Source organism: Moschus berezovskii, chromosome 11, assembly GCF_049115385.1.
Source record: "Moschus berezovskii isolate FMDL1 chromosome 11, NW_MosBer_1.0, whole genome shotgun sequence".
NCBI classification, from domain to species: Eukaryota; Metazoa; Chordata; class Mammalia; order Artiodactyla; family Moschidae; genus Moschus; species Moschus berezovskii.
In genome coordinates, this window is record NC_142470.1 from 8091452 (window position 1) to 8154787 (window position 63336).

A 63336-nucleotide genomic window follows, 5' to 3' on the forward strand; every position below is an offset into this window, starting at 1 on the left:
CCAGGGCAGGAGACGTGGGCTCGATCCCTGGTCCAGGAAGATCTCCTGAAGGAAATGCCAACCCATTCCAGTATTCTTGCCTGGAGAATCCCACAGACAAAGGAGCCTGGCGGGCTACAGTCCATGGGGTCACAGAGAGTTGGACACGACTGAAGGGACCTGAGCGACACAACATTCTAATGTGGAAACAGCCCCGTGCCACCCAAGCCCAGGTCAGGACAACCATGACTCTGTCATCAGCTCGTCAACAACTTTATTAGAAGGCTGTTTTAAATGACAACTCCCAATTCTTCCTTAATCTGCTTTGTCACCAATTCCAGTTACAACTCTATTTATATATAACAGTAATTTTTGCATTGATCCTTGCATCCTATTTGAATTGTCCTCATCAGGCCATTCCGGTGAATGGAAGTAACCGTGCACTCGCACGGTGACCAGCATTATTGAGCAGGGGGAGCGGGTTGGGGGGGTGGTGGCTGGGACAGAGGGAGCCCGCTTCACAGGGGATGGTGGGAGGAGCTGGTGGCCTTCTCCTCCGGCCCTCATTCCCAAACTCACAGTGATAGGTACCTCACTGCCCTATCCTTCAAAAAGTGGGGAGATAAAGAAACCCCTCCCCAGTCCAAGAAATGATTTGGACTTCCATCTTCAATGGGGTGGGAGGACTTCCATCTTCAATGGGGTGGGAGTTTCCCTCCCTCTTCCCACCCCCTGATCAAACCCTCAGCTCCTAAGGCTTCCTGGGTGCTGGCCCCCTCGCCCCCCGACCTGCCAAGGGCCCGTCTCTCTGCGGTCAGGGCCTTTCTGCCTTCTTTGCCTTTCTTCTGTCACCAGTTCCAAGAGGAACTTCTTTGGATTGGCACGAGGGTCACGCCCACGGCCCCCTGCTTCCCCTCCCCACCCCACCTCACAGGGGCTGGGAAGGCACAGTCCACCAGGAACATAAATATGAATAAAAAATGAACTTGAAAATGACAGGCTATTAATTAAACAAATCTATAAAAATAGTTAGGACGTAACTCTGTTCAAATAAATACAAAATAAATAGGCTCCAAGCAGTGTGACACATTGCATCAGCGGAATGTGAGGTGGTCCCACTTGGCCCCCATGGGGATTGGACGCAAGTCCCCAGGGGCGTCAGAAACAGACTTTAGTGCGGTCAGCCAAGTCATCGGCTCTCTGTCTTCCTTCTGGAAGATCAGAACCTGCACGTTTGTTCAGCTTTTCTTTCTGAACAAAACCCTTCTTCCAACGATACGTAATTATTAAGGCCTTGAACACCTTTTCCTTCTCTTGCCAGGGTGTGCAGATGCAGGGCAGACACGGCCCTGCCGGCTTCAACACGATGCCCGCTGCCCTCATGCCAGCGGGGCAGAGGGACTTGGTTCTGAGCTGGTGCCAGTCCTGACAGAGTCCGGGCCCAGCTCAGAGCCTCATGAGCCCCCCGCAGTGGCAGGGGGCAGGGGCCCTCTGGGTTCCAGGACCTGTGAAGCCATGCGCCAGGACGCCAGGCAGCCTGGCTCCCCGTCATGCACACGTGCATCCAGGTGCCCGCCTGCTGGGCAGCTTGGAAGCCAGACTCCTCCCTCTTCCCTGCACCAGCCGGCCAGTGGCAAGGCGGCCAGTTGGGAAGCCGGGCTTAGGTTTCAGGTACAACTACTCTTCCCCACGGACTGAGGGGAGAGAAGCAGCGTGGGGAGAGGGCCGGGGGCCCTCCTCCTACCATTGAAAACAGCAGCGAGGAAGGAAGCGAGGTGGGCCCCCCGGGGAAGACGCTCAGCAGGCCAGAAGACAGCCCGCGCCAATGGTCCAGCTGCGAGGATGCAACAGAAGGATGAAGCCGGCCTCCCAGCCCTGCTCTTCCGCAGGCGCCCCGGGCAGCGTTCAGCCCCCAAGCGCTCGGGCCACCTGAGGAACACTCACAGGTCCTCCCCTCACGCGGGTCGGCTGGGGTCAGCAGGACGCACCTGGTGGGCCTGCCAGCTCTGTCCCCCCAACTTGCGGGCGCACCCCAGGGTTTTCACAGCTTGGCTTCAGTCAGCGTAGTGTTGGTCCATTCACAGAATGAGATGGCTACACATCCCAGGGCTGGGAGCCCGGGATCAGCGAGTCTGCATGGGCGGCTGGCCCCCTGCCCGTCACCGTGACTGCACGCCCAGGGTGATCTTCAGGTTCTCATACACCACGTAGCTGATGCTCACAGCCGGGATCACCTTCATGAAGTTGGGGGCCAGCCCCCGGTACAGGCCGAAGGCCCCCTCGGTCCGCAGAATCTGTTTGAAGAGGCTGCTCATGGTCACCTCGGGAGCGCCCTCCATGGAGGCTGCAGTGAGAGAGGCCACCTGTCAGGGGCCTTTCGCTGGCTCCTTCTACATCCCAACCTGCCCCCAGGGGAGATGGGGCCTGGGGGCTGACCAGCCTTACCTTGGGCCTGCATACGGGTCCTGACCAGGGCCAGTGGGTAGCTGGCTAGCTGGCCACAGGTGCTGGACATGGTGCCACAGGCCAGGAGCACAAACACACCAGGGTCTGCACTGTTCACTGCGTAGCGCTGCAGCCAGGCATTCTTGAGCGTCTGCAAGTGTACGGGGGGTGGGGATGAGCTGAAGTGCCTGCAGGCCCCAGGAGGGAAAAGCCTGAGAGGCAGTGAGAGACTGGGGGGGGGGACTCGGGGTTGGCGGTTGGGGGCAGATATCGGATCCACATAGGAGGCGCTGCCTGGTCACATGGATGGGATCCGCAAGCCCACAGTAACCCAACTCGCTTGGCCTGGGCTGGCCCTGGGGGCTGGCTGAGTTCCTGACCGGCCTGCCCTTTGTTTCTGCTGTCACTGGGGATTCCCGGATAGGATGGGGAGTGGGGGTGGGGGAAGCAGGGGCAGCAACCCCTTCGTCTCCTCCTCGGAGGGCTGGACCCCTGTGCTCTGGAGCCTGCCGGGGGCCCAGGGAGCCCCCAGGGCATTGCGCTCTCCAGATCTGTTGGCCAAGCTCCTGGGGTACAGAACCTGGGGGCTGCCATGGGCAGGCAGTGTGACAGGAGACCCCTTGCAAGGGACAGAGGAATCTGAAAGGAGACAATGGGGGGAGGGGGCTGGGGAGGGATGACACATGGCCAGGAGGGGGTTCCTGCTGCTCAAGGGGCTTGAGTCCTCCAGGGGGCCTCACCTCGTAGACGGCCAGGTCTATGCCAGCGTAGGGGATGATGCCCAGCATGTTGGGGACATAGCCTTTGTAGAAGGCGGCCATGCCCTCTCGGGCCAGGATCTTCCTGGCACAGTCCAGCATGCCCGAGTACTGGCCTGTCTTGCGCAGGGCCATCCGGGTCTTCAGGACCTGCAGAGCCCAGGGCGGGTGATGGACGCGTGAGCAGGGCTCAGTCCACCTGCCCACCCCCACACAGGCTGCCCACCCCGGCACCAACGTGGCCCTCACCTCCATCGGGTAGATGCTGCTCTGGGCGATGGCCCCTGCCAAGGATCCTGCCACAAGCCTCTCGTGAATCCTTAGCGTCTCCTGGTCACTCCCAATGAGACGTTTGATCTGGAATAAGGAGCCAACAAACTGAAACCCCCCCTGCCGGAGACCAGCACACCTGTTGCCGCCCTGCCTGTCCTCCCAGAGCCGATCAGGTTTAACTGAGACCTGGTGTCCCTGGGACTTTTGATGCTGCCCAGAGAAGGTAGGCACTGGCCCCCAGTGGAAAGGGCTAGTGGGGCAGTGCGGGGGTCAGACCCAGGCCTCTCCATCCCCCGTCCGGCCCAGCTGTCCCTCAGGTACAAGCCCTGGCTCCAGGTCCATGGGATCAGCAGGGTAGGGACCTCGTCCTGGGGGTGTGCTCAGGATGCAGCTGCCAAGGGACGACTCTCCCTGGAGAGCCGGGTCCTCACCTGCTCGTAGGCCATGAATTTGATGGCTGACTCGGGGGCGATTTTGAGGACATTGATGCCGTTGCCCCGCCAGAGTGATCGGGCTCCTCCTTCTCGAATCATCTGGGTGAACCCACCCACGATGCACATGTTGTTGCTGCGGGAGGCGTGGACCTGGGGAGGGAAGGACAAGAGGTTGGGAGGAGCCACCGTCTGACCAAGAACCACTGCGGGAGGCCGGCAGGCAAGGCTTTGCCCTCTTGTGCCTGAGGCCGACTCAGCACCCTGAGAGTCAAACATGGCTGTGGGTCCAACCAGACTTTTTACTGCGCACCCAACGTTTATATGCCAACATCATGCTAAAATAAACGCCTCTTACACCTCCACGAGGACTACTTAAAAAAAAAAAATCAACTTTTTACTATGGAAAAATTTTCAAGCACATATAAAGTACAGAGGAGCTCCCATGAACCCATAACAAGGTTCAACCATCATCAGACCAGCCAATCTACGTGCCCCCTAGCCATGACCCCTCCTCTCCTACTCCCATTAATAATTGAATGCATACCCGGTCTTAAGTCATTTCGCCCAAGGACAGCCTTTATATCTCTATAGTATTCCTGAGGATTTCGGGAAGAAAAACAAACTGACGAGGCAATTGGTTCGAGCCTCTTAGCTTCCAGAGGAATAGAAGTCCTTGGAGTGAAGGGAAGTGCTCACGGTCACCCAGATGGGAGGGTGGGACCCCGAATCCGAGCCCAGAGCTCCTCTGCCCAACCCACTCCATCTCCCTGATTTGGCACCTTCTTCTGTCCATAGGCCTTGAACCGAGGCAGGGAAAGGAGGGCAGGGAAAGGCTGACGCCTTTTCTGAGCAGGGTTCCTGGCATTAAAAATGCCAGAACACCAGCCAGGGAACAAGGGGGTGACTGGCCACGGTTCAGATGACACTGAAGTCCAATGGTGCGTCCTCAGGCAGGTCGATTTCACAACCCTGCCCCTCACGTGGGTTCAGTTTATCTCTGCCCTGTGGACTTGGAATAGGGCACTCGGCCAGGTGAGGATCAGCTTGCACAGCCCCCATGCAGTGGTCCACATAAGATACACCTAAGGCGACAGGTTCCTGCCATACCCCAGTTCTCACTGGGGTCAGCTGCCCACATTCCGGCCTTGTAATGTGACTCCTGGCTTAAGAGCCTCGGATAAAATTAGATCAGCAATGCGCAAAAGGTCACCTGAGCCAGGATCTAATGTCACCCTGGTCTGAGCAATAACTCCAATCTGATTTAAGAAAGGTACGGGCCCAGAGCAGGGCCCTAGACAAGGGCAGGGAAGCCAACCAACCAAAGAATCCCAAGGAGGAAAGAGGCGGCTCAGGGCCCACCTTCCTGCGTACATACCTGCATGAGCACCTTCAGTCTGTCCAGCGGGGCTGTGCAGGTTCTCGATACAGCCCCTGCCCCGCCACCGGCCACCAGGTGCCTCCACCACATCCCCGTCTGCCTCTCCTCCACCGTGAACTCATCGGGGACTGTCAGATTCTCACCCACATCAAAGATCTGTGAGGAACGCCAACACCGATAAATCAAGCAGGCTCCCAAAGCTTCTGGCTGAACTACTGGCCGACAGCTAGGTCCACTGCCTTCCACTGTCTAAAATGGAACCACCACCATTCTGCACATCCCCCCGCCCCCAACTCTGTGGAGGTGGCAAAGCTCTGAGCCATCTGTGGCCTTGAAGAGAGAGGCCGAGGTTAGGGTCTGAAAGCAGAGCTGGAAAAATGCAGGTACAAAACCAGGAGGACGGCCTGTCCAGATGCCACCAGGGGCTCCTGCAAGAACAGCTTACAGAGGCATTTCAGCTGAGGATTGCCAGGCTGGCTCAAAGGATCAAGTCGGGGGTAAAAATTCTTCTGAAACACGATGTGTAACCGGGGTAAAAATTCTTCTGAAACCCGAAGAGTAACCAGATCGCGCCGGCAGAGTGTTATGCAAGGCTTCTGCAAACACGAGAGGGCTGTGCTGCCTGAGAGGCGCCCTCTCCCCTGGGGTGGCTGGCAGAGCCAGCACTGTTCCAAGCCCGGGGGGCACAGGCCCAACCTGGGGGGCAGTCGGCTTCTACCCATGGGGTGTCCACTTACTTTCACCCCACAAAGATGCCAGGCGTCCCCTGAGGGCACTGAGGGAGACGGAGGAGGGGTGCCTGTGGCCTCCACTCTTAAGAGCTGGTGGCCTGGGATGGTGGTAGGACTGCGACCAGGGGGCACTCAGCAAGGAGCAGCAGAAAGGGACGCTTGTGCATGGAGGGGGCATGCGGGCAGGGGCGGTCAACGGGGCCACCACCAGTGAGGGTGCTGTGTGTTTGTGATCCGAGGTGAAAGAGTTATATGTGTGTGGCAGTGGGGAGGTATTCCTTTGCCACAGAGGGAAATGACACAAAAACTGGGGTGGGGGAGGGGGAAGACACTTAACAGCTCGGCTATTTGATCTTTACCAGGCAGCTCCCACTGCCTCCCAGGAGGCTTTGCGAAAAACCAGAGGGCTCAGCGAGAGAGGTGGACCCTGAAAATTGGGCAGCAACGGGGGCAGCAGGAGGGTCTTTCTGGCAGAGGGAACCCGTGTTTGGGGAATGGGCGGGGCCGTTTAGGTTGGCTGGCACGTGGGAGACAGAGGGAGCAGCTGGAGGGCCGGCAGAGGAGGAACAGCCGTGCTGCTGAAGAGCGGGCGGGCCGCGCCCCGGACTGGAGGCGGGGCTCACCGTGGAGTGCTTCCAGTAGAGGACGATCTCAGGGATGTTCTCCACGGGGTGCAGGAGGTGATAGTCGCGCCACTCGTTCCAGTCGATGGTCATCGTGCCGTTTTTGTCCATGCTGCGAGACACATGCACGGTCACCGCGTGGACGCAGGCCCCACCTGCCAGCCGCAACCCGCCCCCCCCCCCCGACCTCCAGGGGAGCCGAGGGCAGGCGCGCGGCCACCAGGAAACCGGGGAAGGCGCCCCTGCCCCGGCGGAGAAGGGGCCAGGTGGCTCCACACCCCACTTGGCACAGACACGGGGATGTAATGGCCCACGAGCACCCCGATCCGATCAGGCACAGAAGTCAAGGAGGCAGGAGGAGGTCCCCAGGGTGACACGGATACTTACTAGGTGACAGGGCCCCAGAAGTGGCCCGTTCGTATTCTGACAGACAGACAAAAGGAGGATGCGGAGGAGAGAGGAAAAACAACACAAATAAGTGCTCTGAGCGGAGGTTAGTGAGGCAAGCACACGGCACAGCATGGCGTGAAGATGCGCTCTGCAGGTGAGGGGAGCAAGGGCCGGGGGCTGCCATCCCTACCAGCCTGCCAGCCAGCTTTGGGCCCCCTGGGACTTAAGGAGGCTGGGGAGGACAGGAAGCAACAGAGGGGCTGCTCTGGTGGGAGTTCCCAGCCCCTAGGATCACCATTTGACTGGGGCTGACTTTCTGGGCAGTGCATCTGAGTGTAAAGTTAAAAGGAAGTTCCCCTCACTGGAGGGTGGCCCTGTGAGCCCTGTCCCTCCCTGCACGACCAGGCAGAGAAGGGTGTTCCTCGCTCGCCTTTCACCTACTGAAATCTCCCCACTAGTCTTTCCTCTTCGAGGGTGGCTGGCGTTGGGCACCCTGCCAGGGGATTTGCGATTCTTCCACTGGGAGCTGACCTGGACCCTGGGGAGTGGCTGGCCTCTGGGAGGGGTTACTTATTCATCCCTTCCAACCATCAGGAGCCAAAGTTCATGGAAACAGGGTTAATACAATGAATGGCACCGCGGAGCGAGTCCAAGAATCTTTCTTTCGTCACACTTTTGTTAAAGCAAACAAACCCAGGGGCTCGTTACGCATGCACTCACCTCTTGAGGATTTTTTCTGCCTGCTGCTCAGATATCTTGACCCCCAGGTCCCGCAGGGACTGCATGATCTCCTGGGCGTCAATCCGCCCTGAAACAACAAAGGCCGTGAACCTGGGGCCAGCCTGGCGCAGAGGCCCAGGACTGCCGGGCAGCTGCTGGCCCCGGGGACAGTGCTCACCATCGTTCTTTTTGTCCAAACTCTTGAACACCAGCCTCAGTTTCTTCTCGTGATCCTGGAGATAGTGGACGAACTCTTCGAAGTCTAGCTGCCCATCGAGGTCTTTGTCGCCAGCTTGTACGATTTTCTAGAAAAGAAAAGAAAGGTTTCGTCCCTGGGCTCAAACACCAGCTTCTCCGGCCTGTGGTGCCCCGTCCTCAGGAAAACAACTGCTCGTCCATGAGGTGGCCCGGTGACCCAAGACACGTCCCCTCCTCCATTCCCAGGGTCACTGCCTGGATGCCCAAAGGCTGGCCAGAACCCAGCCGAGAGCCCGCCATGCTTCCCTCGCAATCGACAAAGGGAAAAACCAGTCCCCGAGAGAAGCCCTTCAGACACAGGCCGACAGTGGTGGGCTTGAGCCTTTCTCGTTTCACCAGGTTATTTGCCCGGCTCCCTGCAGCACTGTCCCTGGAGCCAGGCCTCAGTCCCACATGCCCTCTGCCCACATGCGGGGTGGCCCCGGAGCTCAAGATTTCAGCAGGAACTCTGCACCTTGTGCTTTTATCCTTAAAAGTGGCACTGGCCCAAGAACAGCTGGGGGCAACCCAGGTAAAGGTACAGGGCAGAGCTGGCCCCTGCCAATGCCTGCTTGGTGGAGACACCGTCAGAGAGAACCCTGGAGGATGGGGAAGTGCTACGACCCACAGCAACTATTTTTGGGCTTGTGCTCGAAGGCACTGTCTCAGATCTCAGGGGAGCCAGATGCTGTAACCAACCTCAGCTTCCTTATTAACCAGGCCCTGGAAAGCAGGGCAGCTTGACAGGAATAGTTCGGTAACCCAAGGGGGCTTTAAGAGACCCTTTCCTTGGCAGTGAGGGTCCAGAAATCTGCACCTGCGCTTAGAGATGAGCTTAGTTCAAGCAGCTGCAGTCCGTTTTGGATGCTCAGCAACTGGAAGTTCTCCACAAAAGCACAAGCACTTGGCTTGTGCCCCAGGTCCTGCTAAGCGCTTTACCTTGAGTAACCCGATGAATCCTTGCAAATAGCTCTCAGAGGTGCGGGGCTAGCATTTCCCTCACTTTTCAGAGTAGGAAACAGAAGTTCTGAGAGGCTAAGTAATTTATCCAAGGTCATGCAACTAGGGAAGTGGTAGGCGGCATTCAAGCCAGGCCTGTTGGATTCCAGTCACCTCCCTATTGAGAGGGCCTCCTGCCATTGTAAAGGTTAATCTCAAGAAGGTGGGGAACATACATGAGTCACTCCAACCCAGCAACACCCCAAAACTAGGACCGAAAATCTCCTAAGGAAAATGGGTACAGTCTCCTTGCATTGCCCAATTCTCTCAGTGAGAAATAACATCCTCTATCCAGAAACCATTGTGGGTTTCCAAGTCTTCTGAGCCGGTGGGTTTGGAAATTGATGGATCATTGGCTAGCTGGTCCTCTCCAGATACTGTGTCACTTAACATGATCCAAAGACCAGCTCGGGGGTGTGACTGGAATGTGAGACAGACGCTGGTACATGTTCTATCGACTCTCTGGACTTGGGTTAACTTCCTGCAGACATTTCTGCTCTCCACCAAGCATGACACAGATTACGTACAGGTAATCATCCCAGCTTTATGAGAGGAGTGGAAGTTAGAACCTGCATGTCATTTAGGGAGGAGGCGAACGCGAGGAAAGAAGCTTGCTGGAATCTGTGTTGCTCTGGCATCAATGTGATCCATGTGCCTTGCCAGGGTGGGTGCCGGGGTACAGACAACCCAAGGACATGCTCATGTGGCTGGTTTCAAAACAGTCTAAACCCTCGCTTCTACCCTCGTCTGGTCTCCTTCCTAGGATAAGCATGTCACTGGCCCCTGCACACTCTCTGACCTCCACTGCCACCATGAGAACTGGGGGACAGCGAGGGGTCTGATGACCGGCGAAGCTGGGGCGTCCCTGTAGGAGGAGGCGACCCTCTCAGACGCTGTAGCTGTTTTCCCGTATTTAAAATGGTAATGATCTCTGCTGCCTCCGGCTCCAAAGAGACTCCCTAGGAAGGTCCTCTCACCCCCGCCCGTTGGTCTGTTTCACCCAGAGCACAGCCCTGTCACCTCCAGCCTCCGCAGCCACAGTTCCAACTCCTGAGCCTCCAACGAGGGGCCTCTCCCCTCCCCCTCTCTGCCCCCCAGCTCAGAGAGAGACCCCCGCAGCAGCCAGACCGTGCCCCCACTTTCTGGCCCTGCACTGCCCCGCACCCACTCTCCGTAAGAAAATTCCTTTCCCTCTTCCACAAGTGCCTCCCCTATAATTCCAGCAGTCACATGAGAGCCAGCCTCTCCCGTGACGCAGCCCTGGAGCCGGCTACAGCCACGTGCCCGCTGGGGAAAAACTGGCATGGCTGGAAATCAAGCGAGCTGGAGGCATGGGACCCTCTACCAGCTCGGGCCTTCACTGAGTCAACGCTGATGAAATACCCGCCTGCCTGCCTTCTGCGTCCTGGTACAGACCTGCTTCCACTGGCGGTAGGTGGAGAACTCCTGGGAGGGGATAAAGACGCTGAGTTTGAAGATGGACTTCAGCTCGGCAGGAAGCCCCTTGGACTCGAAGTACTGGAACTCGGTCTGGGCCTCCCCGATGAGGGGCACATAGAGGCACAGGCAGAGCATGCTGGCGGGAGCTGCTTCGGGCAGCGTGGACGCCGGGAATGCTGCCTGGCCCCGGCACACTTACACAAGATATGCTGGGGCGCAGCTGTCATTGGCTGCCTCAGCCCTGCCCTTTGGCTTAATTGAAAAAAAAAGTCTGCTCACTGTACTTCCAGCCAACAGCCAATGAGGACACAGCCCTGCGAGGAGGCGGGCACTGCCCCAGTGCCAGTGGATAAAGATCAGGACTGACGTCACCCCGCTCCCCAGTTAACCCTTCCGAGACAGGCTGCGCATTCGGCCCTGCCCCCCAAACAAACCTTCACCCCTCCAAACAAACAAACTGCCTTTGGCCTGTTTTTTTCCACAAGGTCCCCAAACGCGTCACACAATACCATAGTTTCTCCCCTTAGTAAATCATTTCCAGCAGAAAAATGAGTGGAGGCAGAGATCGAATCGGGGCTCACTGAATGGGTCCAGTCTAGCTGTGAGGGTAGAAAGTCAGGGGTGGCGGGGAGATGTTGGGAGGGGTCCCATGGGATTGTAGGGGGGCTCATTCATCTGTCCCGGAGCTGCTCCTGGGCTGGCTGGCTCCAGGGGCCTTTCTTTCCCAGGCCACCTTGCACATGAGCACCCCTTCTGCAGGTTTTGCCTGGAGACCCTGCCAAGTGTGGAGAGGCTGACGTTGGCGGGGAGGGCAGGAAGAGGACACCCTAGGCCAAGGTCACTGTGCTGGGGGGATGCCTTAGCAGCACCAATCTAGGTTCAGCCTGAGCCTCACTCAGGACCAACGAAAGTAGTCTTAAGAGTCCACATTCACTCAGAACACTCCAAAGTTCAGTGGATTGGAGCTTTTCAGCTTAGAACCGTTTTTCAATTTTATTTTCATTAATTTATTTCTGGCTGCCCCACAACATGCGGGGATCTTAAGTTCCCCAATCAGGGATGGAACCCTTGTCTCCAATGCAGGGGGTCTTAACCACTGGACCACCAAGGAAGTCCTCAATTTTAAATAAATCAAAATGAAACGAAACTAAAAATTCACTTCCTGGGTTGCATGGCTTGACAGTCACAGGTATTCACCGAGCATTTCCATCACCACAGAAAGTTCTACTGAACAACACTGCCCTAGAACATCCCTTTTAGGTGAGGATGAAAAAAAAAAAACTCAGGTCCTACAGAGTCAAGATCTGATCTTTATTTAAGGGCCACCCTGCCACCTCCACCTCGTCCCTTCGCACGGAAGTTGTCAGATTCGTGCTGCAGAGGAAGAGCCCACGTCACAGAGATGAAAAAGGAACCCGTCTCGCCTTGTTCCATCGACACTGCGCCACTTCCTAATATAGACAAAACCTCACTACCAGCATGGGTTAGAAACGGATTTTTATCATTTGCTGATCCACAAAAGTGAAAGGAACTTCTTAAATTCACTAAAAAGCTTTTTGTTAAGAACTTGAAAAAGGTCCTGAAAATAAGATGCTGATGCTTATGTACATCAGTATAAAACAGATTTTAGTAACTTATATGATGGGGTTGGCCAAAAAGTTCATTTGGTTTTCCTGTGAGAGGCTACAGAAAAACCCGAAAGAACTTTTTGGCTGACCCCATGTTTCAGCCCTTCTAGAGAGATCTCAAGGTAAGTCTGTAGACTCAGCCTCCACCTAAATCCAAGTTACTCAGATGTCTTTAAGTCACCCAATCCAGAATGTTCTACTTTAGGGCTATTTTAACACACATCTTATCTCCACCGTTGTGGTCCCCGAAGGCTGGGCCACTGTACCTCCCTGTCTGGAATGAGCCTTTGCCTTGATCACGGAAGGTGCCTGACAGAAGCAGTTTCTGAATGAATGAATCATACTTGGCAGGGCTCTAAGACCCCAAGGAACAAACATGACCATTCTCAATGAAGACCTCAGATTTGGTTTCCCAAGCGTCTGCAAATAAAGAGTCCTCAGGGCATTCTGTCTACTTCAACAAGATACTGTATTATTACTTTTATTTTAAAGGAAGTTCACATTTTATAAATAAAAGAGCTGAACTTTAACTGCTGATCTTCGTTTTTGAAATTATTCATGTGTGCTTCTGAAAGGAAAACAAATTACACAGATCTGTTGAAGTGTCTCATTTCAATGATGACTGCAACCCTTCCAATACAAAATGGCAAATATTTTGCGTGAACGAATAAGTTGTTCAATTGGAGATGTTCATTTTCTACTAAACTATGTTTTTCAAATAATGGTGGTAAACATAACTGTACTATTGAGGGCTTTTTTTTTTGGTACCACTGAGTTTTATGACATATTTACAAACCTGAAAAGAGATTTGAAAACAAAGTCATATGAAAGTGAAATCAATATTAAACATATAAGGAATGATCTATATGTAACCTTGTTGTATATTTTCCAAATGTCCTGTAAATGTGTTATCATATTTTCATAATTTAAAAAATAAACTTTAAAAGCATTATCAAACAAGGGCAACTATCTTCTACAATAAACAGAATGGAATCTTCCTGATTATAACAAAGCTCATCATTCTACAGACCAATAGTACTCCCAGGGTCAGAAATGTTCTCTGAAAAGCTCTACATATGCTTATCAAGATGTGATCTTAACAACGCTTATATTAATTCTATTCCAATGTTATTCTTAAAAAAGAGCTCCAACGTATTTCTGTTTTGCAACCGTGTTCACGTCCAACAGAATGTCTTCACTGGACAAATGTACACTTGCGTTTGCTTATTTATTTAAACCATCCACCCCCCTGAGTTGCACAGGTCAAGCAGAGTTCTTCTGTCACACAGAAATGGCAACTTCCCAGTTGAGACCTCCAGGCATCTGGAGTTCCAAGGCAAATGTTCTTTCCCTGGAATGACAGACACTGGGCCCCAGAGGGGCCCTGGGGTGACCTCTTAATCTCTGAGAAGAAGAATCAGACCAGGAGAGGCCACCTGGTTTGCTCAGGCCCCAGAGCCAGCTGGCGGCGGGGCTGAGGCTCACCCAGGGCCCGGCTCTTGTTACAATGGCCATGTAAATCAGCACCCAAGCCTGACACTGCCATAAAGAGATTTTAGAATTCAGTTTCCAAAGAACACTTCCTTAGCCTGACCCTGAGCATTACAATGAGCAGGACCTCACATGGGAGGTGGCAGGTGTGGGGGCGCAATTTTAGCCTTAGCTAAAAAAAAAGCCACAAGAAACTCTGCCTGTTACAGTGCTGAACACATGCGTGGGAAATACAAATAAAGAATAAAGCAGGGCCTGGGACTTGCCTGGCGGTTTGGTGGTTAGGACTCTGCTTCCATTGCAGGGGGCACGAGTTCGATCCGTGGTTGGGGCGCTAAGATCCCATGTGTCGCATGACAGTGAAACTGTAGTCACTCAGTTGCGTCCGATTCTTTGTAATCCCATGGACTGCAGCCTGAAGTTTTGGCCTTTGTCCATGGGATTCTCCAGGCAAGAACCCTGGAGTGGGTTGCCATTCCCTTCTCCAGGGGATCTTCCTAGCCCAGGGATTGAACACGGGTCTCCCGCATTTCAGGCAGATTCTTTACCATCTGAGCCACCATGAAACCCATATGTCACGTGGCATGGCCAAAAAAAAAAGGTTCATAAAACAAGATGTTTGACACCAGTTCAGTTCCTGATGTTTGACACCAGCCCCAGGTGTTTCTGGACCCTTGAGTATAATGCGCTTGTCCGCCTCCTGCCATCTATGTGTCTTCTCCGCTCTCTTTACCTGTTCTAATTTTGTGACCCCGATCCACTTCTGTCTCCTTTCTTCCAAAGTCCATTCCTCTGACAACTAGTCCTGGGAAATGACGACAGTCACTCCCGATCCCTGAGAGTTCAGTGGTATTCCATTTCCCTTAATCTGCAGTTACTCTCACGAGCATCTTCCCACCTTCGCACCTGCCAATGCACCGACCCCACAGGCTTTCCTTGTTCTACTACTGTTTCAAACCAGAGAAACAGGTGCTTCCCACAAGAGCTGGAATACCATGAGCAAGAACACGGCAAGGAGAGTACCTTTGGGAGTGTGGCATTAGCTCATAAAGCATTTCCGCCGCCCCCCTCGGATGATTCAGACCAAGCCCAAAATATTAATATGCGAAGGAGCCTTGCCAGCATCCGGCTACTCTAGCCCCGCCCACCCGTAAGGCTCTCAGAGCCTCATTTGCTGCTGCGGTCGCAGTGTCATTTGATGACAGGGTTGCCATGACGGCCCAGTGGAGCTGGTTTCCAATGAAACCTGCCTGCATTTGGCAATTAGACACACAATGAGCAAAAATTCTCTGAGCTTCTGAGAAGACGGCCCCTCAGGATTTGAAAGCTTGAATGCAGCTTGGGGTACCTCCCACTCCAGACTAATGGCTTTCTTCTCCAACTGCAGATCAACTGGAAGACAAAGATAAAGGGTGGAAACTGGAACAGTTCCTAGAATAAAAACTTGCAGGAACCTGACTCACTAGCAGAAATATTTAAAAGAGGGAAGTGAGAATTAAACAGAGTAGCAATGCTGGGAAACTGAGACGCCTGAGAACCAAAGTGAATGTCTCCACCAGGTTTCCATGTGGTTGTGGCAGCCTCTGCCTAAGAGAAATGGCAGAGAAACAGCGAGCCAGGCCCCACCAGCCAGTGATCACAACCCTCAACCTTCAAGAGCGTCTGCGCTGGAAAAGGCTGCACGGCTGAACCGCTATTCCAGTTCTTAGTTATCTGCCTTTAAAGGGTCCACACTGCCAAGGTGTGCTTTCCTGATTGCTTCAAACCAAACCGGCTGATCTACCTCCCTCTTGGGGCTCCCCCGAGCCCCAGCCAGCTGATTCATGTCCCTTTTGGGGAGAAGTGCCAGTGAGAGGTGTGGGTCTTACGTTCCAGCCCGCCTTGCTCCCAATTCTGTAGGTCAGGAAAGAAGCTGTTCAGAACAGAGTTCTAATGCCAGCCAGCGCAGGCGGAGTTGGGGGGAGGACTGGCAAGGGGTGCCAGTCAGTATGAGTCTGAGAAATGGAGCAGTTAATTATTAAAGTAAAAAGTGGGTGAATTTAAAAGGGAGCTGGCCAATCCCAGAATCCCTTGACTGTAGGCAAGCAGGTCTGGAGATAAAAGTTTCTTCCAACAGATAACCCTGCAGCCATTTCCAAGCTCCTCTAAAATGATCGAAAGGTAGAGAGCGACACCTGTCATGCCTCGGGCATAGCACAGACGCTCTGAACCCTGCTGCCAGTTGCTGAGCACAGACTAAGGATTTTTCTCATTGCAACCACGGCAAAAGTTGTGGCATCAAAAGTCCCTCCCAGGACTTCACTGGTGGTCCAGTGGCTGAGACTTCATATTCCCAATGTAAGAGGTCTGGGTTCGATCCCTGGTCAGAGAACTAGATCCCACATACCTCAACTGAAGATCCTGCATGCCGCAACTAAGCCCCAGGGCAGGCAAAGAAATAAATTTAAAAAAAAAAAGGTCCCTCCCACTGAGCAAAGAAAAAGTGAACATCTGTTTCGTAAATGCAGCAATTCAACCCAGCTGAACCTTTTCTGGACTCTACAGTGTGCTACACATAGGGCAGACTTGCCTTCCTTTTTCCAGTTGATTTGTACCTTGAGAAAGGAGAAAAAATTCAGAGTAACCAAGGCTCAGGAGGTGAACACGGCATTGCTACCTTGGGCGGGAGAAATCACAGCCAAGTAGCCTTTCGGTTCTAATCCTGAACAGAACCAGACTAGTCCCCGTGGCTTTCTGATGGGAAGGCGAGGCAGTAGAGGGCAAAGTTCCAGGTAGACTAGAGTGAAATCTCACCTCTGCTCCTCCTTTATTGTTCAATCCTGGGCAAATTACTTAATCTTTCTCCACCTCAGTTTCCTCATCTGTGAAATGGGGATGCTACCACTTACCCTGGCTCTTGAGGGGATCAGATGACATAACCCACACTCAGGGTGTGAGATGGATGGAAGAACCCCGCACTCAGCAGACCTCAGGACTCCAGAGGACTACCGGTCTCTGTGTCCTGAGCCTCCAGCCTCAATTCTGCCCCACTGCTCCCCTCCTTCCCAATGGAAAGGTAAGACGGGTCCTCTGCCCACCAAAGCAGAAGGTCTGACCTTCAGGATGCAGGACAGGCTGGTCCTCCCTAGTTCCCGGCACCTGGGTTCACCTTCGAAGGTTCGCTCTTTGGCCCGCTTGAGGTCCATCCTCCTCGAGCTGTTTAAAATGCTAATACCTAAGACACACTGTAACTGTCCCTTCCTTTCAAATGGCTTTCTGGGACCACAGTGACACATCCTAGGGTATATCTCCCATTGCATTCCACCTTCCTTCTTCAAATGGCCACTGAAGTGGTCACATAGGTAATCAAGCGGGTGCAGCAGCCACAGAAGACTGGACTAAAGTTGGGCTTCTTTACTGTCTAACACTTCTCCCCAGGCCCCTGGTACCAAATGAATTCATTCATAAGTTTTCTCTTCCTCCCCCACACTCCAGCTTTCTCCAAGCCAGCCCCTCACCTAGGAGGTCCTCTCCACATTGCCATTACCTTAGGAAATTGCTCTGCAGGTCCGACCACCAGCAAGATGGTGGGTCTCTTTTCCGTGGCCTCAGCCCTTCCGTCCTGCTTCCCCAAAAAGCTTGGCATCTGGTCTCTCCGAGCCGGGGCCGGGGTGCCTCTGACTTCATTCCCGCTGCCCTCTCTGGAGCCTTGGCACCCGGCCCTGGGGAAAAGGCTAGACAGAAAATGCCACAGCATCTGAGACATTCCAGCTTGCTCCACACGTCGCCACCAGTGACCGCTCACTTTTGAGGGCTGTGACCACAACACCGAAAGTCTTGGGCTACACAGCTGCTTGGATGACTAGCCTGGGGAGTTGGGAGGGCTGGCAGCTCTGCCTGCCGTGGCTGCTTCCTGCCTTCTCACTGCTGTCGTGCCCAGCCTGCGAAGCAGCTCACTCTGAGAGCCCCGTCGGGGGGTTGCTGGCCACCAGAGAGCCGCTGGAACCTCTTCCAATAAAAACTCACTTTTGCAGGTGGACTGTGATCAAAGGTTTGGCTTTTTGGCAAAAGAAAAAAGAAAGAAAGAAAAGGCGGATGGCCCGACAGACCTCTCCCGAGGCAGAAGCCAACTTCTTCTAGCTCCCGATCATTCAGCTTGTCCTCTCTGAACTAAGGAGCAACATCACACCGGCGAGCACCCAAGCATCCAAGCCTGCATTCTCACTGCAGCAGGGCGCGGCCAATCACCTCTGCCGACACTACCGGGTTCATTATCCCCACCAGCAACGTCCCTCCAATCACAGCCCGCCGATTCCCCGCATGCAGCCGGCAGTTCTGCAGGGAGGTGCCCGCGGCAACCTCCAGAGGGGCTTCCAGTGGCCTGGAGTCCACATGGAGGAGCCCAGCTTCCTCCTCTCCAACTGACTGCTTCTGGGATGACACTCCCCCTCAAGTTTAACAGATCAAGAGATCCTGGCAACGCTTCCTAAGACGTCCGGCAACCCTTCCGCCTGTTCAGTTTTCCCATTCTCTGCAATTGTGCGCAACACAAACGGCGCGCACCCCATCAGGTCGTTTCTCCTCTGCGGCTCCCTCTACACGCTGAGCTGCCTGGGGACAGGGATCAAGTCACAGATCTTTCTAGCCCTCGTACCCAGGACCAGGCATAGCTGAAGGCTGTGGACTCAACTGAGTAAGCGATCATGAATAAAAGGGAATTAATCTTTGGTCATTTGTTTCTTCATTTACTAAGACAAACTGCAGTGTCACGTCATCTCTTGAAAAGGCAACTCTCTGATAGGCTGTTCATAACCATTATTTTAAAAACAAACAGCATGGAAAAAGTTTAATAGACTGTGTTGGGGAACATATATCCTGATGTGCTGTTGTAAGAGTGAACCAGTGCAGTCTCGCTGGAGGGCAGTTTAGTCACTGCTACCAGCATATCAAAAGCACAAACCCTCTGACAGCAACTCCACTTTCAGTGAATTAATCTGCAGATATGTTTGCACATGTGGGAAATCACATATACGTATGTTAACATATATGGGATGCATACATGTGATGATAAAATATAAGGATATTTTTTGCAGCCTGATTTACAATAGCACAGGTTAGACACAGGAGAATGCAGGTTCAATCCCTGGGCAACCCACTCCAGTATTCTTGTCTGGATAACACCATGGACAGAGGAGCCTGGCGGCCTATGGTCCACGGGGCTGCAAAGAGTCCGACACAATTGAGTGACTGAGCACAAATGGAAACATTCAAAGTTCTTTAAAAGGGGAGCAGGTCTAAATTAATGCACATCCACACAATGGAGCCCGAGGCAGCTGTCAAAGAGTATGGCCGTGACTTTCCTGGTGGTCCAGCGGTTAAGACTTCACCTTCCAGTGCAGGGGGGTGGGTTCCATCCCTGGGCTAGGATCCCACATGCCTCACAGCCAAAAAACCAAAACATAAAACAGAAGCAATATTGTAACAGATTCAATAAAGACTTTAAAAAGAGTCTACATCAAACCACCACCCCCCAAACAGAAAGAGTAAGGCAGTACTACATCTACGATTACGGAATGACTTGAAGATATCTTGTTAGATGAAACGAGCAGTGTGCAGAAGGGAGGGGATAGTATGCCGCTGTTTATTGCTATGCTTGTATACACGAAGAATCTCCCTGGATGGACATACTGAAACTGAAGAGATGGTCTGGGGTGGGGATAGAGGGGGACTTAGGAGTTTGAGGGAAGAAAGGTAGACGGGAGATTTATTTTCACCGAGTACCCTCTTATATCTTGTGAAACCAGACCATGAGCATGCACGACCAGGCACACATGTGTGCATACATACAGCCGTTATTTAAGAAGAAAACACGAGAAAACACGAAAGCAAGACTAGCATGCTTGTTCGAAAGCTAAGGAGCCCACGTCAGTTGCCCTCTCGCTGGATACACAGAACAACTTTACCTAGAAGGAGTTTTGTGTGTTGGTTAAATGTCTAGTCTTTGGAGCCAGACCCCAGGTTCAATCCTGGCTATCGCTTACTGGCTGTAAGATCTGGGTCAAGTTACTTCACCTCTCTGTGTTTTAACAGCCTCATGAGCAAAGTGGGGACAGTAACAGGACTGTTCTGTTCTTCATGGAGTTGGCTGAAGACTAAATTAAATAATACATGAAAGCTCTTAGAACAGTACATCATTAGCTATTTTAATTTAGAAAATGACTGTGAGCTCATAGAACTAAGTAGTTGTACCACAAAAGAAGGGCCAGTCTAGGGTAAAAAATCCCTAAATAAAGATCCACTACTAAAAATTAATCCTTTTTTTGTTTTTAAGGCACTGAAAATCTGGTGAATTGGGGCAGCTGGTGATCTTTTGGGCCCTCATCTACAAATAAAAGAGAAATCCTATGTTAAGTAAGTAACCGGTTTTTCCTTTAATGGACTCCTCTGTACCACAGAACTAAGCTATGAACTCAGGGCAGGTTCCAGCCAAGATGGAGTAACAGGAACCAATTCACGTTCCCGACTATAACAACTAAATGTACAGAAAAAATGTGAGATAATGGTTTTCAATGGGCAACAAAGGACAGGATGCCTCAGATTTCTAAACAAATGAGACCTTCAATTGCCCAGGTTTCCTGCCTAGAGTTTCCAGGTTATCGTGCAGAGAGTGGACACCCAGCAGAGCCCAGCAGTCTCCCCACATTGAAGAGCAGGAGCTGGGAGGCCAGGATAGCTGCAGTTTGCAGGGCAGAGAACCAAAGAAGACAGAGCTGCAGAGAGAGTGAGGTCTGGAGCTCTGCTGAGGGCCCCTGAGAGTCAGAGCATGTGAGCATGAGGAAACTGCCTGTGGGTGGGGAAAGAACTGGCCAAAGGCATCACAGGGCTAAGAACAGTTCCTGTTCCCACCAGCTGGACTGGAAAACCTCATAACATAGGTAAGTTCAAGAAGGGTACTCAGAAGGTTTTGCCTCCATAGCAGGGGCAAAACTGGCCCTAGACTAAATGCTGTTCTTGTTGATCTAACAAAGCTATAAAAGGCTGGCCCGAGAGAGTCGAACTGTTTCTAAATAACTGCACCCTGGAATAAAGCTCAAGAATATTCATAGGAATACAAAAATATCCACGATAAAAATCCCATAAAAAATTAACAGCAATGCAAAGAAGCAGGAGAAGATGACCCACAATGAGAAATCAATCCATTGAAAGTGACCCGGAAAGGACATGTATGATAGAATAAGGACATGAGGATATTACAAGTCATAACTGTATTCCACATGCTCAAGAAAGATACAGCACATTAAATAGAGACACTACAGATACTCTAGATGAAAATGACAATGTCTGAGATGAAAAACACACCTGGATGGTTTTAACAGCAGATGAGGCAACGCATAAGAAAAGATTAAGGAACTTGAACACACAGCAATGGAAACTTTCCAAAAGGAAACACACATAGAAAACATAAAGCCATTTACAAAAGAGAGAGAGAGAGAGAAATGCATTAGTGACCTGTGGAAGAACTGCTAATAGACTAATATCCACCCGTCTGAAATTCATGGAGGTGGGAACAGAAAAGATATTTAAATAATTAATGGCCAGGTTTTTTCCAAATTTATTAAAACCTACAGACCCAAGAGCTCAACAAACCTCAAGCATAAGGAACATCAAAACAAAACAAAATTACAGTCAGGCACATCACAATTATTTCTGAAAACCAATGATAAAGAGGAAAATCTAAAAAGCACCTTGAGAAAAACACCCATTACTTACAGAAGAACAAAAACAAGAATGACAGGGGATTTCCATCAGAAACTGTTAATCCAGAATTTTATACCTAGAAAAATACCATCCAAAAGGAAGGCAAAACACTTTCTAGATGTACGAAAACTTAAAGAACTTACTGACAGCAGACCTGTACTACAAGAAATGTTAAAGAAGCCCGTCAGATGGAAGGAAAACGATACCAGAGAAGACTGGAATGGAAAGAATGAGAAGGACTAGAAACGGTGACTGCAGTAGAGAGAGAGTTCTCTCATTGCTCAAATCTCTCTCAAATATAAGTGACAATTTAGAGCAAAAATAAAACAATGTATGGTGGATTTATAACATGCATCCTGCGCGACTCTTTGGACTGGAGCCCGCCAGGCTCCTCTGTCCATGGGATTCCCCAGGGATGAACACTGGAGTGGGTGCCATGTCCTCCTTCAGGGGACCTTTCAGACCCAGGGATCAAATCCACGTCCCTGTGTCTCCTGCACTGGTAGGCAGGTTCTTTACCACTAGCGTCACCTGGGAAGCCCATAAAAAGACAAGCCATAGAGGCAGCCTGCGTGGTCTACAACGTACGTAGAAGTAAAAATGTATGAGAACCATTGCACAAAGGCTGGGAGGAAAGAAATGAAAGCATAATGTTTAATATTCTTAAACTAGGACTTTCCTGGTGGTGGTACAGTGGATAAGAATCCTCCTGCCAATGCAGGGGACACAGATTTGATCCCTGGTCTGGGAAGATTCCACATGCTGAAAGAAACAAAGATAGCGCTAAGTCGTGTCCGACTCTTGCGACTTAGGGACTGTAGCCCGCCAGGCTCCTCTGTCCATGGGATTTTCCAATCAAGAGTACTGGATGGAGTGGGTTGCCATTTCCTTCTCCAGGGGATCTTCCTGACCCAGGAATCGAACCCAGGTCTCCAGCATTGCAGGCAGATTCCTTACCGACTGAGCTAGGTGGGAAGCCCCGCCTGCTGAACAGCAACTAAGCCCGTGTGCTGCTGCAGTTACTAAGCCTGTGTCGAGTGCCTGAGCGCCACAACGACCGAGCCCACACAGTGCAACTGCCGAAGCCCGAGCACCGACAGCCTGAGAGCCACAACAAGAGAAGCCTGCGCGTCCCACCTCGAGAGTGGCCCCCAGCCTGCCTCAACTAGAGAGAGCCCGCGCCCAGTAACAAAGACCCAACACAGCCAAAGAAATAGGTAGAATTTAAAAAAGAATCTTAAACTACTTATGAAGGGGTATAATATCCATTGAGGTAGGTTGTGATAAGTTAAAGATGTATACTATAATTCCAAAAGCTACCACTGAAGAGAGAGAGGTGGGGGGGTTGGAGAGAGACAGAAAGTTATAACTAGTAAGCTAACAAATGAGATAAAGTGAAATTATAAATACTCTTCGACCCAAAAGAAGGCAGAAAGAGAAAGGAACAGAGAATAGGTGGTGCAAACAGAAAACAAGCAGTGATTCATGTCAATGTATGGCAAAACCAACCAATATAATATTGTAAAATAATTAGCCTCCAATAAAAAGAAAAAAGAAAAAAGAAAACAAGCAGTCAGATGGCAGATTTATACTCAACCATATCAGTAACAATAGTAGATGGAAATGGTTTAAACATCTCAGTGCAAAGGCGGAGATCATCAGGCTGGTCAAAAAAGCAAGATCTAGCTAGATGTTGCTCTAAGAAACACACTTTAAACATAAAGATACACATAGGTTAAAAGTAAAAGAATAGACATAATAATCCTAAATGTTTTAGGACCACATTACAGAGCTTCAAAAGACAGAAAGTAAAAACCCAACAGAACTGTTAGGAAAAGAGAGTCAAATCCACCAGTATAGTCAGGTCTTAACACCCTCGTCTCAGTAAATGGTGGAGCAAGTAAACAGAAAATCAGTGAGCACCCAGAAGACTTGAACAACACTACAGCTTATCCACCGACCTGACCTAACTGGCCTTTATAAAACACTCCACTGGACAGGACTAGAATGCACATTCTTCTCAAGTAGGCACAGAACATATTCTGGCTAAAAAAACAAGACTCATTAAATTAAATATAAGTGGATTTAATCTGTACAAAATGTTCTTTTGACCACAGTGGAATTAAGTTAGAAATAAATGATAGAAAGATGACTGGGAAATATTTAAATGTTTAGAAATGAAATTTGTTGTTGTTTAGTCCCTATGTCTGACTCTTTTGTGACCCCATGGACTGTAGCCCACCAGGCTCCTCTGTCCATGGGATTTCCCCAGGCAAGAATACTAGGGTGGGTTGCCATTTCCTTCTCCAGGGAATCTTCCTGACCCAGGGATTGAGCCCTTGTTTCCTGCATTGGCAGGTGGATTCTTTACCACAGAGCTAACCAGGGAAGCAGAAATGAAATGCAACGGTAAATAATCTATGCTTCAAAGAAGAAACCAAAGGAGAAATGAAAAAGTATTTTGAATGGTATGAAACCACAACACAGCAAAACTTGTGGGATGCAGCCAGAGCAGGACTTAGAAGGGAATGCCTATATCCCAAAAAGAGAGGTCTTAAATCCGTGACCTGTTTCTACTTACAGAAAAGAACAAATTACACCCAAAGTCAGCAGAAGAAAAGAAATAATAACAAGGAAGAGACCAGGCCTATTTATCCTAAAATCTCCTTTGACCAGCACCTGAGACAGCAATCAATGAAAACATATTCAATTTGCATACTTTGCCAATATTTTGACTTTAAAGCAACCTTTGTAGTACCTTTGATTTTCTTGTGGGTTAATGCAGTACCTCTCTTTCCATATACGACAGCATCACCAGTATCTGGTCGATCATTAGTTTCTTTCACAGTCACTATAACACAACTCCACCGCACTTAACTTTCTTGGGGGACCCCTGATATCCAGAGACAGGACTGGAGAGTATAACCCTCCTGCAACTGTAGATTTATAAACATCAACAGAGCCTGGTTAAGCTGAGGGTAATCACCTGCAGAAGGAACCCACTCTTCCAGGCATCTAGAAAACAGACTTGGGGATAAAAGTATGTCTCAGGAGCTCCTATACTTTTCAGAGAAAACAACAAATTCTAATGGAATGTATTCCCAATGGGAACCCATTCTAAAATATCCTGATGAATTGCCCTGGGTATAGAAGTCCCTGGGACATCACACAGAAGGACAAGTGGAGGTTCCTGAGGGACTCTTATAACAGGACAGAGAGCTTTCCCAAGACTGACTCCAGGGTAATACCCCTCGTCTGCTGTTTACCAGTTTCACTACCTACAAACCATCTATCTTAGAATTATAATTAACATTAGGAAGAGATGTAGTCAAAGGGACGACTACTAACACTTTCAACAAAAAATGAAGCCAGATTTTATTTGACTGAAAGCCAAAATGATTTGATTTGAAAACAAGGACTGCCTCGGCTAATGGGTTATGTGGAGGGTAACACATGAATAGGTCGAATCTGCAAAAAATCTAAGGTTTTGACCAAAACTGAAACCCACAAACTAAAACACTTAAACCGGATATACAGTACGCCAGAAATTATATCCTCCGCAGCTACCAAACTTAGGACAAAACGTTTTAGATGCCAACTTAATATGCAATGGGGTACATATTTTTTTATATATCCTTTTGAATGGTGCAGGAGCAAAAGACTGTGAAGGATCTCTTTATATACTGGTAGTAACGATTTGCTGTTTCAAAGGCACCACTGTGGCAGGTGACTTATCCTTCTCCGAAATGAGTCAACTGGAGAATTTCAATGCTTACATCGCGGGTGTTGTCCCATGCCGTCCCATGGCAGGAGGGGTCTTAGGGCGTCAGGCAGGACTGTTAAACAGCTTCCTGCCCTCGACTCAGCCCCCAGTTAGACGACGGCCTGCTTTGGCACTGAAGATGACAAAACTGCAGCAATGAAAGGGGCGAAGTCCCCTAATCTATTTCCATTTCAGGAAGTAAAACCAGAAAATCTAGCTTCGGCCAAAACTCCCTGAAGGGGACTCCTGTGACTGTGGGAAAGAGAAGTGCCCCACAGAGGAAACAGTTTTTTGAATACTTATTTACTCCCGGTGAAAAGCCAGTCTCCGCTGAGGTCCCAAGTTCAAGGTCAATGCCTGTGAACAAAGATGTCTTTTTCCTTTCACTAAAAGAAAGTCAGGGGTGTGCAAAACTAACCTGATTTTAAGTGTAGGGTTTTGAGATATAGAATGTAAATTAAAGAGCTGGAGAAACAAGAGACAGAATAGAAACACAGCATAATTTTTCATCTTTTTCTGCTCTTATAGGAGCCTGATTCTCCTTTCAGATTACACAGATGTCAAGTATAAAGCGGGGGAGGGATGGGGTGGTGGTGGTGGGGAGAATATGGTATTAAGTCTGGCCATATAAACACCCTAAGTCATCTAAAGTGATCAGAAATTTCTCAACCAACCCCAATTGACCAGCGGGAGCCGAACCACGGGCACATGTTCGGCTTACTTGTGGAAGCCACACTTTCCGAGTCCTTCTTCACTCCCACATGAAACGGCAAGCCAGCAGATTACTAAAGCAACAGTAGATGTTTGCAGTTTCTTAAAGCTGATTTCAGGATCGCCCTCTAAAACCGATATCATCTGAATGAATGTGAATGCACACGCGTCTATGCTAAATCGCTTCAACTGTGTCCAACTCTTTGCGACCCTTTGGACTCTTTGGAGCCCGCCAGGCTCCTTTGTCCATGGGATTCCCCAGGCAAGAATACTGGAGTGGGTTGCCATGCCCTCCTCCAGGGTATCTTCCCCACACAGGGATTGAACCTGCATCTCTTAGGTCTCCTGAATTGGTAGGCGGGTTCTTTACCACTAGTGCCACCTGGGAAGTCCTGAGTGTGAATGTAGCTGTTACCAGTCTCTTCCTCTGTCCTGGGGGAGGACCTCAGAGAGAGGAGCTCACACACAGGTGTGAAACCCACTAGATGGACGGCTGCTTTCTTCAGCAAATACACATCAGAGCTGCTCAGGGTGTGAAGGGCAGATGGGAGACCTCCATGTAAGAATGACTGGTTTATATCAAGTCAGCACTTTAGAAACAATTCAGAAAAGGAAGTTTTTAACTACAGAACCATTTACCAGATCCTATTTTATACTGCTTGGATAGGCTTAAAGGAAAGCCTTTAGCCAAAAAAAACAAAAAACAAAAAAAAAAACCCACCCAAGATGTAAAGGAAAAAAGGACAAAAGTGAACCATGTCCATAAATGTATCACTAAAGGCTTCTATGGGATGTAATCTCTCCCATAGAAAAGGCCCTACATGACCGCATAAGGTGTTTCACTAAGACCCTGGACAAGTTATTTAACGTCTCTGAACTGGACAAACCTCCAAGGCCTTTCCATTTCTAACATCCCAGGGGTTCAAACTCAGTCCAAGGCCATCAAATAGAAGCAACAGGAGGGATGGTAAAAAGGCCAGGTGAGGATGGTGAAGGCGGGCATGGTAGTGGGCTGGTTTTAACCAACAGGACTCTTAACTGCATCGGACCAAAGAGAAGGCGGCAACACTCTGTGCTTATTCTGGGTGATCCAAACCATTCCCTGCTCTTTATTTTACCACCGGTATTTCAAAATTCTTTTCTTTTTTGCAAGTTTTCTCACACAATGGAGGTGGTTTTTCCTCGTGTTTGGTAAGAAGACTCCAGCCCAGGAGGAGGGAGGGCTGCAAGAAAGGAGGCAGGAGGCCAGGGATGGCTGGAATGTGGGAAGCTTCACAGAGCCACGGGGCAACCCCCCCCCCCCAACTCTGAGAACATAAGCCATGAGTCACCTTCTTTTCAAGCTTCCCGGCCAGGAGTTTAAAGCAGATAAGAAGTGCCTTCCGTCCTACCTTTGTTATTCATTTACTTTAAAGGAAGGTGCATCTTTAAGTGAACGGCTTGTGTTGAGTCTAGAACGAACCTATTGTTTCCTGAACACCATGGGGGGAGGTCTCAAAACACTCAGCTGGGTTCTACCACTGACTCTGCCTTCAACCAGCCCGACCTTGGAAACTCAGTCCCGCTTCTATAAACTAATGTGGTTACTGAGACCATCTCCAAAGGTGTTACGTTCTACTTGAAGCTTCCAGATCATCCATGGCTCGTGAAACCACAACAGGCTGACAAGAGTGGTGCTCACGGGGTCCCACGTCCACCCTGGGAAACATTTGGGCCAAAGACATCATTGTGTGTAGGGTAACACGACCGCTTTTTGGAAATCTCCTGCCAGCAGGGTTTCTGTCTCTCTCTCTTTTTTCTGTTTTAATCTTCCTACAGGCTGTAGGGCCCAGGTTTTCCGCAGCCCCATCAGCTGTCAGGAGACTGTGCTGTACGCCCTTTATCACCGACACACCCATTACAACCACATCCCCTAGGCTTTCTCCTTCTTTCGAGTCCACTTTTCACCTCAGTAACCTAAGAAAAAAATAGATGATTACCCCCAGTTCTGGGCATCTTATTTTCAAACACTCCCTGGGAAATGGTCATTTTGGGTTGAACCCTGTCACAGGTTCTTTATGAACTTCTTTTAATTCAATCCCACAACAAGCCCACTGAACTAGGTATTCCTCCCACCAGGATAAGGAAACTGAACCTCCTGCTCGGTCTGGAGAGGTCCAGTAACTTGCTCAAGGTCACAGAGCTTGCAAGCAGCTGGAACGAAACCTGAACCCAGGTTTATACTGCAAAACCTGTGCTGGGTTACTCAAAAGTTCGATTGAGATATAATTTGCTTACCAAGGAAATCACCCATTTGAGTGTATAATTCAGTGGCTTTCAGTATATTCAGGGATATTTGCAATCATCAACAGTTTTAGGCCACTTTATCACCTCACAAAGAACACTCGCCACCCCACCCCTCAAAAGAAACTCCAGACTTATTGTTAGTTATCACCATCCTAGCTCTCTATTACCCTCCACTCCCCGGCCCAGGCAACCACCAGTCTATTTTCCATCTCCACTGCTTTCCCTGTTTTGGACTTCCAAGGAAAATCTGTTGTCTTAACGCCAGGGCACACTGCCTCAGAGAAGGGTGCAGGGAAGTGTGGACACGTGAGAAGGGCATGGTGAAAACTACTGAGCAGCAGCGGAGATTACGAGAAGACAGCTGTCTTCCGATAAGACAGGTGTTTTCAGATAAGACAGCTTAGATCCCATTTCTAGGTTGTTCCTGAAGGTATGCCCAGGGCAAATGGGTAACAGACGCAAGGAGACAGACTTCAGTATGATCTGAGAAAGAAGAGACGGACCCCAACTCAGTACACAAAGGAAAGGGCTGGACGGTCCTCTGCAAAGGAGGATGTCACAGGAGGAATGCTGGGTGGGAGGCTGGCCAAGGATGGCCAGTGACTGTCCAAGACTAAATTCTTTGGCTCTGTCAAATTCACATTAGTGAAAGAAGAAATGGTTAAAAATGAAAAGTCAGCTCAGATTTAATGAGACTAGTCCCCTCGGAGTGCAGTTTTATTCACTGAATTCATCCTGCGGCTATGTACTCAGCTGGACTAGAAATGAATACTAGCAAAATATTTGTTTCCCTCATTCCCCTGTGGTTTCTGTGAGGCTTCAACAATTGATGGCTCTTTGAACATCAAAGGAATTCACCCACTGAAGCTCCAGGTCAGGCCCACTCTGGTTTGTTCTTATTTAATACTTGGTCTAAGGATCAGGGTACCGGGCTCCACCTTTCCAGATTATCAACTAATTCAAAACAAACATCTTCTAGCCCAGTTGATGATAATTCCTCCAACCCAGGAACCAATTTTACAATATAACACCATCAGTTAAATATGTAAAGCCAATCTAGTCCGTGAACAGCATTTTTCTGTTTCTGATGTGTCATTCTATTATACCAAGTTATGTCTCTGCCCTTTCCAGGGAAAAGGGTCTTTGTTCTGTAGAGTCTTTTACCTGAGTGTGACTATTTAGGCAAACACCTGTCCCACAAATGGCCAGACACTGAAAAGGTATAGAGTCTAACAGTAGCATATGATCAAGCAGTGCCAACCTGACATTATTCCAAGTCAACAGAGATTGCTTCCTATACACTGCTCAGGTCAAGGAGAGAATTAGGAGAGGGCAGGCTCTCATGGTTGATAGGATAATCTCTGAATAATCCTGAAACCTATTTTGGGAATAAAAGATGTGGTTCTAAAAAGATGGGGACTTCCCTGGTGATCCAGTGGTTAAGAATCTGCCTTGCAATGCAGGGGATGAGGGTTCGATTCCTGGTCGGGGAACTAAGATCCCACATGCCAAATAAAGATCCCATAAGCCAAACAAAAGGATCATTCTTCAAGTTCTCCCCAAAGTCCAGCTTATGAGTCTCAAACTAGATGGAGCACATGCACGTCTCTTGAGTCAGCAAACTTGACCATACCACCACCTAGAATCCTCACTTGTATCAAACACCAGCCGCTGAGGAGAGTCCCTCAAGCCTCAGCTAGAGGAACAACAGCTGACACATCACCCAGCTTGGGTTCTTTCCCTAATTGGCTGCCTGAGTTCCAGCCTACGTTTTAAATTTGTTTTCAGATTTTGTTTGGTCACATGAAAATGCCTTAAATAGGCAATGCTATAATTAGCTCTCGCTGGAGTCTCATCTCCCAAAGCTGCTACTGTGGTCGTCATCTTCTTTCTGTCTTTAATAAACTCTTCCCTTCTTTTGTCCCGGGACAGGCTTCCTGCTCACATACCCTTTACAAAGAAAATTTCTCTGGCTGGCTGTCACTGGTGTCTCTGGCCCACTGCCATTTTAAGTAAATTTTCCTCGACTGTTCCAATTTCTTCTGAAACCAAGGCAGATGCCAAAAACTGCTGGCTCATTTCTAAAGAAAGCTCGATCCAGTGGTGGTAAGCCAGTGGGAGGCTCTGTGTAGTCGCAAGGCCTGAGTTCACCAGCCACCCACTGATACACCCTCACGGCTGATTCCTGTTCAAACCCGAGCACCTCAGACTGGTCCTGTGGGTTGTATGGAGCAGCTGCCAGAGTTGGATGTTGTGTTTTTCAGTGCCTATTCCCGCGGTAGATAACTCATTTTGAACTGAAAGGCACCCCTCCGCCCCAGTTCTCTCTTGCCTTTGCTACTTCTGCAAAACTGCAGCACTACTTTTTCTGTGTGTAGCTAATACTGATAAACTATTGCAGCAGGAAGTGGTAAGGGGGTTCGTGAGGCAGGGTGTCTTCCTGCGGCCCAGCTATTCACAAGAAGGCAGGTTCTCTCTCTCATACTTAAACCATTCTCTTGCAGGACTAGCCTGTGATCCTCCACAGGTAATAAACGAATAAAATGAATCATTCCCAATCTCGCAAAGCTGTATAATTTCACATTCATCAGCTGAAAGAGTTGGTAGAAGTAGTCAGAGTCCATACGAAAAGCCATACACTGAAAGGAAACTTACTCCCTGAGTTAGAGATTGTAGAGCCAGTGTGACTCCAATGGGCTAGGCTCCTTTTGGTTAATCAAAAAAGTTTCAACACTGGAAAGAAAATGATCCCTTTCTTCTTATTTGCCCTTAAAATTTACATTTACTACCAAAAAAAAAATAGATTTGGATCCATGTCAAATGTGCCATGAATCATAAAAACACTGATTCCAGTTGAGGTGTAAACACGGAACACACTCCTGCAGTCAGAGACCCTCCATGTAACCTGGTGGCTAGGTTCACAGAGCAGAAAGGCTCACCGAGGTCCATAAGTCACAGACCTCACCTCCCTGAGCCTGTAAGTCACAGACCCTCTGAGTTCAGCCATCTCATCTTTCCAAGTGGTTTATTCATCAGTTATGGGTTAGAAAATACTCAGCTCAGTTCTGTGTAACACTCACTTGAAAAGACTTTAAAAAAAAATCTTGCTTTTAAGCCTGTTGGACTTAACCCAATGATTGTATCTTGCATAGTGTTACCCTTGGTCTCCCTAGGCTGATCCTAAGTAGGTGAAATAGCTTGGATGTTGAGCCAAGATACTCTGGACATGAGTTTAAAACTTTATGTACACCTACCTGAAAAACAAATTGCTTACATTCACTGGCGTTTTACCAAAAACTTTTTTCACACTTAGCTATGAGATTCTCTAATTGCGGTATGTACTAATGGACCAAAGGAACCAACTTACAAGAGAAACAGGTTGCTAGGTAAAGTAGTCTTCCTCCAGGTTATAAATCAGGCTCAGCCACAATAAACAAAATACTTGGAAAAGGGCAGCTATAGCTACAAAGTCAGATAGGAAAACATACCACGAGAGACAGAAGAGGAAGAAACAGCCTCTTGAGAAACCCTCTGCTTGAGGGTTCCATACAGAAAGGACAGCACATCTCTGTCCCTCCTTCCCCCTTGGCCAGGAGGCCACTCCAGAACAAGAGTAACGAAGTCTCCTCCTAGGTGGGTCAGGCTTTCACTTTTAGGAAAAAATTTCCCCTGGATTCTTTCACTCTAATCTGCAAGCTTGTAAGACATCTTGATCCCATTTTCTGGATGAGCACGTCAACGGGGATTGAGCCTTACCCAGAAGAACTGTCAGTTCTTACCACCCACAAGGCACGATCTGCCTGAAACCCCAGTTCCCATTTTTTCCAACTCCCACATGTTTCCGAGAGGAACCCGATCAGGGCCCACCGCTAGGATGGAAACGTGGAGCCACTGGAAGAGGATGGATGAAACCATTAATGATGGGTAGAGGGGAGCATCAAAGCTTAAGTCTTGAGGTCAGAAGGTGACATACAGCAGACTCTGGAGACTTGACCTTCTACTTTGGGGAAAGTCCCGGCAGAAAGGGGATATTGGCCATCAGAATATCCAAAAGGTATCCACCTGTACTCAGGGAGAGCCTATCCCCGCACCCCCGTCCCCAGCCCAAGCGCCCACAGAGGAAAGAAGGAGCTCTACTCCCACTAGGGCATAAATGGGGGTGTCCAAGTCTGTCATCCAGGGGGGTCTTAGCCAGCCCGAGAGGCCTCTACCAAGCCTGCCAAACTCCAAAGGGCTGCCAGAGAAGCCGGTCGCACAGACCAGACCTGTCACCTGGACCTCCCGGAGGTGCTGGGGCGCAAAGGGGGCGTCCCTTCCCCGCCCGCTCGGAGGGGTACGCGTTACCTACCCGTAGCTCGCCCTCGGTGCGGTGTAGTCCCAGGCGCCGAAGTCCCACGGCCAGGTCGTTGACACACAGCCCGCCGTCGCGGTTGACGTCGAGAGTCTGGAAGAGGCTCCAGAGGCGCAGTCGGTGGTCCGGGCCCCCGCAGACGGCGCCGCCGCACGGGTCCACGGACGCCGGCGATGAGGCGGACGACGAGGCGGAGGCGGTGGGGTCTGGCGGCGGGGAAGCCACGCAGCGGCACAACACACTGCTCACCATCGGGCGGGAGGCTGGGGCGGCGGGCCGGCGGGAGAGCTCGGACAACACGCCGGGGTCCTCGGTGGACTAGCACGGGATCTGAGATGCCGGCAAGCAGGCGGGATGGGCAGCTTCCGGGAGCCCCGCCCCGCTGCGCGCCGCCAGGATGGCCACGCCCCCTGGCGAGACGCCTGCCAATCCAGGCCGGAACGGCCACTGGAGGGGCGGAGCCACCCCGAGGACTGCCCACGTAGCCCTAGGCTACCCGGCTCAATGGAGAGGGAGGGGCAATCCCGGCTCAACCTGGAGCCGATTCAAATGGCGGGAGGCGGGGATTGGCTGAGTCGGGTCGGCGAGAAGAAATCACGCTGCGATAGGCAGGAGTCCTGTGATTGGCAGGCGGAAAGCCCCGTGTCCTACTTCCATTTAGCAACGCTGTTTATCCCGCGGAATCCTAAAGACGCGAGGAGCCGTCGTGTACGGAGAGATCGTCATCTCCAATGGGAAATAGGATTTGCTTGAGGAGCGATTGTGATCTGCGGTTGCCAAGGCAAAGTTTGCGCCCTGGGTAGAATAAAAAAAAAATTAACTGGTCAACGGCTCAAGGCCGAAAGCACTAGGGATCCTCAAGGAAGCCGGGTTTTGGTAATCTAACTCCCTAAACCACCAATAAAATAGCTAAATTTAACGGCGTAAAAGTCGTAATCATGATGATTGAACGACAGGACGACTTTCCAATGGGGGTGAATAAAGACTAGGTTGGGTGGGGCGCTCTGTAGCGACAGACACACCTTTAGACCAATGATCAGGCGAATTCCAGCAAGTAGGTGTGCCCTTTAGCTGAGCGACAGGTCGAAAGAACCAGTGATGGATGTGATATCTGAACCGCGACCAACCGGGAGGGCGTGTCTCCCTAGAGAAGCTCTGGGAGGCGGGAAGAGGGGAAGTGGGCGGATCTCCGCACACCCCGGCGGAAGAGGCAGATTCAGGAAGCCATTACGCAGCTGGCTGGCAGCGGCTGGGCAGGTCGGGGCTGGGCCCTACGCACTTTGCGTAGCGAGGGGGGTTACCAAAGGCCTGGTACTTGGCCTTGGACCAGCCCAGCCTATCCCCTGTAGGGGGGGTGGGTGAGTAGCGAGGCTAAGGAAGACAGAAGGGGAATTGGGGCAGTTAGGGGATTATAGTTTCTTTAAAAAGCCGGGTGGGGAGAGGCCATGGCCGTCCCCGCCAAGAAAAGGAAGATGAACTTCTCTGAGCGAGAGGTGGAGATCATCGTGGAGGAGCTGGAACTGAAGAAGCACCTGCTGGTGAACCACTTCAACGCCGGCGTCCCTCTGGCTGCCAAGAGTGCGGCGTGGCACGGCATTCTGAGAAGGGTCAATGCCGTGGCCACCTGCCGCCGGGAGCTGCCCGAGGTCAAGAAGAAGTGGTCCGACCTCAAGACCGAGGTCCGTCGCAAGGTTGCCCAGGTCCGGGCGGCCGTGGAGGGTGGTGAGGCCCCAGGGCCCACTGAGGAAGATGGAGCAGGTGGGCCCGGGACAGGCGGTGGCAGTGGCGCTGGTGGCCCCGCTGTAGCCCCTGTACTGCTCACCCCCATGCAACAGCGCATCTGCAACCTGCTGGGCGAGGCCACCATTATCAGCTTGCCCAGTACCGCAGAGATCCACCCCGTGGCCCTTGGACCCACAGCCACTGCAGCCGCCGCCACGGTCACCCTGACACAGAGTGAGTGACCTCTCCCACCCAGTCCGGCGTTCCTAAATGGGAAGGGCCAGCAAGAGCTGGGACAGCCCAGGGAAGGTTGGCTGCCAAGGGTCAAAGGTCAGATGGGAGTCTTGGACAACCAGGAGGCCTTCCAAGGGCTCCCCAGACAGAAGTGATCTTGTTTTCTCTCTGAGACTTCCTCAGCACGCAGTCTGGACTTCTGAAGGGTTGGCTTGCCCTCCACTGTTTTGCCACCATTTGCATCCGTGACTGAACTGTTTGGTCCTTAAAGACAGAGACCATGTTTATATCCCCACAGGACTTATCCCAGAGCCTGGCACCTAGTAGGCAGTCAGGAGATATTTGCTGAATGAATAGGCAGATGGACATTGACTCTGGACAAAGACACTCTGGTTTTCAGTGTGAACATTCATCAGGCACTGCTGAGGAACCTCCCAGTTCCTGGTGTTAATCTACCCCTCCATTCACTCAACCATTAGTGCAATTCTGTGCCAAACCCTGGGCTCAGCGCTGGGATTCCCAAGGTGTCTTAAGAGATAGGCCAGTTATATTCTCCGAGCACAGATAGAGGGACACATATATGAATAACTTCACTGTCAGTCGGGATCACCTAAGGACTCAGAAGAGAAAGGGGACTTCCTGGCAGGGGTGGGACACACAGTTGATTTGGTCTTTAAAGGGTGGGGAAGAACTGATCTTTCCGACATGCTTGGAGGCCCAAACAGCCCAGCCAGAGTGCCTTCAAAGGTTCTCAAACTAGGAATGACAATGAAACTAGTTGGTTGGACTTTTTAGTTCAGATAAGGTTTGCACCGATAACTGTTAAGTGGTCTTTGTGATGGGCTGGGAACTGAATCCATCAGTATCTCAACCGGGCTTCAAAGAATTGGGGGTGTGTGTGTGTGTGTGTGTGTGAGTGCCATACCCCAGCAGTGTCATATTTCTCAAGGATATGGAGGTGGGAAACACTGGTCTAAATCAGCTGCTGTTCTGTAAGAGGAAGGACCTTTAGGCATTCCATTGATTAAGGTGATCAAGGAGACAGGGAGGCACTTTTTGGGCACTTTAACTGCTGCCTTCCCACTCCAGCCTCCTTTTGTGCTTGGCCATAAAAGTCATGGAAATCAAGAAATCACCGAAGGAGACAGGACCAGTGGGGTTGCAAACCCTCACCCAGGATGCCTGCTGTGTGCTGGTACTTCCGGGAGCATGTGGCCTTGCTTTTATTAGCCAGAAGCAGCCCAGTGGGGTGACTGTGAACACCTTGGACATTAGTACTGGGGGAAACCTGGCTTCCTATAGCTGTGTGACCTTAGGCAAGTCATACCATGGTGTCTGAGTCTGTCTTATCATCTCTGAAAATGAAAGTGACAGTATCTACCTCTTGGTGTCATTATGGGTGATCATGGAGCTAAGGAGGGCAAAGAGTTAGCACCATCCATGCCTAGCACATAGTAGGTGCTGGTCTTAACTATTAGTATCTTTGCTTTTGCCTGATCAGGGGCTGACCGTTTGGTTATTAAGTAGATTAAGAGTCTAAATCCTTTAGAGTCTAGATTTATACCTGTGTGCTAATTCGCTTCAGTCGTGTCCTACGCTGTGCAACCCATAGACTATAGCCTACCAGGCTTCTCCGTCCATGGGATTTTCCAGGCAAGAATACTGCAGTGGGTTGCTATGCCCTTCTCCAGGGGATCTTCCTGACCCCAGGGATTGAGCCCCCGTCTCTTATACCTCCTGCATTGGTGGGCAGGTTCTTTACCACTAGCGCCAGCCGGGAAGCCCCAGACTTATAAATAAAAGGCTATAAAGCCAGAGGAGGCTGAATTCTCCAGAACAAGGCTTAATGGCCTCCCCCCTACCCCACACGGCCAGCCTCGCTCTTTCTAGAAAGTGACCTGCCACCGATTTGCTCTTTCTTCCCCACAGTCCCCACAGAGACCACCTATCACACGCTGGAGGAGGGAGTGGTAGAGTACTGCACAGCTGAGGCCCCCCCGCCCCTGCCGGCCGAGGCCCCCGTGGAGATGATGGCCCAGCACTCTGACACCTCAGTCAAGCCTCAGGCGCTCAAGAGCCGCATAGCCCTCAACTCAGCCAAGCTGATCCAGGAGCAGCGGGTCACCAACCTGCACGTGAAGGAGATCGCCCAGCACCTGGAGCAGCAGAACGACCTGCTACAGATGATCCGTCGCTCCCAGGAGGTGCAGGCCTGTGCCCAGGAGCGCCAGGCTCAAGCCATGGAGGGTACCCAGGCGGCCCTGAGCGTCCTCATCCAGGTCCTCCGGCCCATGATCAAAGATTTCCGCCGCTACCTTCAGAGCAACATGCCCAACCCCGCCACTCCCTCGGAGCCTGGACAGGTGGCCCAGAACGGGCAGCCAGACAGCATCATCCAATGAGAGCAGGGGGAAGGCCAGCCTTCTGCTGTGAATGGGTGACACCGTGAAGGTCTTGTAAGTGGCTTGTGTGGTTGGCCTTAGGCTAGGTCTGGCCACGTGAATGGCTCCCAGTTTGACAGACATTTAGGGGTCCACTGTTTCTGGGAGGTGAAGGAGACTGGGAAGAAGAATTTGTTGGGTTCCTGGGACCTAAAACTCTTGTTACCCACCCCACCCCTTGAGCTGTCCGGCTAAGAACCTGAAGACTGGATGGGCGGGGGTCAGGCGCTGGTGATGGGACCCATGTTGTCATGAGCCAGGGCTTGTGACATGACCCAGACTTGGACTAGGACCACCATAAGGAGGGCTCTCACTGCAGAGGGCAGGGGTGCATTTCACAGCTGGGGGCCGGCACTGAAATACCCGCCCCCCACCCAGGTGCCATCCTTTGGAGTAAAATAACATCAGTGGTGCTGGCAGTAGTACAGTAATATCTTCTTCCTCCCTTGGGAGGCAGAGTGAGCCAGCGGGCTTGAGGAGGAAACCCCCGCCCTTTTCTCCTTCTCACTGTCTCAGTTCTCAGGGGACTCTGGTTAGGGCCGTGCTCTTCCCCCCCCTACCCGCACCGCGCCCGGGCACACCTTGTTAGTGCTCTGGACTGCCCCTGCAGTATACCCAGGCTGCAGCCAGCCAGGCTCAGGAATGCTGTGTGTGGTGGGGACCAGCCTGACCTCCATCTGGTCTTCCACTGCGTTCCCTGGGCAGCCCTTTGGTGGTTTGCCCCGACAGCTTTTGACTCAGGTCAAGCATCAGGCTTTGGGTGCTGTAAATGTTACTCGTTGCCCCCACTTGCAGTGGCTCTGAGGCCACGGCTTCTTCCAGAAGGCTTTGCTGCGAGCCAGTGGTATTTATTATATACGAACCCCTCTGGGAAGGCCTCCGGGGCCTCCGAGGGCAGCTCTGGCCATGCCCTTCCTCCTTTCCCTTCTACTGATTGCACAGTTCCAAAACTCGGTGCAGAAAACAGCCTCCATTGCATCACACCCTGGACTGCCTTCTCACAGTTCTCGGCGCCACGTGTTCTCGGGAAAGCCTCACTGACTGGTTGGGAGAAATGAAACTGACCCAAGAAGTGGAACCTTGAACGTCTGTGCTCGAAGGAGAGCCAACCAACCTCGGAGTGCTGGAGGAGGTGGTATTCCCTGTCCTATCTTGATGCTTTCTACCCATTTGTAAGGACTTTACCTGGCTGGCATCTGTCTTGTTTCATTTACAGAATCACCATCAGTTACTGAGACCCTTGCACCTTCCCCGGTCCTCTCCCAATTTTGCCATTTTGCTGCCAAGGAGGCCTTGGCCACATGTTGACCGCTGGTTACAACTCAAGGCTCCAGATCTCAGCTAAACAAAGAAGGTGCTGCCCTTCTGGTGTACGTCTAGAATTGCCCAGCTCCACTGTGGCAGTTACGGAAGATGCCCACGAGGACGGTTGAGAGGTGACTCTTTTAGCATCATCCTCACTATGGGGGACGAGGGCAGTGCCAGCTACAGAGCGAAGGAAAACTCTTCTCAGTGACTGGAAAACAGCAGCCTCCGGCCACTTGGGCGCCCTCCTTTCATGGAGCCTGATGGCCCCTGAAGTCCGGGAAATTCCTGAGGGGTTTGCAGCTTGGTTTGGTTTTTCTCTGGGGTTGGCAATCTGAGCCAATATTGTGTCTGTTCCTGTTGGGTATAAAGAGGAAGCTTGGATCGCTTTGAGTGACTGGGTCTTTCCAGGTCATAATTTTAAATTAAAGAAATATCACTTTTTTTTTTTAAAAAAAAGACATATCTGTGTCTTCATTGGTTACATGTAGAGGAGATAGGGGCTGGCAGAGAGCAGGGGCTCATGGGTCAAATCTGGCCCCCCATGTGCCTTTGTAAATCAGGTTTTACTGGAACATAGCCACATCCCTTCATTTCCTTAATGTCTGGCTGTTTTGCTGCTACAACAGCAGAGTTGAGTGGTTATGACAGATATCTGACCCACAAGCCAAAGATATTTACTCTCTGGCTCTTTCCAGAAAAGCCTGCCTGCCTATCCCTGGTTTAGGGCAGTGTCTCAGACTCTGGATGAGAATTACTTGGGAGTGTTTGTTAAATATAACCAATCCCTGGGCCCACGTCAAACCTAGACAAGATTCCTGGAGGGAGAGCTCTAAGAATATGCATTATAAACAAGTTCTTTGGGTATTCTCATCTTTTCTGAAGAACTGTGGCTCATACATAGACTGGAAGAATTCAGTCTATGAATTCCAAATTCAGCTGGAATCAAGATAATGTCCCAGGAAGGACTGGTTATCAGGAGTTTCTGCTGAACAGTTGAGAAATCCTGCTAAGCAATATTTCTCACTTGAGAGTGGCCCTCATTCTGGAGGGAGCCCAGCCTTTCTGAGCACAGTTAATACTCTCTCCAGTATTTAGTGAGAATAAAAACTGACAAGTTATTAAGCCCAGGTCTTGTAAGCATTACTTAATAGACTTCTTGCAACAGCTCCATGAACCAGGTAGTAATGCTGTTTTCAGTTTACAGATGAGGCCACTGAGTATCAGAGAGGTTAAACAATTTGCCTAAAGCCACGCAACTGCCTTATACACTGGGGTAGCCTATAGTCTTTAACTGCTGTTCTTTAACTTTTACTGCTCTGATCTGGCTGCTGGTGAGATGTGAAATCACTTAGAGATGATTTGGGCCTGATCTTGAGTTTTTATGTCAGGTGAGAGGCCCAGGAGGCAACTTGTGTTGTTTTTCCTGGCACTTGAAAGGGAACACAGTGACTTCTATTCTTTGTAGGCTTTGGACTTATTCTTGTAATAGGAAAAAGGGTGGTTTTAACAGAATTAAATCCACTGCACCTTGGGACTCCCCCAGTGGCCCAGTGGTTTAAGACTCCACACTCCCAGTGCAGGGGCCCGGGTTTGCTCCCTGGCTGGGGAACTAGATCCTGCATGTTACATGGCATGGCCTAAAAATGAAATAAAATAAACCCACTGCACCCTGGTGGTGCTGATGAAGAATGGTCACATATATGAGGGTGATTCATTTGGAAACCTTCCCTGAAATATGGAGTTTTGTGTAAGTGACATCTTCCAATCCACTGAAGCTTACTACTTCAAGTATTGAAACTTTTAACTTTTTTTTTTTTTACCCTGCCACATGCCAGATCTTAGTTCCCCAACCAGGGATTGAGCCCACACTCCCTGCCACACCAGCTGGAAGTCTTAACCACTGAAGCACAAGGAAGTGCCAAAACCTTTTACATTTTAAATCATTCTGATAGAAGTCTCTCATAAAGATTCTCTTTGTGAGCTATATTTTACCCAGATGTTTCCTGTTCAATAGAAATTGCACAGCAGATCTTGAGAGGCAGTGCTTCCATGTGAAAAGTCCCTGGGACTAGGCAGGTTTGGGCTTGAGATCAACTCCACCCCTTATTCACTGGGTCTCTGAAGTTTTCTGAGCCTCGGTCTTCTCAGTTCTAAAATGATTATGATGAATAATAATCCCTACTTGACTGAGGTATCACCAGATATTGTACATTTATTGAGCACTGACCATATCTAGACCCTGTTCTAAGCCCTGTGCATATTAACTCGTTTCAAGAGATCATGTATGTAAAACACTTGGCATGTGCCTGGGACGGACACAGCATGCGCCAGTAAATACTGGCTACTGACATTATTAGTATTACAAGTCTGATATTCCAGAAAGCTAACTCGTGCATCTTTTCTCGCGATCACAATGGGAGCTTGATGGCTTGATGGACTTCCAGGGCTTCCCAAGTGGCTCAGTGGTAAAGAGTCCACCTGCCAATGCAGGAGATGGGGTTCCATCTCTGGGTCAGGAAGATCCCCTAAAGGAGGGCATGGCAACCCACACAGTATTCTTGCCTATAAAATCCCATGGACAGAGGAGCCTGGTGAGCTACAGTCCATAGGGTTGCAAAGAGTCAGACAGGACTGAGTGACTGAGAAGAACAACTCAAGGAGTTCCCAGACGGTCCAGTGGTCAAGACTGTGCCTTCAACAGACCCTGATGCTGGGAAAGATTGAAGGTAAGAGGAGAAGGGGGCAACAGAGGATGAGATGGTTGGATGGCATCACCGACTCAATGGACATGAGTTTGAGCAAGCTCTGGGAGATGGTGAAGGACAGGGAAGCCCAGCGTGCTGTAGTCCATGGGGTTGCAAAGAGTCTGACATGACTTAGCAGCTGAACTGAGGTTTATCCTGGTTGGGGAGCTAAGATCCTATGTGCCTCATAGCCAAAGCACCAAAACATAGAAGCAATACTGTAACATATTCAGTAAACATTTTAAAAAAATTATCTACATCAAAAAAGTAAAAAAAAAAAGTGGCTTGAGCAGATCAGAAAAGATGTACAAGGAGCGAAGAGTGGGAAGGATTGAAGGGAGAGTGGGGGATGGGAACCAAGGCCAGGATGGGGAAGAGCTGCACATAATGGTTCGATCGAGCTGTCAAGTGCCGAGATGTGGGAATCCCCTGGTGGTCCAGTGGTTAGGACTCTATGCTTTCACAGCCACGGACCCAGGTTCAATCCCTGGTTGGAGAACTAAGATCCCATAAGCCATACAGTGTAGCAAAAAAAAAAAAAAAGAACCCAAAACACACACAAAAAAGAGCTGAAATGCCATGAGTCACAGTAGACAACCAGCCCAAATGAGAGAACAGACAAGGCTTTGATCACTGGCTGTGATGATGTAAGCAAGAAGGGGAAGTGACAGCGCTTCCAGGGTCACATTTTTCCCACAGCACAGGGCTGGGCAAGGCGGATGAGCTGCAGGTGGGACTCATTTCACTGTTGAGAGAAGCCCCTGCTTCATGGACTTGTGTGTGTGTTGGGGGAACGAGAGCAGGAAGGCCAGGAGTGCGATAGCACTGAGTCAGAGCAAAACGTCTCCCCACTCCTCCTGATAAGAAGGAGATGCTTGGCAGAAGCGTCTGAGGCCTCCGAATGGAAGCACCTAGGCTAGGAGTGCAACTTTGCCTAAGAGCATGTAAGGCCTGCCATATAACACTTTCGAAATGGCCTATAGTTGTGCCTGGAAGATCACACGTTGGTTTGTGGCCAGGAGCTGGACTCCTCCTAAGTTTGTCTCAGGTCTTTGGAGTCAGCCTGCCTCTTATTGGCTGTGTGCCTTGGCATGAGGTCATTTACTTTCTCCAAGCCTTGGCTTCCTCATCTAAAAATCCTCGGGACTTCCCTGGTGATAGAGTGGTTAGGACTCCATGCTTCCAATGCAGGGGCTCAGGGTTCCATCCCTGGGTGGGGAACTAAGGTCCCACACACTGGGGGTGGCAGGGAGGTTCAAGAGGAAGGGGATATGTGTATACGTATGTGTGATTCACTTTGTTGTACAGCAGAAACTAACACAATATTGTAAAGCAATTATACTCCAAAAAAAAATTAATTTAAAAAGTTCCCCAAAAAACTGAGTTTCCAAAAACTTAGAAAAAAGTTCTCATTCCTGTGTATTTGAATCTGTGGAATGAAATTTTGTATCAAATGCAATTATGTAAAGGTATATGTATATTTGGGTATTAATTATATCAAATTAATAAGTGTAAGCTATCAAAAGAGCCCACATGCTTCATGGTGCAGCCAAATTTTAAAAAATCCTTCTCTAATGAGATTGGTATCAAAAGTTAACAAGCTAATGCTCATATTTAACTTATATGCAGAGTGAGTACAAAATGCCGGGCTGGATGAAGCACAAGCTGGAATCAAGATGCCAGGAGAAATATCAATAACCTCAGATACACAGATGACACCACCCTTATGGCAGAAAGCGAAGAACTAAAGAGTCTCTTGATGAAAGTGAAAGAGGAGAGTGAAAAAGTTGGCTTAAAATTCAATGTTCGGAAAGATAAGATCATGACATCTGGTCCCATTACTTCACGGCAAATAGATGGGGAAACAATAGAAACAGTGACAGACTTTATTTTCTTGGGCTCCAAAATCACTGCAGATGGGGACTGCAGCCATGAAATTAAAAGACACTTGCTCATTGGAAGAAAAACTATGACCAACCTAGACAGCATACTAAAAAGCAGAGACAGTACTTTGCTGACAAAGGTCCATCTAGTCAAAGCTATGGTTTTCCCAGTAGTCATGTATGGATGTGAGAGTTGGACTATAAACAAAGCTAACCGCCAAAGAATTGATGCTTTTGAACTGTGGTGTTGGAGAAGACTCTTGAGAGTCCCTTGGACTGCAAGGAGATCCAACCAGTCCATCCTATAGGAAATCAACCCTGAATATTCATTGGAAGGATTGATGCTGAAGCTGAAACTCCAATACTTTGGCCACCTGATAGAAGAACTGACTCCTTAGAAAAGATCCTGATGCTGGGAAAGATTGAAGGCAGGAGGGGAAGGGGATGACAGAGGATGAGATGGTTGGATGGCATCACCGACTCGATGGACATGAGTTTGAGCAAGCTCCGAGAGTTGTTGATGGACAGGGAAGCCTGGCAAGCTGCAGTCCATGGGGTCACTAAGAGTCGGACATGGCTGAGCGACTGAACAGCAACATCTCTCTCTCCTCTCAACCACCCCCACCTTCTCTCTCACCTGGATTACCCAAAGCAGCCTCTTCACTGGCCTCCCTGCCTCCAGACCCTTCAGGGGATGGTATTTTGCAGTAAATCTAGCCAGGCTCCTCCCTGTTCCACCCCTTCAATGACTTTCCTTAACTCTTAAAGTGAAGTTTAAGCTCCTGAACATAACCTACAGACCTGAGCTGATGCTTCTTCCTACCCTGTACTCCATACCAGCCACACTGAAAGTTTACTTCCTGGTCATTTGTATCTCAATAAAACCGGGGATCAGGGAGAGAAAGTTTATTTCTTTAAAAATGTCAGGCTCTTTCAGCCCTCCAAACCTTTACCTTCACTGTTCCTTTTGCCCAGAACAACTTTCTTACTCATCCCTTTCCCAATTCCTACTCAACCTTCACATTCAGCTTGAGTGTCACTTCCTCCAGGGAGTCTTCTTTGGTCACACCCTGTGTTTCCTCCCTCGAACTATGCTATAATTTCACATTTTAAAAATTTTTATTTTTAAAATGAATTTTTATTGTGGTATAGTTGATTTACAATGTTATGTTAGTTTCTGCTGTATAACAAAATGGATCAGTTATATATATGCATATAACCAGTCTTTGGATTCTTTCCATGTAGGTCATTACTGGTAGCTCAGTTGATAAAGAATCTGCCTGTAGTGCAGAAGACCTGGGTTCGATCCCTGGGTCAGGAAGATCCCGTGGAGAAGGAAATGGCAACCCACCCCAGTATTCTTGCCGGGAAAATCCTATGGACAGAGGAGTCTGGCAGGCTACAGTCCACTGGGTCACAGGAGTCAGACACGATTTAGAGACTAAACCACCACCACTCTTCTTTAGATTATTTCCTCATGTAGGTCATTACAGAGTACTGAGTCGAGTTCCCTGTGCTATACAATAGGCTCTTATTAGTAATCTATTTTATACATAGTAGTGTCTATATCAGAGAAGGCAATGGCAGCCCACTCCAGTACTCTTGCCTGGAAAACCCCATGGACGGAGCAGCCTGGTGGGCTGCAGTCCATGGGGTCGCTAAGAGTCAGACACGAGTGAGCGACTTCGCTTTCACTTTTCACTTTCATGCATTGGAGAAGGAAATGGCAACCCACTCCAGTGTTCTTGCCTGGAGAATCCCAGGGACAGGGGAGCTTGGTGGACTGCCGTCTATGGGGTTGCACAGAGTTGGACACGACTGAAGTGACTTAGCAGCAGCAGCAGCAGTGTCTATATGTCAATCCCAATCTCCCAATTCATTCCTCCCCTCTTTTGAAAAAAAATTTTTCAATTTTTCATTTGAAAGTTTCATATGAAAATTTCAGTTTTCATAGTTTGGGTCCTGCTAGAAATAGAGACACAGATGTAAAAAAGAAACTTACGATCCTGAGGTGGGGAAGGAGGGTAAGATGAATTAGGAGGTTGGGACTGACATGTATACACCGTGTGCTCAGTCTCTGTGAACCCATGGGCTGTAGCCCTCCAGGCTCCTCTCTCCACGGAATTTTCCAGGCGAGAATACTGGAGTGGGCTGCCATTTCCTCCTCCAAGGGAATCTTCCCAATCCAGGGATCAAGCCCACATCTCTCGCATTGGCAGGCGAATTTTTTACTGCTGAGCCACCTGGGAAGCCCATATATATACTCTGCTGCTGCTGCTGCTAAGTCACTTCAGTCGTGTCTGACTCTGTGTGACCCCATAGACGGAAGCCCACCAGGCTCCCCCCTCCCTGGGATTCTCCAGGCAAGAACACTGGAGTGGGTTGCCATTTCCTTCTCCAATGTGTGAAAGTGAAAAGTGAAAGTGAAGTTGCTCAGTCGTGTCCGAACCTTAGCGACCCCACGGACTGCAGCCTACCAGGCTCCTCCATCCATGGGATTTTCTAGGCAAGAGTACTGGAATGACTTGCCATTGCCTTCTCCGTATATATACTCTACTATGTATGAAATAGACAACTGGGACTTCCCTGGTGGTCCAGTAGCTAAGACTCTGCGTTCCCAATGCAGGGGGCCTGGGTTAGTTCCCTAGTCAGGGAACTAGATCCCAGATGCCACAACTAAGACCCCTCGTGGCCAAATAAATAAATAAAAATAGACAACTAATGAGAAACTACTGCATAGTTCAGGGACCTCTGTTCAATGCTCTGTGGTGAGCTACATGGGAAGGAAATTTAAAGGGGAGCTGTATATAAATGTACACGTATGTGATTCACTTTGCTGAACAGCAGAAACTAGCACAACATTGAAAAGCAACTGTACCCCAGTAAAAATTAACAAATAAAAGTTTGGGTCCAGCTATAGAAGGGTTTCTCAATCTCAACACAATTGTCATTTTAGACTGGATCTTTCCGTGTTGTGGAGGGCTGTCCCATGTCCTGTAAGATGTTTAGTGGCATAGTGTTCATCTCTGAACACTGGAGGCCAGCAGCATATCCCTCTCCAGTTGTGACAATCAGAAATGTATCCTGATATCACCAGTGTCCCTGGGGCGGGAGATGTTCTTAAAAGCTCTGGTTAAGGACCCCTGTCCTGGGAACTCCCTGGTGGTCCAGTGATCATGTTAAGGGAAGCACACTGATTGAAACCACCCAACCTGACCACGCACCATAGTAACCATTGGTGTGAGTTATTTTATGACATGAGGTCCTAGTAAGGAACATGGAACTAATAAGCCACCATCAACCAGAAGAATTCAGGAAAGGTCAAAAGGAGACACCGCGTGTCCAACCACCTCCCAGAATCCTTCTCGCTGGGATCCATCTTGGATGAGCAATGTGTGCGCCCCTAGGAAGGATTCTGAGTCAGAATGATGGGCCAAAGACAACCCAGAAACTAATCCCATCACCATGAAAGCCGAGACCGAGCCACGTGGCAGAGCAGTTCTCCTGGCTCCCTACCCTACTGCCCACCTCCCAGGTGCCCTTTCCCAACAGAGTCTCCTGCTTTGTCAGCACATGTGTCTCCTCAGATAATTCATTTCCGAGTGTTAGACAGGAGTCCCCTCTTGGGCGCTTAAGGGGTTCCCCTTTCTGCCACAGTCAGGACTTGACACTTTCACTGCTGTGGCCCGAGTTCACTCCCTGTTCTGGGAACTAAGATCCCGCAAGCCACTGGGTGTGGCCAAAGAATAAAAATCAAAAAGAACAACGGTCCTCCAGCAATACCATCTGTTTTATACTTCCTTGTCTAGAGCATAGCCCAATCTCTGGATGTCTATTTAATCCACTTTTCATTGCAGTCTTGGTTGCCTGATCGTCAACAGCATTCCTATCAGATGTTTTGCGTTTCTCTCCCTCAGTAGATGAAGGCATTAATGCCAGGACTCTCCTGGTGGCACATCGTTTGTAAGTGGTGGAGCTGGTAGTCTATCCCAGGTGTGTCTGGCTACACAGTCTCCTCCTTATGAGTCAGCCTCCCATGAGAGGCTGAGCATGAGTCACCTTCTGGACCTGTGGCCTGGACCCTGGACCTGTGACAGGTGTGTCAGGAATCCCACCTGGAGTGGCCCTGCCCCACGTGAGTGCTGTGACCTTGGGGCAGGTCACCCCTCCCCACTGGGCTGCAGGGTTTCCCCTACTATGCTGCCCCTCTTGCTGAGAGCTGATGAAAGATACAGAGAGTAGGTGAGTGGTGGGAGGGCTGTCTGGCATGGGGGCTCTGCACAGGACCTGGCCTGTAAAAGGTAAGGGGCATGAAGAGAGGAAGGGGCCCACCTGAGGCCCCCACCCCCTGTCCCCTGACAGCACATTCTCCAAGGATTCTGCTGATGCTGAGGTCTACAGCCACTCAGTTAAGAAGCCCTTGGGTCAGATAACAAGTTCCTGCCTGCATCTGCAGGAGGTCAGATAGAAGCTGAACTGTAGGCTTCAGGCAATCCTGACAGGAATGTGGGCCCACTTGCCAAATAGTCCTTTTTTTCACAAAAGCAGCCAGAAATCTGGGGCTTTTATGAAAAATTTCCCAGTTGAAATATTTCGAGTACTAAATATTTGTAAACTCTGTGCAAGGCAAACCAAATGCACCCATTGCCTAGAGTCATGGAAGTCAGCTTGCAAGCTGTATGTCACCCTCTGGGGGCTAGTCTGTACCCCTTGGGAGGAGCCAGAGGAAGGCAGAGGTTGGTAGGTAGGAGGCCTGGGGCCCAGATCCCTCATTCTCTCGTGCCTCAGTCTCGCCATCCACATGATGGGTGTTGGTCGGCCTAACTGGAATGGTTCCTAGGAATGAGCCCCTCCTGGACACCCTTCCTTTGCTCAGACTGGGCCTGACTCACTGGGAAGATCTGGGCTGGATTCTTCATTTGGCTCCAAGATGAGTCAGTCTGGACATACGTGGTAAATGGTACTCACATGCCCCCTGCCTGTTAGGAACCTAGCACAAACAGGGACTGGCCACCGAAGCGGATGCCCACCGGGGCTGAGGCTCTCAACACCACAGTTTCCAGGCAACCCTCCAACACGGTCCTGTCCAGGTGGGAGGTTGGGCCAAAAGACCTCCATGATCTCTTCTGGATGGTTTGTTATTTATTTATTTGGATGTGTTGGGTCACAGTTGCAGCACGCAGGATCTTTTGTTGTGGGGCATGGACTCTGGTTGTGGCGTGCGGGCTATCTAGTTGTGGGCTATCAGCAGTTTCTGCACACAGACTTAGTGGCTCCATGGCATGTGGGATCTTAGTTCCCCAACCAGGGATCGAACTCACATCCCCCATATTGCAGGGAGGATTCTTAACCCCTGGATCACCAGGGAAGTCCCACCTCTGGCTGTTTTTAGGGTCTGCTCAGCACCCAGGGCTCCTCCTGGCTGTGGCAATCTGGTTTTCCTTTGAGGAAACATTCCTCCTCCACTCTCAGTCCATGTAGTTTGAGGCAGAGATCCTAATTCTTGCTGTAGTGGTCAGGATGTGGCCCAGGGCTGGTCCGTGAGAGGTACAACATTCCTCTCTCCACAGTGACTGGTTAAGGGTGAGCATGTGACTCAACTGGACCAATGAGAGTCTGCCCTAGGACTTTTGCTCTTGCCATTGATATGTCTAAGCTGACGGGATGAAAACTTACCTGAGGCTCTGAGAAGGTCACCTAAGTCTGCCTAATAATGAAACCAATGCAGGAAAGTCTAATCAGAGGGTGGAGAAAGATTTCAGCTGGGGTCTGGGCTCCCCTGGTGGCTCAGACAGTAAAGAATCTGCCTGCAGTGGAAGAGACTCGGGTTTGATCCCTGGGTTGGGAAGATCCCCTGAAGAAAGGAATGGCTACCCACTTCAGTTTTCTTGCCTGGAAAATCCCATGGACAGAGGAGCCCGGTAGGCTACAATCCATGGGGTCCCAAAGAGTTGGACATGACTGAGAAACTAACACTTTGAGTACTTGAATCCAGCAAATTCCTTCTTTTTAATGGTTTTTTTTTTATTATTTATTTATTTATTTGACTGCATCGGGTTTCAGTTGCGGTAGGTAGGCTGACCAGGGATTGAATGAACTGCATCCCCTGCTTTACAGAGCAGGTTCTTAACAGCTGAACCAACAGGGAAGTCCTAAATCCAGCAATTTCTGAAGCTAGATCTGCCCTCCTGGATGCACCAGCTGCAACATCTGCAAATCTGCAGTTTTGCGTCTGTCATTTTAAGCAGGTGTTTGCCGTCAGTGTGATTTTCCTGGTGGCTCAGTTGGTAAAGAATCTGCCTGCAAAGTGGGAGACCCAGGCTCAGTCCCTGGGTCGGGAAGGTCCCCTGGAGAAGGGACTGGCAACGCACTCCAGTATTCTTGCCTGGAGAATCCCATGGACGGAGGAGCCTGGCGGGCTGCAGTCCATGGGGTTGCAAGGAGTCGGACATGACTGAGCAGCTAATAGTTCCACTTTCACTTTGCCATTAGCAGCTGGAAAAGTCCAAATACTGTTTCCAACCAACCCTAAGGGTCTACTGTTCGGATTCCAGGTCAAAGTTTCTTCAGCGTGCTGGCCTAGACTAGCTGTTTCTCACGCTGTACCCTGAGAAGATTTCGCTTTTGCAGTTAATGTACATTTTTTAGCCCCACCTCAGAGAAGCTGAAACAGATACTGGCGATGCTGGGTTGTGGGTGTGGGTTTCCTACAAGCTCCCACGTGATTCTGACTAAGCCTCGAGGCAGAGAACACTGGTGGCCTCTGCCCCTCGCCACTTTCCACCCTCCTCCATGTACGTTTCAACCACGTGAGTCTGCCCATCTGGCCACAGCTAATTGGACCAGGAGGGGGAACCTGGTCCAAACTGAGTCATTGGTTCTCTTTCCCTGAAATATGGAATTGGGATCCGGGGACCTGCTCTGTCTTTGTGGCTGTATGAACCTTTTTCCACCTCACATGCCAGGAAGTAGGAAAGTTTGTTCAGAGACTTCCCTGGCTGGCCAGGGGTTAAGGCTCCGAGCTTCCATTGCAGGGGCCATGGGTTTAATTCCTGGGCAGGGAAATAAGATCCAGCATGCGCTGTGTTATAGCCAAAAAAATTAAAGGAAAAACAAACAAACAAATGAAAAAAGATTGCTCAGAAGGGGAAGGAGGGAACATGGGAGGGGAGGCAGGGCTGAGAGAGTCCAGTGGAAATGACCACGTTTCCATAAGGTTCCCAGCCTGACCACCCAGCACAGTTCCCCCTTCCCCACTATCTGTAGAACCCCATGGTTTTAGAGCCCCTTCCACTTTCTGACATAACTAACTTGGGTGATTTCTGCTGCTTGTAACCAGGAGACCTTTATCTAAGATGTCATTTATTTCTCAAGGACCCAGTCTCCTTATCTGTAAAATGGCCAGTGCGGCGATTTGTGATGCCCTCCCCGGTATGCCAAAAGTCCTCAGATAGGAACCCCTGGTTAAACCACTCCTTCAATCAGGAGAGGTCTTGGTGACATGGGGTAGAGGGAGCTGAAGGATTTTACTACAACAGTGCTTCTTAAAGTCTGATGTGCATTGAAATTGCCTGTGTTGTGGTTAGTTGATCAGTTGTGTCTGACTGTTTGCAACCCCATGGACTGTAGCCTGCCAGGCTCCTCTGTCTACGGGGATTCTCCAGGCAAGAATATTGGAGTTGGTTGCCACACTCTCCTCCAAGGGACCTTCCCAACCCAGGGATCAAACCCAGGTCTTCCACACTGCAGGCACATTCTTTACCATCTGAGCCACCAGGGAAGCCCAAGAATACTGGAGTGTGTAGCCTATTCTTTCTCCAGGGAAACTTCCAGACCCAGAAATGGAACCATGGTCTCCTGCATTGCAGGTGGATTCTTTACCAGCTGAGGTACCCAGGAAGCCCTGAAATTGCCTGAGATCTGTTTAAAATGCAGGTTCCTGGACCCTACACGGGGAAGCTATGATCATTAGGTGGCTGTAGGGGGGCCCAATTGTCTATATATTTACCTATATTACAGCTTACTGATGCATAGTCAACTGTAACAACTCCATATATTTACCAGGTTGAGGAGTACGCATGTGTATCTGTGAAACCATCACCACAGTTAAGATGGGGAGGATCGTCTTGAAAATCTCCACTTAGTTTCTTGGTGCCTCTTTATAACCATCCCTCGCTCCCTCTCCCCAGGCCGTCGCAGGTCTCTTTTTCCTCACTATAGATGAGTTTGCCTTTTCCAGAATTTACTCTGAATGAAATCATACAGTATGTCCGCTTCCTTGGTCTGGCTTTTTTTTTTTTTTTCACTCAACCCAATTATTTTGAGATGCACCCATGTTGATGTGTTTGTCAATGGTTCACTTTTTATTGCTAAGCAGGACATATTATAATTTGTCTATCTATTCGTTCTTTTTCGGCCATGCAGTGCAGCATGCAGGATCTTAGTTCCCCGATCAGGGATCGAGTCCGAGCCCCCTGCACTGGAAGTGCAGAATCTTAACCACTGGAAGTCCCTGTTTATGTATCCACACGTTGATGGGTATTTCCGTTGTTTCAATATTTAGCTTTGACAGACCTAGCTGCTGTGAACCCTGTGTTGTCCTGGTGCGCCAGTCTTGGTGGTTATCAAAGTTTGTGCTGTGCTTTGTCGCTCAGTCATGTCTGACTCTTTGCGACCTTGTGGACTGTAGCCCGCCAGGCACCTCTGTCCATGGGGATTCTCCAGGCAATAATACTGGAGTGGATTGCCATGCCCTGCTCCAGGGGATCTTCCCAAACCAGGGATCGAAACCAGGTCGCCCTCATTGAGGGTGGATTCTTTACCATCTGAGCTACAGGGGAAGCCCAAGAATACTGGAGTGGGTAGCCTATCCCTTCTCCAGGGGATCTTCCCGACCCAGGAATCAAACTGGTGTCTCCTGCATTGCAGGCGGATTCCTTACCAGCTGAGCTACCAGGGAAACTTACATTCAATAAATACCTAGGAGTGGATGACTGGATTATATGGCTGGTGTATGCTCAACATTTTAAGAAACTGCCAAACTGTTTTTCAAACTGATTGCACCATTTTACATTACCACCAACGGTGCATGAGATCTCTGGTGGCTCCACAGTCTTGTCAATATTTGGTGGGGTTTTTATTTTAACCATTCTGATAGGTGGGAAGTAGGACCTCACTGTGGTTTTAATTTGCATTTTCCTAAGACTAATGGTGTGGTTATTTGTCATCTGTAGATTTTCTTTGATGAGGTATCTATTTAAATTGTCTCCTTATCAATAAATTCTACATATATCTAAATACAAGTCCTTTGTCAGCTATATTTTTAAAGAATAAATTTATTCACTTATTTTCAGCCATGCTGGGTCTCTGTTGCTGCGTGGGTTTGTCTCTAGTTGTGGCAAGCATGGGCTGCTCTCTAGTTGCGGTGCGTGGGCTTCTCACTGCGGTGGCTTCTTTTCTTGCAGAGCACAGTTCTCTAGGGTGCATAGGCTTCAGGAGTTGTGGTTCCCAGACCCTAGAGCACAGGCTCAATAGCTGTGGTACATGGGTTTAGTTGCTCTGAGGCATGTGGGATCTTCCTGGACCAGGGATCAAACCTGTGTTTCCTACACTGGCAGGCGGATTCTTTACCACTGAGCCATCAGGGAAGCCCTCAGCTGTACTTTTGTAAATATTTTCTCCAAGTCTGTGCATGCCTTTTCATTTTTGTAACAAATGCCTTAGATGACTTTCATACACTTTCTGAGAACCTCTCCTTAATGACCAACAGTGCAAATTCAAACAGCAGCAAGCAATGCTGGCCCATCTGACTGACAAAAATAAAAAAGAGGGTTGTCGGGTGTCATTGGTGATGGGGAGTCAGGGGACACTCCTGATACTCTTAGGTGGAGGGGAAATTGGGGCAAAATCCTAGGAGGACAATTTTGCTGATCGTTCATCAAAATCTTTAAAGGTGGATTCCTTTGACTCAGCGAGTTCTGTTCTAGGATTTTTTTTTTCCTGAAAAAGGAATAAGCAATAGCAGTAAATTGTCTGTCCTGGGATCTTTGGTCCTGGGGTTGTGCTGACAGGAGGGAGTTGCAGACATGCCTGGCTGGCTGACCTGGGATCTTGGTACTCTGCTGTGTGCTCGGAGTCCCAAATGAAAGTCTCAGAGGGACCGGGAGGTCAGTGAGGCTGAGATTTGACCGGCCCCCAGCAGGGAGGCTGCAGGAAAGTCCTATGCAGGTCTCACCCGACTGCGTCAGGAGTCTGGGTCCACCCTGAGCCGGGCCTGGCCAGGCTCTGACAAGCCACCACCAGTTCAGACTGGGAACAAGGGACACTTGGCTGACACAGCTTCCTGGGACCTAAGAAAGGACAACTCTTTGCTCCAAATACCAGTAGTTTCCCTGGGACACAGGGAGGTGGGGCCTTGGCCAAGGCCAGCCAGGACCTGCTAGAGCCAGGCAGAAGAAGGGAGTTGGGAGCCTGAAGACCTGGGCGGTAGATCAGCCCCTGTCCTCCTGTGTCAATTGGCCCAAGCCTGTTCCCCTACTGAGGCCCCAGTCTCCTGAGTTGGGCAGTGAACACGTGGCTCACTCAGTCCCCTTCTGGCCCCACCAGAGAGGACTGAAAGCATGGGTACTGGAATCTTCCGAATTTGAGTTCCATCTCTGTCTCCATCACTTTCTGTGACGTGGCATGTTATTTAGCCTCTCTATACCTCAATTTCTTTTTTAAAATTTTTATTGACATATAGTTGATTTACAGTGTTGTGTTTCAGGTGTATAGCAAGGTGATTCACACACATATATATATATATAGTATTCTTTTCCCATATAGGTCATTACAAGATATTGAGTAGAGTTCCCTGTGCTATATAGTAGGTCTTTGTTATATATTTTGTATATAGTAGTGTGCATATTTTAATTCCAAACTCCTAATTTATCCCTTTCCCCTCTTCTCCTTTGGTTCCATAAGTTTATTTTCTGCATCTGTGAGTCTCCTTCTATTTGGAAATAAGTTCATTTGTAACATTTCTTCAGACTCCGCATATAAGCACTGTCATATGGTGTCTGTCTTTGTCTGGCCTACTTCACTTAGGATGACCATCTCCAGGGCCATCTGTGCTGCTGCATTGTTCTTTCAATACCTCAGTTTCTGTTTCCAAGTAGAACCCTGCAAAGGCTCCTCAGTTTGCTTTGGAAGAGGGCCCTCATGATCTGCCCCTTCCCTCTTCTCCAGTTCCAGGTCCTGCCTCTCCCAGCTCATTCATCACACTGCAGTTACACTGTAGCCCCTACACTCCTACCCCCCACCCCAGGGCCTTTCCATATGCTCTTACCTCTGCCTTGTAAGTCTGTGCCTGTCTCCCCAGCTCAGTCCTACTCATTCATCAGGGCTCAGATGCCATTTTTTCAGGGTCAGACTGACCTGACCCCAGACACAGTCACTCCTGCTACTGAACCCTGTCGTCACACAGCCGTGGTCATTAAACAATGCTATCTGTGATTATTTGTTTGATGTCTGTCTCCACTTGTTTGGTGTCTCTCCCTGAGAGCAGGGACAAGACAGTCTTGTTGGGGACTGTGTCTCCTGCCCTTTACACAGGCTTGACAGAGAGTAGGTACCCCAGCAGCTTTGTTGAACAAGTAGTGCTAACACCCTATGCCATCCATTCAAAGACGTGTTTTCACCTCACATTTTAACATCTCTGAAATCAAGACACATATTATAACTGCAGTGACTGGATAGCAGCTGTGACATATTCTCCGGTACCTGCCGGTTTGCATTAAAACTTACGGCTTGGAAGGACACCCCCAAGACAACAGTGGCATTGTTTTGTTTAGTCACTATGTGGTGTCCGGCTCTTTGCAACCTAATGGACTGCAGCCTGCCAGGCTCCTGTGTCCATGGGATTTCCCAGGCAAGAATACTGGAGTGGGATGCCCTTTCCTTCTCCAGGAGATCCGCCTGACCCAGGGACTGAACCCACGTCTTCTGCATTGGCAGGCGGATTCTTTACCACTGAGCCAGCAGAGAAGCCTCAAGAGTGGCATACTCTGAAGGAAAGCTACTTTACCCAAGCTCTTGATGATATCGAACAATATTACCTGGGACAGCACAGACTTCAGTGACTCCCAATGAAAAAGTGACATAGAAAAGTCAGATTCTAGGACTTCCCTAGGGATCCAGTGGTTAAAACTTTGCACTCCTGATGCAGGGCATCTGGGTTCTATCCCTGGCCAGGGAACTAGATCACACATACTGCAACTAAAGATCCCACATGCTGCAACTAAGATCCAGCAGAGCCAAATATATATATATATATATATATATAAACAAAACAAAACCAAGAATCAGAGTCTAAATCAACTATACTCCTTCAGGGGATCTTCCTGACCCAGGGATTGAACCCGTGTCTCATGTGTCCTGCATCGGCAGGCGGATTTTCATTAGTGCCGCCTGGGAAGCCCATACTTCAAAGAAAAAGAAGTAAATAACATGAAGTCTAAAAAAAAAAAAAAAGATTCTGCATGTGCAAAAGTTTCAGGAATATCTTCACGAAATTATTCTGATCATAGTTTCCTTTTTATGTGTGCACAGTAGTGGTATGTGATTAAAATGTCTCTTTAAAACAGTGCATTCAATAAGCAGAAAAATAATAAAATTTCTAAGTGTTAAGGAAGTGTGTCCTGTTTTACCGGATAGTGCTGGAGACCCGCGTAGGGCGCAGAGCTCTAGGAGGCCACAGCGGGGCGCGCTGTCCACTTGCGCCTTCCCAGCCCAGAGTTTCGGGAATCGGGGCTGAGAGGCTTGTGACATGTCGTTCTCTGTGTGTTCTGTAGGTGGCGCTATAAAGCCACAGTCAGGCGTAGCCCTGGGAGTCCCAGGCTGGAGGGGAGGGGATGGTGAGATAGGAGCGAGGCCTCAGGAGTGTCCTGTCCTGGAGGGGAGCAGGCTCTTCCACTACCCCAGGGAGAAGCCGTGGCCAGTTCTACCAGCCTGGCTATCCCAGAGGCAGCTCGGGGTGTGGACTGAGCTTAGGAACCAAAGTTGGCAGCGCTGCTTCCCTGGTGGCTCAGAGGTCAAAGCGTCTGCCTCCAGTGCGGGAGACCTGGGTTCGACCCCTGGGTCGGGAAGATCCCCTGGAGAAGGAAATGGTAACCCACTCCAGTATTCTTGCCTGGAGAATCCCATGGACGGAGAAGCCTGGTAGGCTACAGTTCACGGGGTCGCAAAGAGTCGGACACGACTGAGTGACTGAACGGAACGGAACGGAACACCACCTGGGCCGGCTGTGTGATTCTGGCTGCCCTTGCTTTTCTGGCACCAGTCTCCCTCCCACTGCAGTGAGGGTGTGAGAGCATCTGACCCCTGACAAAAGGCCCGAGGTGGCCAAAAGTCCGCCACCTGCTGCCCAGTGGGCCACTCACGGGCTCACCCGCAGAGCCCCAAGCCCTGCAACAGCCCTCCGCTTGTCTGACCTTGCCCTCTGCCCCTGAGGTCAAGATGTTGCCCTGACTTCCCGGGTTGGGAAAGAGAGGCCCCAGGAGATTGAATGACTTTCCCGAGGCTGCAGATCTGTGAGCGATTGGAGCCAGGTGTGTGAAAAGGAACTCTGTTTGCTCCTTCCACCATACCTGTCTGACCTCTTGTGACCGAAGGGGATGCAGAGCAGGGTGGGAGGGAATTTTCCATTGAAGAAAAGGAGCTAATCCATCCTTGGTAAGATGATGGATTAGTCATACATGCCTGGGACTTCCCTCGCAGGCTGGTGGTTAAGATTATGCCTTCCAGTGCAGGGGGTGTGTGTTCTGTCCCTGCTTGGGGAACTACGATCCCACAGGCCACACAGTGAAGAAAAAAAAAAAATGCCTAATTTATCTCCCTTCTAAAACTAGAGTAAAGAGACTTTTCAAGCCGCTGATTTTTTTTTTGGAAAAGACACGAAAGGCACAAATTATATAAGAAAAACTTGATGAATTAGACTCAAATGTTTAAATCTTTGCCTTTCAAAAGCTGTCACTAAGAGAATCAAGAAGCAAGTTGCAGATTAGGATAAAAATATTTGCAATACATACCCCTGAAAAGGACTTGTATCCAGAATGTACAATGTCTACAACTCAATAATAAGACAATCAGCTCAACTTAAAAGTGGGCAAAATATTTGAAAAATTACTTCACTAAAGAAGATAAGTGCATAGCCAATAAACATATAAAAAGATACTCAACATCATTATTTATAAGGGAAGTACAAATTAAAACCACCATGAGATACCCCTGTCTGCCCACTGGAATGGCTAAATTTAAAAAAGGCCAATAATCCCAAGGGTTGGTGAGGGAATGACTGGAACCCTCCTATCCTGCTGGTATAATTGTAAAATGGAAAAACCACTTTAGAAAACAGTTTTTCAGCTCTTATAAAATTAAACCTATATTTGCTGCTGCTGCTGCTGCTGCTGCTGCTAAGTCGCTTCAGTCATGTCCAACTCTGTGTGACCCACAGACAGCAGCACCAGCAAATCCACTCTTAGGTATTTACCCCAAAGGAATGAAAACTTCAGTTCAGTTCAGTTGCTCAGTCGTGTCCGACTCTTTGCGACACTATGGACTGCAGCGTGCCAGGCCTCCCTGTCCAACACCAACTCTCGGAATTTACTTAAACTCATGTCCATTGAGTCTGTGATGCCATCCAACCATCTCATCCTCTGTCGTCCCCTTCTCCTCCCACCTTCAATCTTTCCCAGCATCAGGGTCTCTTCCAATGAGTCAGTTCTTCACATCAGGTGGCCAAAGTATTGGAGTTTCAGCTTCAGCATCAGTCCTTCCAATGAACACTCAGGACTGATCTCCTTTAGGATGGACTGGTTGGATCTCTTTGCAGTCCAAGGGACTCTCAAGAGTCTTCTCCAACACCACAGTTCAAAAGCATCAAACTTGTGTCCTCCTAAAGGCTTGGGCTTCCCAGGTGACACTAGTGGTAAAGAACCTGCCTGCTGATGCAGGAGATCTAAGAGACCCAGCTTCAATCCCTGGGTTGAGAAGATCCCCTGGAGAAGGAGATGGTGACCCAATCCAGTATTCTTGCCTGGAGAATCTCATGGGCAGAGGAGCCTGGCAGGCTACAGACCATGGGGTCTCAAAGAGTCGGACACAACTGAAGTGACTTAGCAAGCAAAATCTTTTGCAGGATGTTCACAGCAGCTTTACTCACAATGGGCAAAAATGGCTCAAATGACCGTGTGGTCATCCAGACCACAATACTTGGCAATAAAAAAGAGTGAATCAGGGACTTCCCTGGTGGTCCAGGGGTTAAGAATCTTTCTTCCAAGGCAGGGGTCACAAGTTGGCTCCCTAGTCAGAGAACTAAGATCCCACATGCCATGGGGCAACTGAGCCCACGAATGAAGAGTCTGCTCAGCCAAAAAAAAGACTGACTCACTGACATTCATAGCAACAATATGGACGAATCTCAAAACAATGATGCTGAGTGACAGAAGCCAGACAAAAAGCGTTCATACTGTGTGAATCCGTTTAAGTCCCAGAAAATGCAAACTACAGTGACAGAAATGGGATGGGGTGTCAGGGAGGGTGGGAAGAACAGGGTTATAAAGGGATGTGAGGGACTCGTGGAGGTAACAGATCTGGTCACTATCTGGATTGTGGTGATGAAATCACTGGTGGTCACATACTGAAACGTGTACTTTTGATGCCTTTTGTGTATGTGTGTGTGGCCACAGGGCATGTGGAATCTCAGTTCCCTGACCAGGGATGGAACCCACACCCTCTGCACTGGAAATGTGGAGTCTTAACGGAAGTCTGGTACTTGTACCTTTTAAATATGTGCATTTTATTGTTCATCAATTATAGCTCAATAAAAAGTAATTATTCGCTTCAGGAAAACAGAAAAAAACAATGCTTAGCTATGAATAATATTTGCAGAAGAAAAATCACGTAAACACTGAACAGTGATTTTTAAATTGAGATATTAAATATATTCAGTGAGTTGCACAAAAAAGTGTGTAAATCTTAAGTGTGACTAGTGATTTAACCCCAAACCGCGACGGTACCTCCGGTACTTCCGGAAATGGGGGAGGGGTGATGCAGGAAAGCAAAATCCTCCCTTCTCACAACAGGTAGTGGGTAGAGAGCATACGGAAGACAGGTAAACAGAGCAGGGAGGACGAAATGGCTAGAAGGTATGTATCAAAAGATAGCAGTATGTGCTTATTGCCTAGAAGCACGAAATGCGTAAGTGCTAGAAAAAAACCCAAAGACGCAAAAGTGGTTGCTTCTGGGGGAGGGCGGTGGCATGGGGAGACGGGGAGGGACAGACAGGAAACCGATGCATGTTGTTATCTTCCTTTTCACGTTGCGTTGGTTTTGTTTCCCGTACCTGGACTGTACTGCATCGATTCTCAGACGCCCATTTATTTCCATGCTTAAGGACTGAAGTAAAGCTGGTTTTCAGTATTGTGTTTGTTTCAGGCGTACAGCACAGTGGTTCATGTGATGCTGGGAAAGACTGAGGACGGGAGGGGAAGGGGACGACAGAGGATGAGATGGCTGGATGGCATCACCGACTCCATGGACATGGGTTTGAGTAAGCTCCAGGAAATAGTGAAGGGGAGGGAAATCTGGCGTGCTGCTGTCCATGGGATTGCGACGAGTCGAACACGACTTAGTGATTGAACAACAATACACATATCTTGTATCGATCACTTCCTGGCTGGGTGACATTAAGGAAGTCACTTAGCCTTTCTGAGCCCCGAATTCTTCATCTAACAAATTTGGTAATACTCCAGAATTGTAACACTAAGTAAGCACATGGGCAGGAAGCCCTGTGCTTGATCTACAGTAGGAGTGCAATAAACAGCAGCTGTTCCAATTAGCTCGTTTTAAATTTAAAATAATTGTTATTTTGTCAAAATAATGCCACACTTCAGTGAATCTAAGACATCACCAACTGTAACACGCACCATTACTTATGCACCATGGAGAAATAAGCACTGCCAGTTACAGCCGTCAGGTGCACTGCTGACTGTGAAAAAATGCATATTGATTTTAAAGATGTTAAAATGCGAATCAATGCCTAGAGACGATCATGCTGAGTGAAGAAAGCCAGCTAGCCAGAGAAAGATAAATATGATATCGCTTATATGTGGAATCTGAAAAAAAAAAGAGATAAAATGAACTTATTTCCAAAACAGAGACTCACAGACATAGAAAACAAACTTATGGTTACCAAAGGGGAAAGGTGGGAGGGGGGATAAATTAGGAGTCTGGGATTAATACATACACCCTAAAATAGACAAACAACGAGGACCTGTTGTACAGCACAGGGAATTATATTCAATGTCTTGTAATAACCTGTAATGGAAAAGAATCTGAAAAAGTATATATATATTATAAAACAGAATCACTTTACATCTGAAACTAGCACAACATTGTAAATCAATTATACGTCAATCAAAAAAAAAAAACAACTAGGGGGTGACTGACTCCTGAGTATTACCTCTGTTTTGATTAGTTTGAAAGAGAGAGGGACCATCTATGGTCCCTTCAGTTGTAAGGCCCAGAGAGAAACAGAGACTTGCTCAAAATTACACAGCCTGACAAAGGTCAAGTGGGGCCTAGACCTGGGCCTTTAGCTGCCAGTCCAGTGTCCTTTTCCAGAAACTTGTCTCTCCCTTACTGTTACCCCGAAACTCAGGACATCACTGTCCCAAGTGCAGGCAACATTCCTGGGGCCCAGGTGGAGACCTGGGAGGTGGACTCTGGGAAGGCAGGGCCAGGCCTGGTGCCTGCAGGGGCTCAACAGACCTGTCACAGGAACACAGCAGGGAGTTCTGGGTCAGCAGCAGGGCGACCTCAGGACTGGGCAACCCCACCGGAGGAGCCTGGGGCATCAGTGTGGCGGGGACCAGGGGCTTGTCTGGAAGCTGTGCTTGTGCAGTGAGCTTACTGCTTTTAGGCAAAGGTGTCCATGGACAGAGGAGCCCAGTGGTCTACAGTCCATGGGTCGCAAAGAGTCGGACGTGACTGAAGCGACTTAGCAGGCACACACAGGCTTGTTCAAGGTCCCTGGGACACTGGGCTGCCAGTGGTTAGCACAATGGGGAGGGGCATAAAAACGGCCAAGCAGTCCTTCAGCTTTGCTTCCTCTTTTGGCAAAAAATTGCCCCCACCTCCCAACACTGAAAAGAACCCGTGTCACTCTTTACTGAGTGTCTCACCCATCCTCCGAACCAAGGCCCAGAGAGGTCAAGCCAAGCATCTGCAGTCACACAGCCAGCAAGGAGCCCGTCTGACTCTAGAGCCTGCACTCGAGCCCTCAGCAGCCCTGCTTTGCATGGCGTTTCTGTATATCTGATGGTACATGGCCATTTGGGGCACCGGCCCCCTAAAGGGAAACCTACATCCTGTTTCCTGTTCTGCCTCAAAGATATGAATTGTCAATAACAGTGACTCGGGAGCTAATCGCTCAGGTGAAGCCCTGCCTCCTCTCTCCTTCCTCGCTCCTCTGGCCCTCTGCAGAGCTCCCAGCAGCCCCCAGTCTGCACGTGACCACGGCCTGCCTGTGGCCTTTGCAGCATTTTCACACCTTGTGTCGCAGAGCCACGTTCTCATCTTCTGCCAAATGGGAGGGAGGGTAACACTGACCTCGTGGGTCTCCTTTAGAGGCTGCAGGAGTTAATGCATGTTCTGTGCGGTGCACTCCACCCGGTTGGGGATCTGGGAGGAGGGTCGAGGAGTCAGGGGACATGGGTGTGACCCTTGGGCCTGTCACTGAGCTGTGCAGCTGGAGGCAAGTCTCTGCCTCTCTGAGCCTCGGTTTCCTCATCTGGATGATGGGGGTTGGAGCCTTGCCCACCTGTCACTTACCTACAGCAGGTCGAGGCGTGAGACTGATGTCACTGTGGTTCTCAGTCATCATCACTGCTCCGCTCCCTTGAACCTCTTTTCCCATCAAAAGAGCCCATCTAGGGACTTCCCTGGTAGTCCAGTGGCTAAGACTCTTTGCTCCCAATGCAGGGGGCCTGGTTTTGATCCCCAGTCAGGGAACTAGATCCTGTATGCCGCAACTAAAAGTTTGTATGCCACAACAAGATCAAACATCCCTAATGCCACAACTAAGATTCAGCATAGACAAAAAAAAAAAAAAGCCCACCTAGGAACCTTATCCCAAGACTCCTGTGTTCCCTAGGGTGCTGGGAATCCTCACAGGACTGAACCGAGGGACCTCCAGGATCATCGAATCCTTCATCTGTGAAGTGGGCATCTGCAGTCTGGCTCACTGCAGTGTGGGGAGAACCACGTGAGCTGCTGCATGTAAATTGCCCAGGGGATCTTCTCTGATGGAAAGGAAACCTCCTTTCCATAGACATGCAAAGGGAAACAAGCAAGGAGGCTCACGGCAGCAGGATTTGGGACGAAGAGAAGGGTAAATCTCCACGATCCATCTCCCACGTAGCCCCAGAGTGCCTGGATCCCTGGGATTCCTCCTTGGGAAGCCCTTCCCACATGTATGAGAGATGCTCAGTGACAGTGATAGGGTGGCCCACCCTCAGTATGATAACCACTTCTTTGTTTTTTTGAAGTTTTTTTTTGTGTGTGTGTGTGTACCATCATAAAGCATTTATTGAATTTGTTACAATATTGCTTCCATTTTATGTTTTTTTTTTTTGGTGGTGAGGCCTGTGGGGTCTCAGCTCCCTGACGGGGGATCAGACTCTCATCCCTTCCATCGGGAAGCAAAGTCTAAACCGCTAGACCACCAGGGAAGTCCCCATATAAACAATTCTGAGGTAAGGTTGTGAAAGACTGTGACCTCCACCCAGGGCTCTCTTCAGGACAAGCAACTGTCACATCCTGGGGACACTCAGACGGCCTATGGGGAGGCCAAGGAACTGAAGTGTCCGGTCAAAGCCAGCAAGGAACGGACGCCAGCAGCAATCACAGAAGTGAATTTGGAAGCTGATTCTCCAGCCGCTGCAGCCTGACTGCTGAGCAACCCAGAGCCAGAACAATCCAGCTGAGCCACTCCCAGATTCCTGACCCCCAGGACCTCTAACATAGTCAGTGTTTGTCTTTTCTTTGGCCGCACGCAATGCATATAAGATCCTAGTTCCCCTGACCAGGGATGGAACTCGCACCTCCTGCAGTCAAAGTGCAGATTCTTAACCCCTGGATTGCCAAGGAAGTCTCTAAATGTTTATTTGTCTTAGCTGCTGAGTTTTGGGGTAGTTTGTTTTACAGCAGCAGTTACTGTCATACAGCAGTAAATAACATGCTATTAAATCCGTTTTCATGTACACTTGTTACGGAATGCTGCTCTTGTTTAGTCGTTAAGTCGTGTCCAACTCTTTTATGAACCCATAGACTGCAGCCCGCCAGGCTGCTCTGTCCATGGGATTCTCCAAGTAAGAATAATGGGGTGGGGGGTTGCTATTTTCTTCTCCAGGGGATCTTCCGGACCCAGGGATCCAACCTGAGTCTATTTCCAGGTGGATCCTTTGCTACTGAGCCACCAGAGAAGCCTATGGAATGCTGTGTGCTCAGTCTCTCAGTAGTATCTGACTCTTTGTGACCCCGTGGACTGTGTAGCCTGTCAGGTTCCTCTGTCCGTGGAATTTTCCAGGCAG

At 49.5% G+C, this 63336-nt stretch overlaps 2 protein-coding genes across 7 annotated transcripts; one reads left to right on the forward strand and one right to left on the reverse strand.

Moving 5' to 3' along the window:
• Positions 1 to 236: 236 nt before the first annotated feature.
• Positions 237 to 32725, reverse strand: SLC25A25 (solute carrier family 25 member 25). Of its 6 annotated transcripts, none has more exons than XM_055399762.2 (11): positions 32372 to 32725; positions 7910 to 8036; positions 7732 to 7819; positions 7009 to 7044; positions 6622 to 6733; positions 5265 to 5423; positions 3887 to 4039; positions 3432 to 3539; positions 3165 to 3332; positions 2425 to 2575; positions 237 to 2323 (listed from the first exon to the last, which is right to left on the reverse strand). In XM_055399762.2, exons 1-11 carry the CDS (start codon positions 32624 to 32626, stop codon positions 2139 to 2141), a joined length of 1542 nt encoding a protein of 513 aa, XP_055255737.1. In that variant the 5' UTR covers positions 32627 to 32725; the 3' UTR covers positions 237 to 2138. The 6 variants fall into 6 exon arrangements, with proteins under 6 accessions (XP_055255737.1, XP_088697258.1, XP_055255739.1 ...); XM_088841132.1 differs by lacking the exon at positions 32372 to 32725 and adding an exon at positions 17053 to 17716; XM_055399764.2 differs by lacking the exon at positions 32372 to 32725 and adding an exon at positions 10384 to 10649.
• Positions 32726 to 33601: 876 nt separating this feature from the next.
• On the forward strand, positions 33602 to 37922 carry NAIF1 (nuclear apoptosis inducing factor 1). The gene is made up of 2 exons (XM_055400769.2): positions 33602 to 34330; positions 36260 to 37922. The coding sequence occupies exons 1-2, from the start codon at positions 33820 to 33822 to the stop codon at positions 36730 to 36732; spliced, it is 984 nt and encodes a 327-aa protein (XP_055256744.1). The 5' UTR covers positions 33602 to 33819; the 3' UTR covers positions 36733 to 37922.
• Positions 37923 to 63336: the final 25414 nt, after the last annotated feature.

Bases quoted from the DNA above. Each gene is read 5' to 3' on its own strand.
- SLC25A25 (XM_055399762.2), bottom strand. From the start codon at position 32,626: ATGGTGAGCAGTGTGTTGTGCCGCTGCGTGGCTTCCCCGCCGCCAGAC. The intron at 7,820-7,909 runs GTGAGCACTGTC...TTGTTGTTTCAG, and splicing joins TTTGGACAAAAAGAACGATG to GGCGGATTGACGCCCAGGAG. The intron at 3,333-3,431 runs GTGAGGGCCACG...TGGGCTCTGCAG, and splicing joins GCAGCATCTACCCGATGGAG to GTCCTGAAGACCCGGATGGC.
- NAIF1 (XM_055400769.2), top strand. From the start codon at position 33,820: ATGGCCGTCCCCGCCAAGAAAAGGAAGATGAACTTCTCTGAGCGAGAG. The intron at 34,331-36,259 runs GTGAGTGACCTC...TCTTCCCCACAG, and splicing joins CACGGTCACCCTGACACAGA to TCCCCACAGAGACCACCTAT.